This window comes from Diadema antillarum, unplaced genomic scaffold (assembly GCF_040938485.1).
Source record: "Diadema antillarum isolate AM-2024a unplaced genomic scaffold, OU_Dant_1.0 scf00000206, whole genome shotgun sequence".
NCBI lineage: Eukaryota > Metazoa > Echinodermata > Echinoidea > Diadematoida > Diadematidae > Diadema > Diadema antillarum.
This window is the reverse complement of record NW_027271095.1, coordinates 271,372-343,460: the sequence shown is the minus strand read 5'-3', so window position 1 is coordinate 343,460 and position 72,089 is coordinate 271,372. Positions and strand designations below refer to the sequence as shown.

The 72,089-nt window shown below is 38.5% G+C and overlaps 2 protein-coding genes across 2 annotated transcripts; one reads left to right on the top strand and one right to left on the bottom strand.

Moving 5' to 3' along the window:
* Positions 1–14,396: 14,396 nt before the first annotated feature.
* Positions 14,397–33,138, bottom strand: LOC139724064 (sn-1-specific diacylglycerol lipase ABHD11-like). Its single transcript, XM_071635268.1, has 7 exons — positions 33,038–33,138; positions 28,603–28,807; positions 18,676–18,826; positions 17,525–17,701; positions 16,280–16,468; positions 15,303–15,487; positions 14,397–14,538 (listed from the first exon to the last, which is right to left on the bottom strand). The coding sequence occupies exons 2-7, from the start codon at positions 28,734–28,736 to the stop codon at positions 14,397–14,399; spliced, it is 978 nt and encodes a 325-aa protein (XP_071491369.1). The 5' UTR covers positions 28,737–28,807; positions 33,038–33,138.
* Positions 33,139–33,853: 715 nt separating this feature from the next.
* On the top strand, positions 33,854–69,385 carry LOC139724075 (ras-related protein Rab-35-like). Its single transcript, XM_071635279.1, has 6 exons — positions 33,854–33,994; positions 58,345–58,395; positions 60,270–60,393; positions 62,589–62,713; positions 64,463–64,587; positions 67,661–69,385. The coding sequence occupies exons 1-6, from the start codon at positions 33,943–33,945 to the stop codon at positions 67,796–67,798; spliced, it is 615 nt and encodes a 204-aa protein (XP_071491380.1). The 5' UTR covers positions 33,854–33,942; the 3' UTR covers positions 67,799–69,385.
* Positions 69,386–72,089: the final 2,704 nt, after the last annotated feature.

Below are 72,089 nucleotides of genomic sequence, written 5' to 3'. Positions count from 1 at the left end.
GGTCACTCAGTCGGTTCACTATCTCCTGTCGCATCATCAGGGGAAGATGTAAATAAGTCTTCAGAACATATGCCATTTGAACCTGTTCCTACTAGTGCGCATATTGACTCTTGTGATCCACAGATCCCATCCCATGAAATATCACCTTCGACAAGGACAGTCGAATCAACTGCAGGTTCAACACATGAAGTATTATCAAGCACATCTGTTAACTGTACGAACGTGCCAATATCTGGTCGGTGTAAAAAAGTTTCGGCTCCTGTTTTTCATCGACACAAATCGATGCTCAGGTTGTATCAAATCTCCAGCATGGTGGAGTTCATTGGTCGCATTTCGGAAATCTTGTTCTTGACTTCATGTGCGCTGGATAACATTGGGTCAATTGCAGGACTTATGCCCATAATATTCTCAGACATTAGCTGTTTGCCTTAATGCTTTGTGTTGTTGCAAATAACTATGACATTGTATTTATCACTAAATCGTCCTTCTTTTAAGCCCTCGCATTTATGTCCGCAGCATTTTGTTGGGCATCTATTCGTCACTTCGTTTTTCAGATTGGCACCCTTGTCACAGACAATGAGGTTATGCTACATCAGTGCTTCAACTCTACGTACATACATGATTCCCGTTTCGCAAGTTTTCATACTGTTAGGAGAGAGACATATCCTATTTTGGTGGAACTGTTTATCACTGGAATGGTAATAATGTGTGAGACTTGGTCATCAGTTGGTCTCTACTCTCTACAATCGCCGCCACAAGGTGACATTACATTTGAGTGGATAGAATCTTCCAGTCACTTTTCTGTGCTCCACAGAGCAAAGCGCCTCTTTGGGTGTAACATCGCACAGAATGAACCATGTAGTTATGATCGGGATACGTCACTCCAAATCCCGACAAACGGAGATCGTGGGTGCAGCACTAGGCTTGTAATAACATTCTTAGGCCTCTCGGCAGCAACATACGTCGTCGTGAACAAAGTCCTGGACTCACACGATATTGTATCCAGGTTACCGGAGACAGCGCCGGAGTATCTTAGGTGTTGCTGCGACATCATTTTTACTTTGCCCTTAGTCATTCTCTGTATTGGTCATTTCTCGATCACGAAAACTTTGCTATGGTTTACTCCCCGAAAAGCCGCGATGCATGTCCACGGGTTTATGGGAGGACACGATGTCATGTTGTTAGTCTGCACGTTTGGGATGTTTGCCAGTAATATCTTTGAAATCTGCTCCGCCATCGGCCTCATGGTATCAAAGGGGCACACTATTCTCTACTCCCTCTACATCGTAAGGTCTGTTGTGGCGATGGCCAACGTCGGACTGATGACGCTCTTCCTGATCATAATTCAGCGACAGGCAGTTGTCGGTGATCGTGAGAGGAAGTGGTCTTCCACTTGCCTACTTTACGCCATGACACTAGCGGGATCCCAGTGGGTGGCGGAACTGATAGACACTTCCTCGATATCCTTGGTCAACAGATACTTTAACGAGACATACGGCCATGTGATACATGTTCTCCTGAAACCATTCACGACAATATATGGTTTGCATTCTGCGCTGATTGCCTACGAAGCCTACAAGTCTCTATTTATGAGAAACACTCATTGAAACTTGATCTTAAGTATCCCTCAGTATTGTAAACTGGTCAACCCTGAACCTGATGATCGTGAAAACCATACAAATAGGTGAAAGTATGTGAATAGTCCAATAATTTTGTGTGGGAATCAGCCTGGCAGTTGCATCAGTGGATTACTTCACTTTCCTTGATGGAACATAATTTCAAATACCACAAAAATAAACAGGAATACAATTAACTTTTAAACGCCCTACATCAAGAAAGTGACAACGATGTATTGTTTATAATTCACTAAAATTTAGTTCCGGAACTAATATATTAGAGGTGTGGTAAAATGTTAAAGAACTCCCTGTTCAAGAATGCTCTTGACAACATTTTCCTTATGTATACAGTGTATATATTATGATTGTCGTCTGTGAAAAAAAAAGATGGAGAACCGAAGTACTTGACTACCATATTTGATAACTGTACATATAAGTTATTTGGCATTGTTTCATACACGTAAAGGAAACCATAACCCAAAGAGCAATTTTATGTAAGTGAAAGTAGCAACACTAGTAGGACGCATCAGTGAAAGTTTGAGGAAAATCGGACAATCGATGCAAAAGTTGTGAATCTTTATAGTTTTGGTGTTGGGACCACTGCATCAGGACACTACTAGAGTTCATAATGTCATGCGTGGACAACAATATAAAGAAAATCTAAAGAAAATTCAACATGCTTTCACTTTTCTAGCGTAATGAAAGAGCACTTAACTAACCGCTTTAAGGAAGCAGGCATAATTATTACTACCCTTAACATATAGTATCAAGTTGATCGAATGTGTAATTTTCATGAAAAATGAATTTTTGTGGAATTCTCTTCATCTTTTTTTTTCTTAAATTATATTGTTGTCTACAAATTACGCCATACTCTAGTAGTCTCCTGATCCAGTGCATGGTTCCAACATCAAAACTGTAAAAAAAAAAATCATAACTTTTGCATCGATTATTGTCCAATTTTCCTCAAACTTTCACTGTTGTGTTCTACTAATAATGCTGCTTTTACTCAATTCACATTGCTCTTTGAATTGTGGTTTCCTTCAGTGTAATCTTTGCAATAAGATCTATGCCTACAATGATGTGTTGGCTGGTAAGGTACATATAACTCTCTTGTAGTAGACATGATATTCTAAATGAATGCACAGTTTTATAGGCAAGTTATAGTAATGATTCAATCTTAAGTGGTATTGTCTTGTGAATACAAAATAAACCTTTCATACATAATCTAAGTTCATTCAGACAGATACAATGAGCATAAATTTAAACAAATAGAACTGTAGAAGTCTCATTAACATCGGACATAAATTCGCCCTCAGATTCATTTCTTGTGATTACGAATGAATATCCAATTTACAAGATATTGCGAGGAAATTATTTCCACAAAGCTCTTGTTTTCGATCAGATTTCAATAAATCTTCTGTCGTTCTGCTTGCTTGATTTAGAAGCGAGCTGGCGTTTCATTCTATGTTTAATGTGATAACTTCATCTCTAGAAATGATAAAGAAAATGTGAATATGACTCTTTGAGGATGATAATTCTATGACAAAGAGTGACATAACCAGGCTAAAGCCAGGAAGTCCTTGAACGTAGCTTCCAATGAACACCGAAAGTTCCCCGTTTCAGTCTAAATACACGTCTTATATTGATGTGGTATATATTGTCGGCTAACTCGGTATTTTGGGTATTCAATCCTCTGTTCGAAGTCCGCACGTGGATTGACTGGAGGATAATTTGATGATCGTGATTACTGGTAATGGATTTGTATAAAACGCCTCCCTAGAAAGTACATTTAATTTTAACCTTTAGCGAAAGCAGAGAGATCTCTCCCTTTCTTTCTCCTTTCTTCTTTGCAAGTCATTCCTCCTATTTTTCCTATACGAGGGTTGCATGCACATCAAGCTATATATACGCTTAACATTAAGCTGTAGCCCTTATTCATTGTATGATGTTTTGCTGTACATTGTAAAGACATTGAAGAAACTTACTTTGTTAACAACTATACGTATATTATGAATGGCACCGACAATGTATACATACAAGTGTATGTATCCGCATGTGTAATGATAATGCAGGAACCAATAAATCAAATCAAATCAAATCAAATCAAATCAAATCAAATCAAACAGGAAAAAATAAAAATCTAAAGAATGACATTTGCTATGTTGGTTGTTTCTACGACCTCGAAACAAACGAACTCCCAGAACAATGAATGTGTGAGCACACGTATGGCTACAGCCAAACACCGTTATGGATAGAGCAAAGAGCATGTATAAGGTTAAACTTGGCTGAAACATTGTTTTGATAGCAAGCTGATTCTTTTTTTTTTCTTCAGGATAGGTCTAAAAAATCGATGTGTCTAGATCAACATACCGAAAGTCCTCATATATCAGAAATCCATGATGGCGTCTAAAATAGCCGCAATTTCCTGTTTTTCACATAGCTTTGCAAGTAAGTATATATCGCCTTTTTAAAATATGTCTCGAAAGACGAGGAACACACACACACACACACACACACACACACACACACACACACACACACACACACACTCAAACGCACACAAATAGTAACTTAGAGATTTTGAAAGACAAACCTGCCAATGAAACACTTGTGCTCTTCCTGAAGTCCAAAATGGTCGCCATGTCATGTTTTTCCCATAACTTTGAGATTAGGTAACCCAAATGCAACCTTAATAATATGCACGTTTTGAAGCACATAAACACAAAAGAATACGTATCAAGATACATCAAGATACACACAACTAATGAAACCGCTTGAACTCTTTTTAGAAATCCAAAATATATGGCTCCGAAATGGCCACCATTTCCGGTTTTCTTTTTAAACCAATCTACGTGTAGGTAACCCCAATACACACTTTAAATATCTTAATGTTTTGAGACACAAGGAGCCCAATTAAAATAAAATACGTATCAAGAGTTGTGATAGATTAATATACAGTCCTGGATGGGACCCTGGATATCCAGTAAAACACTCGAGCTTTTTCCAAAATCCAAACTTAGGTCCAAAATGGCTGCCATTTTCTGTTTTCACATCACTTTGCAAGTAGGTATCCCCATTCAGGTTTACTCATTGTTATTGAGAATATATATACCTATATTTAGAGAGACAAGACAAGGAACCAAAAAAAAAAATCATTGAGAGATTTTGAAACACATAAGTACCAATAAAAACACTCAGGTTCTTCCTGAAATCCGAAATGGCAGCCAAAATGGCAGCCATTTCCCGTTTTCCCCATCTTTGCAGGAAGGTATAACCCCAATACAATATCTTAATGTCTAAATATATATATTTCAAAGTATACGAAACTCGATCAAAAAACAGATCATTATAAAGTGATTTTGAAGCACACGACTAGCAATAAAACCGTTCGAGCTATACCAGGACACCGCAATGGCCGCCATATCCAATTTCATCTTACAACTTAATTGCGCATCAGTAATTAATTGACATGCGAACTTTTCATCCGTACGATATTCACCAAGTTTTAATTAAAAATCAAAACTAGTTCTTGCTCTAACGCATGATCAAGTACATAAAAACATTTGAGCGTGAAGGTCATAAAGAAAGCCCATGAATTAATAAATTATCAGGGAAACTTTTCACCATCGTCTATTTTCTTTACGTTTTTTTTTTAAACCACCATCAGTTGATATGATGCTAAGGTGAGTTTCATTTCCATTTTCAAGCATTACTTATATATATAGGAAGTACAACTATACTTTTTGGTTTGATATCCGTAGTCCCGATCCATAGTATACTTGATTTGGATTTATTCACGTTTAAAGGGGCATTCCAGACGATTTTCATAATTTCACACCATGTAGTACATACAAATTGACAACTCTATGCTTGTGGAATTTATTGTGGTCCTTGAGCAGAGAAACCAATACAAAAAAAAAAAAAAAAATTTGTCACACTGAACAGTGTTGATGACATATGAGCCTCATATATTTCAGGATATAGTATGAAGCAGTGTAATTCCATCACAATAGCGCTTGCTTAGCAAGTTCACCTGTGTAGAATCTATGCATGCCTTCTTTTGTTCTGCTTCTTTGAGCCCCAACTTGTGCATTCTTTCTATGGTGATGCTGCCATGACCCAAATGTCATCATCCTTGTTCATTGCAATTTGTTACACATTTTGAAAACATTCTTATTCCTTATCCAAATCACTATAAATTCTGAAACTCTGTACTCAGTATAACTGATTTATAGTTGTTCAGGAATTAACATAAAAGTCTGAATATCATCCGTAGGTCTCCTTTAAGGTATAATTCAGCTGGAACTTCTGAGTAGGCCTATATAAATATCTAACTTTGCTATGTTTTAAATTTCTTTGTATCTTGAAACAGGCTTAAATTTGCTGTGTATTACAGCTGTACTGATTTTTTTTTTTTGTAAACAGTTGTGTTAATAACGAAGGACGACCATTTTGAGAGACTTGGTGGTTTAACGGTTCATACTTGTGATATTAAGAATTTTCTTGTTAAGTACATGTATTTCATTTGGGTTCCTTGTGTTTCATTTATGGGAGGATATATTCAGGTATTTAAAGCGTGCTTTAGGGTTACCTATTTGAAAAGGTGATCTATGACTCAGCCGAAAATGGCAGCCATTATGGATTTCTAAAAGAGCTCAGTTTTTATTGGTTCTGGTGTGTTTAAAAATCTCTGAATCTCGAAGAATTTTATTGTGTTCCCCGTGTATCATAATGCATGTTTATACATTTAAAGTGTATACATTTGTATAGGGTTATCTACTTGCAAAGTTAAGAGAAAAACAGGAAATGGCGGTAATTTGGACGCCATCTTAGATTGCAGAAAATGCCCACTGTGGATTTATGAGGACTTTCAGTATGTTAGTCCAAACATGTTTCTGGACCTATCCTGAAAAAAAAAAAATAGCCCGTTACCAGAAATGTCCCGGTTTACGCTTTGTTCTTGGCCTATCGAGAGTTTAGGGACAAGTTTACCTTCATAGACATGTGGGTTGACAGAATTAATGCAGCAATATTAGTAGAACACATCAGTGAGAGTTTGAGGAAAATCGACAATGCGTTCAAAAGTTATGAATTTTTTAAGTTCCTGCTCAGTCATGGCTGGATGAGAAGACTACTATAGCTTGTGATGTCACATGTGTACAACGATATAAATAAAGAATAAGGAAAATTCAACATATTTTCACTTTAATTGCATTACAAAAGAATACTCAACTTCTCTCTTTCAGAAAACAGGGGGAATAATATGGGGTCATCCCACTACACCGACACCCACCGAGTCATACAGCCCACAAGTTCGACATTGAAAACAGGTCCATGAGTCATACAGCTCACGAGTCATACAGCCCATGAGTTCGACACTAGGCAAATGAAGCCCATGAGTTCGACACTAGGTAAAAACAGCCGAGTTCGACAGATACAACACGGCGCGTAATGTGTCGGTCTCGTGGGCCTTGTTGGCTTAGTGTCGAACTCATGGGCTGTATGACTTGTGAGCTGTATGACTCGTGGGCTGTATGACTTGTGAGCTGTATGACTTGTGGGCTGTATGACTCGTGGGTGTCGGTCTCTTGACGTGCACCCAATGAATATTACCCTTAACATACATCAGTAACAAGTCAAAGAAATGTGCACTTTATTCAAAGAGCAAAGTTTTGTGAAATTCTCTTTTTATTTTCCTTAAATTGTACGCATGTGACATCATACACTGTAATACTAATAGTCTTCTCATCCAGCAGTGACTGCACAGATACTTTAAACATTCATAACTTTTGAACGGATAGTGCAATTTTCCCCAAACTTTCACTGATGTGTTCAACTATTGTTGCATTCACTCAAACCAAATGTGCCTATATATGAAGGTGGACTTGTCCTTTAAGATTTTGTTAGTACGAGTGGTTTCACTGATATGACATTATGTACACATTCACAAAATATACTTTCCACTTCCCACAATACTCTGTATTTAACACAAACACATGCGAACAAGCTAAACAAGTTGACTGTCGTGTGTAAGTAGGGCTTTCGCAACCGCGTCTCTCGTCCTTCAAGTGTGTATCTATTCTAACGAGATTTCATTGCTTCTGTGTATAGCATCCCATTATAACGGTGTTTGCCTGCGTATATAAAATACATGTATATAAATGTATCGTAATATTCATATGAAGAGATACAGACATACATGTATAATGTATGGTGGTAGACTTTATACATGTACAAGACACACAATAATGGCAAATAAAACACAAAACTAGTATTCAATTTTGACCAAATTTATCAAATACAGAATGCGTAAATTCCAACAATTGAATATGTGTACGACAAAGGACTAAAATGGCTTACTAGAAGTAGCTAGACTTAGCTCTGGTAAGCATGGTGTCTTGACAATATACAGTGCATGTACTCAGTGAGAAGCATGAAGCAGTGTTGTATTGGTGTCTAAAATCCAGGGATGCCAAGTTCAAAAAAAAATTATGAGTGAGATTTTCATGACTCGGCATCTCGGCATGCGAATGTGCGCGCGAGCGAGGGTGTGGGAGGGGTTTTTCCCCCCTGTGGCCTCCCACGGTAGGGAGCTTTTTCAATTTTTAGCTCTTAATGGTGCGATCAGGTGCACTATTTTTACTTATTTTGAAAGACAAAAGGGAAATATACCTTCAATTGCAACTATCACTTTAATCTTTTGAGCTATGCTCATTATCATAGGCCCAATTTGCAGAATTTGCCTGATGCGTGAGAAAAATGGGTGTCATGCGTGAGATTGTGAGATGGCTCCTAAATGCTTGAGTCTCACGCAGAATGCGTGAGACTTGGTAGCTCTGAAAATCACACATGAATATTAGAATGACGGGAAATGGTCTACGCATCATACGATCTTTACCATAATAATGGAAACATACAGGGTGTGAAAACAAAGCATATTCGGCCAGGAAAATACACACAAAAAAAAATATTTGTATGAATTTGTGAATCGCGGAAAAAAACACACCAAACAGTCAAACAACCATATCCTGCAGCCCTCTGTATGATGTTACTTTCTTGCATATATCTAATTTACAAAAGTAGGACCCCGAAATATTTGTGTCACTTGACATTTCAATAAACATGAAATCTTTATCAGCCTGTTTAAACAGGATAGCCGTGGGTGATATATTAATAAATATGGAATCCACATTAGCCTCTTAAAGTAAAACACCTATGGGCAGACAGCAGTCACCTGAGTAGCGAAATTCGCCTACATCATGCACTTCACCAAAGGGATTTGCTTAAGGCCCCTTGGGAAACACCCTTTGAATTATGGGTATTTGAGCCCAGGCCTAGGGACCACCCTATGGGACACCACCACCATTTGTATTCATCACTATGATTCCTTTCTCGCATTGATGATTCCTGCCAAGTTTGGTCAAATTCAGTCCCTGGTTTTCAAGAAGGTGAAAATACAATATTAAAACCATAAAAATTTACCTATTTGTTGCCCTGCCCTAAGGGCTACCCTTGGGACGCCACCACTATTTATTTTGTACAAACTACAATTAATCCCCTCCTCAATGTTGATGATTTCTGTCGAGTTTATACCCACAAACAGTGCAAACCTACCAGTAAACTTCCACATTTTTCAATGTTAACCAATGACAGGATTAGGTAAAGAAAAATGGATCTGACTAGAGTTAGAGTTGGGCTTATCAGGCCTGCATATAATTCCACGCTTTTTACTTGGCATTAATATGTTTGTAGGATTTATATTATAGTCATTGTGCTCAGTATGTCTGTTCAATATCTGTCTCAGCCAGATCTAGACCATTGGTGCCTGTTTATCCCTCATAATACCTTACAATTAAAAGACAATTTAAAAACATATACCCCAGAAGAAACTTAAGTTTCAGAATTTTGAAGAAAAAAAAAACATGAAAAAGTCTAGATTTGAAATACTGAACATATTTATATTGAAATGCACATAACAAGCCTGAAAATAACAACATTCATGTAGTAAATTTCTGTGCATAAAGGAAGACAAAATACATGTGTAGTTACAGCCATCACAAACTTTACAAGCTACTGTATGCTGCTCAAATTTGGTGAAATTAAATCAGCCAAGCAGTCTGCAGGTTCAATGCACTTTAGCATCATGTGCAAGGAAAATACATAATTGGAGAATGAAATGGAAAATGAGTCCTAGCCCATCATACACTGTATTTTTTCTTCTCTCTGTCACTCTCTTGAAAATGGAAGCCATCAGTATGAAGATCATTACTCTTTATGCCTGACTTGATTTCAGCACCCTGTCAAACAAACGAATGAAATACATGTATAAATTAAATGCCTGATACCCTATACCCTCCCTGGACCATCATAATCTTGCCACATTGATGCACAGTCAGTTTGCCAATGCCATTTAGAAAGTATCTACTGAGGAATATGACATGGAAGTCTCAGCTGTAGATGTCACTACGTTCATCAAAATTACTTGAATTGCCTCTTGTGTCCTCTAAATGCTTACAGCACTGCCAGTACCCATTAACTCAAAGACTTTATAGTATCAATATTGGAAATACATCATAATAAATAAAAGCTAATCAATTTTTCTTATACATGTATAACCTTTATGACATTCTGAAAGAAGTCTATGCACTTCAAGAATGAAAACACAAAGTAAAAGAAGAATCAAACAAAGGGCATATTATGCAAAAGCATCATCCAAAGTTCTTATAGACTGAGATCTACAGAGGTAACCAAGGATGGAACTTTTCATTGTAGAAAGAAACATGTTTTAGCATTGTTTTAAAAGAATTGATTGTCTTTACACATTGGATGTTATCACTCCGTAGTTTTGCAGTTGCCACTGTAAAATCTCCTGCCCTTTACAATTTAGTGGTGGTAAATGGGATGAAACAACAGAGATTTGACTTGGAAAGTCAACTTCTAACTGGTTGATATTTTGGATGAATTCTCTGAGATATCTTTGGTCAAATCTTTGTCAACAGATTACTAAAAGAATTCCAGTATTGTATAGACAGCCAGTGCATATCATGCAAAGTTTACATGGTGTGGTCACTACTAGCATGGGTTCATAATCATTTTAGTATCAGGAAGTCCATATATGATGCTATAATTAGAAATACCATTATGGTGCCTGGGTATGCCTCTGCCATATCATATCATATCATATCATTCTCCCATATATATGTCTGTTGTACATCTTGACAGTGTGAAACAAGTTTCACATGATTGGTAAAAAAACTGACATGACATGCTTGAAAGTTTGAAGGCACAACACCAAAAAAGGTCAGTGTTTACACATTCCTTGAACCAGATTTCATTTGGATGGATTGTATTGTTCAACAGATCAAGTATTTGGGAATTTGAGCATTTTCACTTGACATGTGACCCTGGGCCTTGACACCATGGCCCATATCTTTCTTCATATAATCATTAACAGCAATATAATGACGATACTATGGGCTATTTTCAAAATATAGGAAACAATAGTGACATTTTCACAATATCATTCAGCCTTTGACCCCACGGCCAAATCTTTCCTTGCAGAATAAATGTGTAGTAATACATGAATATACAGTGTACCTAGTTTGCAGTGTAAATGTATTGAGTATTTTTCAAGGTATGGGGAAAATAACGATATTTAAGCATCAAATGGTAGATTTTTGGATTTTTACCTGACCACCTTTGACCCCCATAACCCAAAATTTCTCAAGAGAATCATCATTTGGCAGTAAATGCATAGTACATGTATAAATTTCATGAGGATAGCATGAGCCATTTCCAAGATATGGAGAAAAAAGTGAAATTTTAGCATTTTCACTTGACTTTTGATCCTAGATCCTATGGTCCAAAAACTTTCCCTAGAGAATCTCTTCATTGTAAGACACATATATGCCAACTTTCATGAAAATACCGTACATTGTACCTTCAGGCATTGCAGAGATATATTGGGGGGGGGGGGGGAGAGGGTGAAATTTAAGGATTTGACCTTGACCTTTGAACTAGAGTGCATGCACTCAGAAATGTATAGGCACAAGTTCATCCACTGTAATACATGCCAAGATTCACTGGGATACCTCAGAGGGTTCACATAAGTTACACTGTCCATAAAATCAATTACCTATAGACGGATGAACAGACAGACCAACAGACTACCAGAAAACATAATGCCACCAGCAACACTTTGTGGTGGAGGCAAAATCAATATGTGACATTACAAACACATGTACAATATTTTCTGTTAATACCTGTGTCAAGAATGGCCATATTTTTCACATTTCATGAAGTGAGAATGAAGCACTTTTATATTCCAATTACAAAGGCATTCCTAGCTGGACGTGAATCAACTTCATTAACAACTGTATCTTCAAGGTTAATGGAATTGACTTTGATACACTTGTACTTTTGTGTAAATCTACTGGATAAGTTGCGTATGTATACTCCACAAGCTGCGATTATTAACACACATTTCTTCTTGAGCCCCTCATAATCATTTCATAATAGGGATAAGAGCCTTGAAGAGGAGATGGAGGTAGAAATGTTGCACTTATTGCTATTTTACTTGTTCATCTACAAACATATGTATCATATATAGTATAAGCAGTACTCATAAAAGTTTTTTGTAAATAATAAGCACTCGCCATCACTGTTTTAGAATAGAGTCGAGTTGTAATTAATTCCCAAAAGAAGTACTTTGTCAACACTCAAATTATAGCTCATTTAAACTTTTATGGTAATCTGATTTCAGTAACAAAAAATACCTCCCAAAATCTAGTTCATCATTTGCAATGACATTTAATATACAGACAAACAGGATCAATCACATTTTTAATGGCTGATTATTCAAGAGTTCCATGCATTCTATATCATTAATGCCTACAAAAATAAAAACAAATAAAAAACCCCCCTAAAACAAGCTGAGAACCAAGTATACATGAATGTCCCAATACAGGGATACGAGAAACATGGAAATACACTGTCTGCTCAAATAAAAAAGAAAGAGGAAAGAGAGAACGAGATAAAAATATCAGGAATACGATCTTGGTTGTAAAGCGATTTTCTGGGGCAGGGGTGCCACTTGCCCCCCAAATAAAATTTTTGGGGGGCAAAATTAGTTTTTGCCCCCCCCCCCCCCAAAGTGCCCCCTGTAACAAATAATTAATCAATTATCTAAAGACCAAAATGAGCAATAAAGGCACTTTTCTTGTCTAAAAGTTGTCAATTTCAGAACTAATGATATAAAATAAAAATCATAATTCATTATCAATATGCATTACCGCTATAATATCTGTACACTAATACAGTTGTATTTACTTATGAGTAAATTGAGTGTATAGATGGTACCCCTGTATGTTATAATCATAGTCCTTCACACTAAATTGTTTTACACTATGCGTAATTTCCTAGAAATTTGCTTTTAAATGCTCTATAAACACGACTTTTGTACTCTGTTTTTGCAAAAAGTCCCTCCCGTGGGAGGGGGTATCCCCCTCCCACACCCTCCCCTGCTCGGTCGCTTCGCTCCCTCACCGAGGATCTTACACAGTCACATAAATATACCCCCGTAAGTTATGATCATAGTCCTTCGCACTAAATTTTTTCCCAAATGTGTAATTTCCTAGAAATTTGCTTTTAAATGCTCTATGAATGCGACTCTTGTACTCTGTTTTAACAAAAAGTCCTTACCATGGTACCCCCGCTCGGTCGCTTCGCTCCCTCGCCGAGGATTTCACACCGTCACATAATGTGCCCCCGTCAAGATTTTGCCCCCCAAAACCAAAAGTGTTCCGGCGCGCTTGTTCTGGTGCTGCAAAAACATATCATTACATATACACATTGAATGACTGTGAAGAACTAAAGGATATTATCGCTGGGGTGACAAAACATAGTACCTAAAATTTTAGTGAAAATAACTCGTTTGGATTAATTGTCAGATAATCACTAAAGTCTTAAGTGATGTCATATCCACATCCTCGTTGTCTTACCTTAAAAATGAAGCCGTCATGGCATGTCAAAAGAAAGGCATTCCCATTTGTTACAGTGCTTTGACAGCTATGTTGTTGTTGTTGTTTTTTGGTCTCCTGAACATTTGACATTTTTGAGATACAAGGTTTTGTTGCCCCAACCAGAGTGTTTTCAAAAGTGGGGGGGGGGGGGGGGGGTGGGCACTTCTGGGTTTCATGAGCTTACAAGCAAAAAAAAAAAAATAAAGGTCCTCAGCTCATCTCTCCCCTTCCATATCCAGGGTTTTTTCAGCTGACAAGCAAAGTCTTCAGTGGAAAAACATAACCTTACTTCACTCACACTTCAAGATCTCTATCTATTTCTATTTAGTGCCACTCACAAACTTCCGGGTTAAATAAAGTAAGGGGGGCCCAAAGTGATGACACCTTATGCATTCCTTTGTATGGTGCACAAAAAGTGTGGGGGCCCGACCCCCAACGGCCCCAACGGTTCCGCCGGCCATGCAAACAGCGATATACATTTACATGTAGCTGTTTTCTTCACAACTTTGCCTAGCAACACCTTGAGAAGTCCTATTGCATTTCAGCTGCGTCATAAACAATGAGATATCTATCAAATATTCTTTGTGCCATTCACCATATTGCATAAAACACGTATATAACTAATAGGATGCCAAAGTCAATACAAAACCTTTTACCAGCTCCCTATAATTATTACCATATATATGAGACATAATAATATTGAGGTCAATGTTTAGCCTAGACACAATGTTGGACATTATGCTGTCAAGCCATGATGATGTCATGACGTTTTGGCAAGAAACTGCAACACTATTTGTAAGAACTCTGCCGGTTTCTCCGAATGCACCCAGTGTCCGGCGCCCTCTATGACTGAAAATGAGACATTTGGAAAAATAGCCCGAATCCCAGGGTGGTCTTCTGATCTGTGGTGGGGAGAGAAAAGGAAAAACAGATAGGTGAGCAAGGTGAAAAGTCTTGTACGTAAATAAATGCATTGGCAATTCTGAAAGAATAGACTTTAAGCTTTAAAATTATATATAACTCAATCAAAGTGGACTCTCCTCACCTATCTAAATATTGGAAAGAAAGCACAGACTTGAGAAAAGTGTGTATCGAGAAATGAGGCCCTGAAGTATAGGGTCTATTCAAGCACTTACTGTATAATGATAATACCATGCCATGCTAGCTGTGCAATAAATGGGACAAAAAAAGAAAGAAAATAAAACAAACACAAACAGGATGTTTAGCACCCTAGCAGTAACAATGAAGGGATTATCAGACTAAGCTGACATTGACCATGCTTAATCAAAAAATTCTATACATTGCTCGTACCAACTTTCAAAGCAGTGGCATCATCCTTACAAAACTTATTAGAGTAAAAGTGTGTAACAGGATTTTAATAATGAAAGGGGGCCTCTAAGACATATACCTAATCACTCAATTCCTTAAAAAGTGTTCTAGAAAAACTGTTACAAAACACATTTTTTCTTTCATTTTATGATCTCAAACTTTAGAAATAAGTAGAAGAAGAATTGCTCTTTCAGAAAATATGAAAAACCACAGATTGACTAGGTTGACCCATTTACATCTTATGAGTCCTCACGTAAATCAGGGCATGAAACTTTTTGTCGGTTTTGTGATGCGCAGTCACATCTATACAATGAGTTGTGTTCATGTGAGCACTCACCTCACATAGTTGGAGTTTTCACCGCTGACAAAGAGTGTTTCCCCAGTAAACTGAGCTCCCAGTGGAACCTGCAGATGTGTCAGGTGAGTCCAGTTAGCCATGAGGGCATCCAGGTTGACTCTCCACTTCACCTTCCCATCCTCCTTGGTCAGGTTGGTCAGGAAGAATGCACGAAGCATGTCATCCTGGCGATTGACAGTGGAAGACGGACATTGTATGAACAAGAGGTGTCAACTTATTGTAGTTACTGGCATTACAAAACGGGCTTTAGAACCTCTGCAATCTAATTGGTCAACTATCATGCACTGATTCTTACTGATCCCCACTAAGCCATGCATCCAGTAAAATCCAAACACATGGCTCAAGCCTTGTACGGTGTTGTAGATGTACTGGACGCATGATAGGGAAAAAAAGGTTCAACTTCATGAATTTATGGGCCCATCCTATAAAACGAATGATGCACAGGCCTGTTTCGTGGATCACTGAGAATTGGATAAAACCCACTCGCTGCGGTCATGGGTTTAAACAGTTCCACAGTTAAACTCACGCATCCAATTCTCACTGATCCACTCTGTCCTGTGCATCACTTGTATACTGTATGTTTGGGGGAAAAAACAAGAAAATTTGGCAATATGCTTCCTGAAAGGGTAATCACTCAAAGATGAAAAACTATGAATAACATGAAGAAAATCTATAAAAATAGGGTGAGAACACCTACAGTATTCAGCTCTGAGTACAAGTAGCAACATTTAATCAACATAATATATTAAATATTAACATTTCCTTTTCCTCACAACATCAAATTTCCCTATGGCATGTTTTGACATCACCCTCAACTGCACCCAGAGATCCAATGAGCCACATTGTGTAGACAGGTCAACCGCATTGTATGCAGGCACACAGAAGATCATGTGAAGATAACAATCTCCCGCCCCAAGAACCCATATTGGAAGTATGGACACAAAGCTTAAACATACCGGAACTGCCTCTGCCATCTGCTTGCCCACCTCCCTCTTGGCTTTTGAGAGTGTCTGTGAACCAAGATGGCTGAGCGGCATGTCCTTCATGAGCTGGATAAATTCCATGGTTTGGGACGTATCACTGACGGACTGAGGTGGGGCATTGTGAGTAACATCGACCACAATGAGCTTGTTGATTAGATTTGGCTGTAAAGTATACAGAATTGCTGCTTATGATTACCTTCAAGAATAAACGACTGCTTCTTAGTTATATTGTGTAAGTAATGCCATAATGATGGGCAGGCCTATTCACTCATGCATGGATATTTCTCACTTACCTGTCAAGGGACATCCTTTGATCTAAATTACATTCCATTATTGCAATATTTTGCACAATTATTGGCTATTTTCATGTCAGCCATGACTGAGGTAAACCTCAGGTGAGCTATGTGATATGCATCAATAAACTTCGCACAGCGTATAACGGTATAGGCACAGTACCAGGTATCTATTAAATATGGTAAACCAATCTATTTAAAAACATCTATGCACACTGTAAAGTGACTTTTTATATAATAATAAATAATAATAGCTGGTTTTTATATAGCGCATTTCACACTTAAGTGTCTCAATGCGCTTTACAGACTATTATTACCCTGGTCACTGGATACATGATTTCCAACCAGCACTAAACAGTGCTCATTCTCCACTCCCTGGGGAGCATTCCAGCCAGTCGCAGCCATTTTACAGGCGCGCACATGCTGATCAACCAACATAAGCTTTCTCATCCTACCGGGTACCCATTTATACTCCTGGGTGGAGAGCAGCAATGTGGATAAAGTGCCTTGCTGAAGAGCAAACGTGTCGGGCTTGGCATGGGCTCGAACCCATCATACCACGCTCATGTCATTCACAGACGAGCGCTCTTATCCACTCAGCCACGACACCTCCACTGTATTTGTCAATACAGTAAAATGCCACCCAATGTTCAAGCATGTAGGAGAGTTTCAGTCCAATTTGATTTCACTTCTGCAATTTTTCCACGAAAAGCATCAAAACATACATTTGAACAAAAATGTACATAACAAAATTGGCAATCTATAATCAACATAATCTTTAGAGTATTTCAACAAACACAATAAAATTAAACAAGTCAATGATGCAACCGTTTCCAATTTAAGAGAGAGAAAAAATATGCAGGTGTCACATAGTTGATGGCAGCTTTGATAAATATTATATTTGAAGTGTAGGCAGGGAACACACCCGTGACAGTGCCAGACTAATTCCTGTTCGACCACCCATGCTGTGCCCAAGCAGATCACACCGGTCAGTCCCAAGTTGACACCTCAGGAGCTGGTCAACGTCATCTGCCATGGCCTCGTAGCTCATAACGGGAGAGTGTTCACTCTGACCATGGTTACGGGCATCCACAGTCACAACCTGCACAAACATACGATAAAATTTGCAAACTTCAGAAATTCTGCATGGGAATGGGGCTTGTCATGCTTCAACCCTTCCCGATGAGGAATTACATCATCTCAGGCACAACAGGATAAAATATCCGTTTAATTATACATCAACTGCATTTAGGTATTTCTGTAATGGAAGTCAAATGGCTGTTCACTTGAAGCATTAGACTGATTATATTAGGACTGAATATGCTATCCACCACTTGGCCAAGTGTTTTGTTCCTGTGCTAAATACTCATACTCAAGTTCCCAACGTACCTACGTAACTCCCCTCATGCTAAGAATCCACTGCAGCAGGGGTACTGTTAACTTAAAGTGGATGGCATGCCTTCGATTCAACAATCCACTACATGAACAAATGGCTGGTAGGGTAACCTAAAGAATAATGTGCAATTTACACACTTGTCACGTACAGTTCTACATACGTGTATTTACTTGTAAACACTTACCAATTTCAGTAAAAAAAAATATCTTAAAGTTAACACTGACCGACACACTAGTGATAAAGTTTTACAGTCTTGTCAAGTTTTGAAAAGAAGAGGAAAACAATATTTGGGATTAAAAATCATTTGAGATGTATCATAATTACTGTTGTTCATATTCTCTTCTACAAAAAGAAATAAATTAAATGTATATTTACCTTGAGCATATACCTGTACCCATCTTCATGTAGTGGTGTACATTAAAAATGGCATCAGATTTGGGACTTATCTCTACCTCTCTCTTTTGATTTATCAACTAACTTGAGATAGTTGAATGAAAGACACTGACAACCAATGTTTACCAATGGATGTATTAGTGTTATGACTGGAATAACTTTTCGTAATACAAACACGCACATCTATCAAGCAATAGAACATAACAAGCAACCAAAATACCTGGTACCCCTGACAATGTATTTAAAACTATGTTACAATCTGGGCATTCAGTGTATCCAAACCTTACCCTTCTGGATAACTCTGTTGCCATTCTTTTTGCCAGAGACTCCCAGTTCTTCTTGGATCCAAGAACACCATGGAGAATAACAATGGGAAAAGCTGCACCCCCATTTGGCTGCTTAGATTCAAAGACGTCATATGATAACCTCACACTGGTCCTAAGGGAAAAGAAGAACAGGATGAACTACAATTATCACGGAAGGTGATTAATACCCCCGCCCCTAGTGTTGCTTTATAGCATGTGATGTCATGAAGGAAATGACGTTAATACCAAGTTTGTGCATTTGTCGAATTGGAAACAGAATAATTTTAGTTTACTGTACAAATACAGAGTTGACACTGAGTATAAAACTTACAGCAAATGGAAACATGCTTTCCCCCAGCATCACTACACTTAAAGACCATCATACACACCAAATTTGACCTTCATAGCTCGAATGGTTTATTTTGATACAAAATGGGTGGTTACCATGGCAACACATTTTCCTTAAACTAACACATTGGTGTCTTGCAAAACTACACTTCTCGATCATAATACATACTAAATTTGACTTTAATTGCTTGAATGATGGAAAAGTTATTCGATCTGCAAGGCTTTGGTAAAATTGTGGTTACCATGGCAACGGTTTGTGTTACAAACACAAAAATTATGTGTTCCACATCTGTACCTCAGGGCCATAATGCCTACCAAATTTGGTTTCAATTGCTTGAAAACTGTGGAAGAAGTTCACTCCACAGGATTTAAAAAAAAATAATATGCGGTTACCATGGCAATGCACTGTCCGATACAAATACAAAGGACATTTTGCAAAACTACACTGAAAGAGCGTCATACACACCGAATTTCACCTTCATAGATTAAATGGTTCAATTTGATACAAAAATGAGTGGTTACCATGGCAACATATTTTTCTTATATTAACACATTGGTGTCTTGCATAACTACACCTCCCGATCATCATACAAACTAAATTTGACCTTAATTGCTTGAATGATGTGGAAGTTCTTCAATCCACAAGGTTTTGGTAAAATTATGGTTACCATGGCAACGCTTTGTCCGACAAACACAAAAATTATGTGTTCCACATCTATGCCTCAAGGCCATAATGCCTACCAAATTTGATTTCAATTGCTTCAAAACTGTGGAAGTTGTTCACTCCATAAGATTTCGAAGAAAACATACGCTTACCATGGCAACACTTTGTCAAGTACAAACACAAAGAGTGTCTTGCATAACGACACCTATAGATCATCATAGATACCAATTTTGAAATTGATTGCTTAAATACTATGGAAGTTATTCAATCCACAAGGTTTTGGTAAAATTATGGTTACCATGGCAATGCATTATCCGACAAACACAAAAAACATGTCTTGCACATCTATACCTCAATATCATCATTTACCCTAAGTTTCATTTAAATTGCTTCAAAACTGTAGGAGGAGTTCGCGACGCAAGATTTTACAACAGACCGACCGACCGACTGACCGCCCGCCCACCCACCCGCCCGACCAACATCACGGTGATTCCTATATACCCCCTTCACACTATGTGTGGCGGGGGTATAATTAAAGGTGCATGATGCGTAGAATGACAATCCATTATACCTATAGGAGAGGACTGATCATGTTAAAGAGATACTAAAGGTATGCTTTCACAGATTACAGTATGGCATTGACGACTTTGTAATTAGGTGATACGCTATCAGCGTATCACCTATTGTGATTGTCAAAATCTCTCTTTATTAGGTGATACGCTATCAGCGTATCACCTATTGTGATTGTCAAAATCTCTCTTTATTTCTTTTTATTCTTCTTTCTTTCTGGACAATTTTGTGTCATCAATATCTCAAGAATGACATTACGGAATAACATGACATTTTCAGGGAACATGTCTCATGACAAAATCTAGCCACAATAAGGTTTTCATGACAGTAACATATCTATGACGTCATCTAGGCGCCATTTTGTGATTTTCGGACCATGTTACATGATCGATCATAACTTCATATCTAAAGGTCATGTCTGTATCATTTTCGGCGGACATTAAGTTCAGGTCACGCTCTATCATACATTTTAATGCTAATTACCTAAGACATTATTACGCGCGCGTACGCGCGCGTCAAACTTTTAAAAGGCTCAAAACAACTTACCAATGGGAAATCTCGAAGTTTCAGACAATTTTAAGCGTTTCGCGCGTTCGCGTCCGTCCGCACATTTTCGCGCGTAGTGCGCGTAAGCAAACTGAAAATGCACATTTTTTGACAGATTTGGATTCCTGATACATTAAGTAACAATATCCATTGATTTCCGATCAATTTTGACCTATAACAAAGGAATGCGTTGGCGTCAAAGTTGAAATTTCGTGTGCGCGTCTTTGTGCAAATATAGCGAAAAACATGTCTTTGTTTATTTCGCCATAGCTCTTTAAAACGTCTGGTTACCCTATGTTTTTATTGCATATTACAAAAACATATGAATTGGAAATAACGTTTCAAGTATTAATATTTCCATAATTACATTATGACGTCATCATATCATCATCTGAAATCAAAAAAGTGGAATTAATTTTTTTGAGGTACTGTTTCTGACATTCATTTGCTCGTATCTCTGTTGTTTAAAGGACAAGTTCACCTTCATAAACATAAGGATTGAGAGAATGTAGCGGTATTAGTAGAACACATCATTGAATGTTTGAGGAAAATCGGACAATCCGTTCAAAAGTTATGAATTTTTGAAGTTTTTGTGCTGTAACCGCTGGATGAGAAGACTACTGCAGTGTGTGAATAACTTAGATGTCACATGCGTACAACAATATAAGGAAAACATAAAGAGAATTTCACAAAATTTCATCTTTTGAAAAAAGTACACATTCGTCCGACTTGTTACCGACAAATGTTATGGGTAATATTATTCCCCCTGCCTTTAGAAAGAGGCAAGTCAAGTGCTCCTTTATTATGCGAAAAAAGTGAAAATATGTTGAATTTTCTTTACATTTTCTTTATACTGTTGTACGCATATGACTCACAAGCTGTAGTAGTCTCCTCATCCAGCGGTTCCAATACAAAAATTTAAAAAATTCATAACTTTTGCATCGATTGTCCAATTTTCCTCAAACTTGCACTGATGTGTTCTACTAATATTGTTGAATTCTCTCAATCTTTATGTTTATGAAGGTGAACTTGTCCTTTAAGCTCAATATTATCCCAAATTCAGATATGTTGTACTTTGAACATTTGCCTTTCAGGTCCATGTCATGGTTTTGAAATTTAATGACGTCATCATACTTTAAATTGTGATTAAAGGTAAAGACGCAAAATCGGACAAGTTTACGTGTTATGTCTATGGGAGGGGATCTTTTTTAAAACCATGCATTGACTTGACAACGTTTAAGCACCTTTATCTCAGCTGATTCTGCTTCATTTCCTCTGAAACTTAAGTATGTTGTAGCTGAGACAATAAGCTGCAATAATCATGCATTTTCTTCTTCGAAATCTCCTCATCAGGTTGACAATTTTGCAGTTTAAAACTGAAAATGAGAATGGAATGTGGACAAAATGATTCCCGATTCATCTTTCACATACATAAGTTTACGTTCCTCATATTTTCTCGCCTAGACGTATGGCCGAGTGGTTAAAGGCGACGTCTCAGAGACGTGAGGTTGCGGGTTCGAACCCCACAAGATCACGAAACAAAATACATAGCTATTTTACTTTTTTTCTTCAATTTTGTATTACATATTCGTCCATGTAGAAATCACGTTCGTATATAAACGCACCTATACACACACACAGACACACAGACACACACCATATCCCTCTTTTTTGTGTTGGAGACCACATTGCTTCGACTGCTGCAAAATTTTGCAGGCTGACTTTGTCAAACCGATCATAGTATGTAATGACGACGACGGAGGTGTTGTACTTTGAACAATTGTCTTTCAAGACCATGTCATTGTTTTGTACTTTGATGACGTCATCACACTGAAAATTGTGATTAAAGGCAAGGTATCAAAACCAGCCGATTATAGGCTTTATGTCTACGGCGCGTATTTTTCCCAAGTTGCCAGAAATGGCATAGCGACATCAGTCGTTACAAGGCCGCATTTCCGTCTAGCAATGCAATACATGTTCACGCGGCCACGATTGTTGAGTGGGCATTGACTTTTTCCCCCTGTAATATCTATACATTTCTTTTTTGCCTTACCATTTCCGGGGATGTCCCGTGGCCGAGTGGTTAGAGAAACGGTTTTGCATGCACGCTCAATACAACTTCAAGGTGCCTATATCACATTCTTTTCTTTGTCGATCACAGATGACCGACACCTGATGACCCCAAGCGTATCACCTAACTCGTCCTCAATGTGACGAGTTTTCATGTCTCGTTTTTTTTATTCTTCTTTCTTTCTGGACAATTTTGTGTCGTCAATATCTCAAGAATGACATTACGAAATAACATGACATTTTCAGTCAACATGTCTCATGACAAAATCTAGCCACAATAAGGTTTTCATGACAGTAACATACCGGTATCTATGACGTCATCTAGGCGCCATTTTGTGATTTTCGGACCTAGTCACATGATCGATCATAACTTCATAACTAGATGTCATTTCTGTATCATTTTCGGTGGACATGAAGTTCAGGTCACGCTCTATCTTACTTTTTAACGCTAGTTACACAGGTCATCATTACGCGCGCTTAAGCAGCGCGCGTCAAAATTTTCAAAGGCTCAAAACGACTTCCCAATGGGAAATCTCGAAGTTTCAGACAATTTTAAGCGTTTCAAACATTTTCTCGCGTGCGCGTCCGTCCGCGCAATTTCGCGCGCAGAGCCCGTAAGCAACATGAAAATGCATTTTTTTTGACTGATTTGGATTTCTGATACTTTGAGTAACAATATCCATTGATTTCCGATCGATTTTGACCTATAACAAAGGAATGCACTGGCGTCAAAGTTGAAATTCCACGTGCGCGTCTTTCTGCAAATATAGTGAAAAAACATGTCTTTCTTTATTTCGCCATAGCTCTTTAAATCGTCCATTGACCCTATATTTCTATTGCATATTACAAAAGTATATGAATTGTAAATAACATTCCTAGTATCAATATTGCCAGGAAAACGCGATGACGTCATCATATCGTCATTTTAAATAAAAAAAGTGGAATTGATTTTTTTGAGGTACTGTTTCTGACATTCATTTGCTCGTATCTCTGTTGTTTAAGCTCAATATTATCCCAAATTCAGATATATTGCACTTTGAACATTTGCCTTTCAAGTCCATGTGATGGTTTTGAAATATGATGACGTCATCACACTAGAAATTGTGATTAAAGGTAAAGACTCAAAATCAGACAAGTTTACGTGTTATGTCTATGGGAGGTGATTTTTTTTTAAACCATGCATTGACTAGACAACGTTTAGGCACCTTTACCTCATCTGATTTTGCTCCATTTCCTCTGAAACATACATATGTTGTAGCTGAGACAATAAGCTTTAGTAATCCTGCATTTTATGTTTTCAAATCTCCTCATGAGGTTGACAATTTTGCAATTTAAAACTGAAAATGAGAATGCAATCTGTACGGAACGATTCCCAATTTTTCTTTGCAACTGTATATTGATCGAATCCACGCTGCCACTTGTGAGAAGTTGAATAGCGCCATCACAAGTCAACACTGTCACGATTGTATTTAGATTTAAGTTTCGCACTCGATCTTCAGGACAGCCATGTGGCATAATCGGTTAACGCGCTGGTTGTTCATAACGCCATACCGGAAGGCGAGTGGTTCGACTCCCGCAGGACTTTTATCCGTTCTTTCTTTTTTTCTCTTTTTTTTTCGGCAGTTCAGCTTTACTCCGATGTCATTTATCGTATTATTTTATCAAGTGTACGTAACCCGTGAACACGGCTGCTCTATTTCCCTTGTTTTGTATTGGGTTTGGAGATTGGGTTTGCTTCATTAATTTTGTCACAATTAATGTTGTAAATTGCCCCTTGTTACAGTGTCCCGCTTGCCACCTTTCGTTTGCTCTTTCCTTTTCTCTTCATTGGTTATTGTTATACTGTAACAGGATAGGTAGGAACATGTACGTTTAAATAACTTGCAGGAATGGGAGCTGAATTGATTAACTCTAGTCCAGGTGTATGACGTCTCGCTCATCTCTTTGAAATTCCAGGTTGTTATTGTTTGACCCAATAACGGAGTTGTAGACAGGTTATATGTTGCTATAGAGGTATCTTGTACCACATGAGTGGAAAGCATCACTGTTTAGTAGTAGTAATGAACTTTTTCATGTTGTAAATGGTATAAAGATTTAAGATAAATATATATATATATATATATATATATATATATATATATATAAAAAGATTAAAGATAAATTTCACATCCAATCTTCGGTACAGCCGTGTGGCTTTATAGTCGCTTAGCGCGCCGCATGGTCATTATGCACTACCTCAGGACGAGATGTTCGAGACCCGCAGGACGCTATCATTTTTTTCTCTCTCTCTTTCTTTTTGTTTCTTTTGGCAGTTCAGCTTTATTCCGATCGATGTCATTTATCGTATTATCTTACCAATTATACTACCCCACGACACACAGTCGCTCAAGTTCCTTTTTTTTTGTCGGAGGCTGGAGGTTGGATTTGCTTCATTTATCATACGTATTGTTTAAATTGCCCTTGGTACAGTGCCCCGCTTGCCACCTTTCCTTTTCTCTTTCCTTTTCTCTACGTTTGTTCCTGTTACACTGTCACAAGACAGGTCGGAAAATAATTTGCATAACTCAACTGGAGCAGGAATGGCAACTGAATGAATTAACTCTAGGCCAGGTGTATGGCGTCTCGCTCATCTCTTTGAAATTCCAGGATGTTATTGTTTGACGCAATAACGGAGTTGTAGACAGGTTTTATGTTGCTATAGAGTTATCTTGTGCCACAGGAGTAGAAGGCATCACTGTTTAGTAGTAGTAATGAACTTTTTCATGTCCCTCCATGTCAATTATAGTGTGGTTTAAAGGGGTTGTGTGTCTATCTGCCAAAGAAAAGGAAAAACTTATTTTCGTCATGGCTGTTTCTCTATACGTAGCCGTAGGTAATGAGTGTTGTTGGTATCTGAGCAGTGAAGAACAGAGCATCAGGCTAAAATCCCCCTTAGTTATACGTGCTAAGCGTTCAATTTGATATATCTTTCTTTATGAAGTCAATCCCTGCTAATGGAGTTACAGAATTATGTTATGACACGTTTCACTGAAAGTTTGTAAAGCAAAGTTTATGGACAAGGCAAGCAATAGTACATGAATAATACCTACCATTGATTTCAGAGGGAAATTATGGTATGCCTAAATGTAAGGGTATCATTGCTTTGGAATTGCTGAGACAATATGCTTGGACGAGGGCTTCCACTTCTAATAACTGATCCCTTTGAAGATGTGTCGGTCACGGGTGATCGTCATGATTCATCTTTCACGTAGAAGCTTACGTTCCACACTCTTGGTTCGAGAAGACTTACCATCATACTTCAATTTGTTATTAAAGGTAAAGACTCAAAATCAGACAAGTTTACGTGTTATCTCTATGGGAGGTGATTTTTTTTTAATGTGCATTGACTTGACAACGTTTAAGCACCTTTATCTCAGGTGATTTTGCTCCATTTCCTCTGTAACTTAAGTATGTGGTAACTGAGACAATAAGCTGCAGTAATCATGCATGTTATCCTTTGAAATCTCCTCATTAGTTTGACAATTTTGCAGTTTAAAACTTAAAATGAGAATGGAATGTGGACAAAACGATTCCTGATTCATCTTTCACATACATAAGTTTACGTTCCTCATATTTTCTCGTCGAGACGTATGGCCGAGTGGTTAAAGGCGACGTCTCAGAGACGTGAGGTTGCACACGTGCGGGTTCGAACCCCACAAGATCACGAAACAAAATACTCAGCTATTTTACTTTTTTTTCCTTCAATTTTGTATTACATATTCGTCCATGTAGAAATCACATTCGTATATAAACGCACCTATACACACACACAGACACACACACACACCATATCCCTCTTTTTTGTGTTGGAGACCATATTGCTTCGACTGCTGCAAAATTTGGCAGGCTGACTTTGTCAAACCGATCATAGTATGTAATGACGACGACAAAGGTGTTGTACTTTGAACAATTGTCTTTCAAGACCATGTCATTGTTTTGTACTTTGATGACGTCATCACACTGAAAATTGTGATTAAAGGCAAGGTATCAAAACCAGCCGATTATAGGTTTTATGTTTACGGCACGTATTTTTCCCAAGTTGCCAGAAATGGCATAGCGACATTAGTAGTTACAAGGCCGCTTTTCCGTCTAGCAATGCAATACATGTTCACGCGGCCACGTTGGTTGAGTGGGCATTGACTTTTCTCCCTGTAATATCTATACATTTCTTTTTTGCCTTACCATTTCCGTGGATGTCCCGTGGCCGAGAGGTTAGAGAAACGGTTTTGCATGCAAACTCAATATAACTTCAAGGTGCCTATATCACATTCTTTTCTTTGTCGATCACAGATGACCGACATCTGATGACCCCAAGCGTATCACCTAACTCGTCAGTCTGACGAGTTTCATATCTCGTTTCTTTCATTTCTGGAACAGTGGTATGAAAAACTTAAACATCTAAAAAATCCCAACTTAAAATTAGAAAAGAAGGACACTCTAAGCTATTCAGATGTGAAGTAAAAAGTACATATATTCATTATTTTTTTATGCCTCCGCCACAAAGTGGTGCCGGAGGCATTATGTTTTCAGGTTGTCCGTCCTGCCGTCCGTCCGTAATCAATTTTGTGGACAGCGTATCTAAAAAACCTTTTGAGGTATTGTAATGAAACTTGGCATGTATGTGTATGAGGGGATGAAGTTGTACCTATCAACTATTGGGTGCACATGCTCAAGGTCAAAGATCAAAAGGTCAAGGTCATATGCTCAAAATTTTCACTATTTCCCCCATATCTATGCAATGCTTGAAGATATTTTCTTGAAACTTAGTGTATACATGTACTACCCAATTAAGATTCTCTGGTGAGAGCTTCGGGTCATGAGGTCAAATGTCATATGAAAATGTTACAATTTCACTTTTTTCTCCATATCTTGGAAATGGTTCAAGGTATCTTCATGGAACATAGTATCGATTATAAGCATGTACTGACTGGCAGTGATTATCTACGGAATTTTGAGTTGTGGGGTCAGAGGTCAAGGTCAACTCTTCAAAATCTAAATAATTATTTCCCTCATATTTATGCATTTATGCAATGCCTGCAAGATTTTTTTTTTTCAAACTTGGTGTATACATGTATTACCCAATAGAGATTCTCTGGGCATTTTTTTTTTTTTTTTTTTTGGGGGGGGGGGGGGGGGGCCAAAAAGGTCAAAGATCAAGTGAAAGTGCTGAACTTTACTTCTTCATCCATATCTCGGAAGTGGCTCAAGTTATCTTGAAACTTAGTACATATTAAATGCATGTTCTGCCTGACAGTGATTCTCTTATGAATTTTAGGGACATAGGGTCAAAGGTCAAGGGACAGGTGAAAATGGTAACAATTTACTATTCAATACAGAAATTGCACCTTTTCTCCATACCTTGAAAATTACTCAATGCATGAACTTATAAAAGAGTCAAAGCCAAGTAAAAGTCTTCAAACCCCCAAATACAAGCTCTCCCATTCATCCAATTAAACCTAGGTCAAGGAAGGTGAACATTCAACACATTTGTGACAAACATGTTATTCTGATATTTTGCCAATTATGTGAAACTGTCATCACACATTGTCCTCATGTACTACAGACCTATTAGGAGAAGCATGCATTCTGGCTGAGGCATACCAGTTGCCATAGCGACATTTCTAGTTTCTTTGTACATCAATACTCGAATTATTATAAGACAGTGGTCCAACCTTGATAAAGAGAGGTGTCTGTGACTCTGCAATGCCAGTGTAGAATGCCTGGTATGATGGCATGGGCACTGGCAGCTCCCGACTTGTATTGGCTGAAGAATTCGATTCAGCTGCCTCACGAGCACGGCACTCATGACGAGTTACTGTAATCAGCCGATGAAGTGGTGTGAAGATTGTAGCCAATTGAAGGGGCTTGACAGTCTGTCTGTAGAACAAGGAGGCAATGGAATACCTAGTCTTTCAGCTCAAACAATTACAAGTAAATGGGGATTGGGGTAATACATTCCATTTGATAGATTTCCAAAGTACTGGTATGGGAGGAGGGCCATTTACAATGTTTGATACATTCAGACTAAATAATTATGCTGGACTGCAGTATCAAGTACACCCAGGATATTGATATACCCACAGATTAGCACAATTAACACTATAACACTATAACCATTTCCTCTTGAAATGAAATGCTTGTTACCAACACAAACAGTCATCACATTTTCCACAGGCATCAGGACAATGAATTGTAAATATTCAGGAAGAAATCTGGACATTTCCCATATTTCAATCAGGCCTGTGGGCTGCCATGGTAGTTGTCTTTTAAACCATTAATAAATGAATGAATGAATGAATGAATGAATGAATGAATGAATGAATGAATGAATTCTTATGTAGAAAATGACATCTGATATTTGAATAGAGTTGGAAAGATTGGAAGTTATACATATCTTTATTTGACACTGACAAAGAAACAGTTGTTTAGATTTTAGATTTTTTTTCTTCAAATTTATGCCTCTTAATGAAAATTGCACCTTTTATATTGTAAACTGTGATATTAATGTATTGGTACTGTTCTGGGTGCACCAGGTGGGTTGGGGAGGATGGCCTGAGGGCCCAAGTCATTTAGTTGGCTCTTTCCAGACCCGGGCTGCCCAACCTGGTGCACCAATAACTCTCCATTGTGTGTTTTGATTTTGAATACTGTAATCTTGATATTTGTGACTGAAAGCGGAATAAATAAAAAATAATATAGCACTTTCCGACTGAACCTTAATTGTTTAAGTAGTATGGTATTAAAGTCTACTACTCATGGACCACCTATATATTTGCAGACTGATCATATTGCCCAATAGCTTTCTTGAGGGTAAAATGTTACGATAATCCTCATTAGTTTATAAAGAAAATTGATGTTTAACAGGTCGTTGTCATTCACTAGATTTACATGCTTTATCAGCACGGAGAAGAGGCGGTCGGTTTTGGGCATGCACCGCCGCACAGTAAAAAATGTCCCCTGCGTTTGTCACCATGACTTCAGCACGTAAAATGCATGTCACCAATCTGAGCCCGCGATATGAATTGCGGGATTATCTGCCTTGGGGAAATGAAATTTACTATGGTGAAACTGAGGGATATTTTCTAAGATATACTGTATTTAATCAAAACGTGGTGGCTGAGCAGTAGGTCCAGTGGAAAGAGTTCCTTGTGACTTGCACCCCCCCCCCCCACTAACCTTGGACTCCGTGATCAATGTTACCCTACCCCTAACATCTTTAACACTAACCCTGCGTACGCTAACCATAAACCCTAAAGCCACCTAAATTGTAAGTACTGAATAATAATAATAATAATAATAATAATAATAATAATAATAATAATAATAACAATAATAATAATAATAATGATAAGACAGCAGAGTAGCTGAGAAGGAGAAGGAAAAGATAGAAAAGTACCAGGACCTTGCCAGAGAACTTCGCCGCCTGTGGAATATGAAAACGAAGGTGATCCCTATAAGCCAGTTCGTACAATGTTGTTCCACTTTGCGCATGAGCACAAACAAGGTCATTCAGACCAACAGGCATAATGGTTTTTAAATTCACTGGGATAAGCATCTGTAATGTAATGATTATTCATGAGATACTTATAAATGCTGCTTGCCAGCACATCCACCTGACAGCAAAAGTGGTATTTGGCAATATCAACAGAAAGAGATTGTCAATACATTCAATGCAAAATAATGAAATGGATGCTTTCCCAAGTGTTAATTGACAGATCTTTCTGCTCATCTGGTCTACGCAACTCTATTCTTTGTTTGAAAGGATTGTGAATCCCATAAATTGTTATGTAAAGCTTATGCATTATGTCGCTCTAAAACGAGTCAAGTGCCCCTAACCAACTGAGAAAAGAGAAAGGTCATTCGTACCAATGCGCCCATGAGCTAACTTCGAACTAGCTTATTGTCGTTGGAGCAATCGGAACAATGCCAAAGCAGCTGCGACGGCACTTGGACGATGTTGGTGTGCCTGATAGAGTGCAAACGCTCCAAAAAGCAGCATTGCTGGGGACGGCGCAAATCCTGAGAAAAGTACCGGTACTAGAAGTCTAAGGTTGCAGGATGGAACTTGATCTGATATTGATCTCAAAGGGATATCTTGTGAAGATAGAGACAATAATAATAATAATAATAAAACCCACCAGATGAGTGCTGACGTCGACAGGTTGTACCTGCCAAGGAAAGAAGGAGGCCGAGGGCTCGTGAGTGCATCAGATTGCGTCAACATGGAGCAAATCAGCCTCAACAATTACATAAACAGCAGTGAGGAAAAACTCCTTTGAGCCGTTCTGGTCGAAAGTGGAAATAATGTAAACACCATTGATCAACTTACTTTCAAAAGCCAGAAACGATCAGAAAGATCCGCAAAGTGGAGAGAAAAGCAGCTACACAGGCAGTTCTGCAGAGAGATGGAGAACACCAGCAGTAATAACACATGGTTATGGCTGAAGAAAGGAGAACTGAAGAAGGAGACAGAAGGACTGATCATCGCTGCCCATGAGCAAGCACTGTCAACGAATGCTCTAAAAGCCAAGGTACAGAAGAGAGATGTGGATGCCGCATGCAGGATATGCCGAGAAAGAGACGAGACAGTGCAACATATCGTATGAGGCTGTAGTAAACTGGCGCAAAAAGAGTACAAAAGACGACATGACAAACTGGCACAAGTCGTTCACTGGGAGCTTTGTGGAAAACATAAACTACCATGTGAGACTGAGAGCAAATGGTATATATGCACAAACCACAGAAAGTTTCTGAAAATGACCAAGTTAAAATCCTGTGGGATTTTGATGTTCAAACTGACAATGTCATCCAGCACAGGCGTCCGGATATCATCGTCGTAGAAAGGGCTCGACAGATGTGCACGATTGTCGATGTCATGGTACCAGGAGATTCCTGGAGATAGCAGGGTGACCGAGAAGGAGAAGAAAAAGATAGAAAAGTACCAAGACCTTGCCAGAGAACTTCGCCGCCTGTGGAATTCCTATGAGAACGAAGGTGATCTCTATTGTCGTTGGAGCACTTTGAACAACGCCAAAGCAGCTGCATCAGCACTTGGACGATGTAGGTGTGCCCAATTGAGTGCAAACGCTCCAAAAAGCAGCATTGCTGGGGACAGCGTGAATCCTGAGAAAAGTAAATTTACGGGAAGTCTAAGGTTCCAGGATGGAACTTGACGTGATATTGATCTCCAAGAGATATCTTGTGAAGATAGCGATAATAATAATAATAATAATAATAATAATAATAATAATGAAAACGAAGGTGATCCCTGTTTTCGTTGGAGCACTCGGAACAACGCTAAAGCAGCTGTGACGGCACTTGGATGATGTGGGTGTGTCCGATTGAGTGCAAACGCTCCAAAAGCAGTATTGCTGGGGACGGCGCGAATCCTGAGAAAAGTACTAGAAGTCTAAGGTTCCAGGATGGAACTTGACGCGATATTGATCTCCAAGAGATATCTTGTGATGATAGCGACAATAATGATAATGATAATATTTTAATGACAACAATAATAATATTTTAATAACAACAATGAGTTAGTGGCTACCCTAAAGTGCACAGGTCCACTTTGCGGTGCTCATGGCGCTTCAAAAAATTGAAAAGATAGAAATGTTCAAACATGACAACAGATAAGAAAATAAGTATAGACTAATTACTACAGTAGGTACACATTGTTGTACATACACAGCTCAGCTCTACCCTGTCGCTATTATTGCCATTGTGGCACTTATTGTTGCATAGTCTAGACACCTAGAACTACATGTAACATGTAGTTGGCATTGCCATTTCAAAAATGATTTGGCATTTGGCATTGCCATTTCAAAAATGATTTGGCATTTGGCATTACTAGTAGTACGTAGTAGCTAGTAGTATGGTAGGTGTTCAACCCACCGACCGGGTCCATAACGACCGACCGCGCATTATAATGGCATTGCGCGTACAGACAGAAAATGTACGCATGGGACTACGCGCAACGGTGTTCGATTCTTCACTGGGCTACGCTACCGAGTAAAATGTGGCGAAAACAAATAAGTATTCCCTCTAAATTACCGAACTTTAGCAAAATCGAATAAGATTTATCGTGTAACTACATATAACTAGGCCTACCTTTGCTGACTCGTTGTTAGATGTAGAGTATCCTTCCGTAATAAGTTTGACGATTTTGACCGCAAAATTGTCACCGCCGCTTGTACGATCGTGCACACACGTTACACATTTTTCACGTTTCTATTGATAGAAAAACGTTAGGTGTCCGGTATTATGAACACCCAACCATACTAGTAGTAGACTAGACTAGTACGGTAGGCCTACGAATATACTTTGTAGGAATTTCGATTTGACGTTTGTGATCATGAAAATAATGGTAAAATATCCCCTATCAGTCCCTCACAACCCACACACATTGAATTTTGCTGACAAATAGTGAGGCTTGCTTACCTACCTTCCGTTTTGAACTTAGCTGTGCTTGTAAGTTGTATAAACGTACTAAAGTGCTGCCCTACTACCGTACCACCACCACGCACGTCTCGCCGGCGCCCACTGCACTGCTGCACCGGCTGCCATCCCACCATCGCTGCCTAGTGCTCCGCTCGCGCTGTAAAGTACTTATCGTACGTAGAAAATGCATTATGCAATGTCTCTCCCCATTTCTCCATCGAAAACCCACCCGCGCTAGCGCGCTGCGCCAACTCTCCGAGCAAGTCACAGACGTGAACGCACATAAACACACAACACACTCACACACACACACACACACACGCCGTACGTGCACCACACATGCATACATATTATGAATGTCACACACACAAATCCCGCATCGCACGTCCCATATGAAAAGTGTGCATTCGTACGATTAGGCATGTTATTCGTGTGACGTCATAGCTTTAGGAGGGGCGATTTTCCATATCATTTCGTGTGTTCGTGTTTCCGGAGTCGAACCAAGTTTGTTGACAGGACGGTCTAAATACACGAATTTATTACAGTTTGGAAGGATAAAACGGATAAACCACACAATGGCCAGGGAGTATGACCACTTATTCAAACTCCTAATCATAGGGGATAGTGGTAAGTTGTGAAACACGAACGATAAATGATCATGAGTAGCGGAGTGAGATTACGGCTGTCATCGTGTGTTAGCTAGGCGTAGGCCGGCATCTTGTAGTCCCAGGTGTTACAAATTGTGTCAGTAATCAAATCCATGATCCGATATAAAATAGAGATGGATAGTTGCCGTGATCATTCATTCTGAGTAAAACCACCAGTTTTCGGACACTTGAGCTATTCTGCAATATTTTTTCAACTAAAATGATACATAAAAAGAATCATACCTACAAGTTGCACATTGTAATTTTATGTAATAGCTAGTCTATGTTATTGTTCAAATTCAAAAGGGTGCAAGGCCAAAGCTAAATAAAAAGGGTGCCGGGTGCCGGGTGGGTGTAGATCTTGACTGGAACAGATTACCCCAGACCCCGTAGGTGGTCGAGGCCAATACCATCGGCATCGACACATTTGTGTGACGAGCCTCGGCCCAGTAGTAGTTGCTTAGCACTCATTTTTCATCATTATTGATGTTATTATTACTGTTATTGATGTACTTGTCAGTTTATTGGTTATTTATTTATAAATTCTTATATTCATTTGGATGATGATTATAACTTACTGCAACTGCTTCGACTCTTGAACTCTTTGAAGACTTGCATAACTTAGACCTCCCCGAAAGTGACAGAATAATCAGCAAGTTGATTGCGGTCACTCTCATCAAAGAAGAAGATCTAACTTTAGATTCTAGTGGTGAGTGCTCAAGAAATACTGTATACGATATAGACCATCAACACATACATATCATACACACACACACACTGCACTGGCACTATTTTTCACAACAGGAAAGTTCCTTAGTCACCTCCAAAAATCCATCTAAAATCCCAAATTTCGCCATCAAAAATGCAGAATCGGCGCAACTTTTCCAAAGCGTACGATGTACGGCATACGTGAATTAAGTCTTGTGTTAAGAATCGGGGTCGCCGAAAAAGCGCTAAAAATTGAGAAATACACAGATTTTCTGCGAGATTTTTCGCTTATCACAAGCTCAGAGTGTGATGGTATCCTCAAAAACACAAAAGAAAAACAATCTCTGTACGTGCAGATGCAGTGACTTTGAGGGGTTGAATGCAAGTGCCAACTACACATTGTAGCCAGAATTCGGACACCAACGGGCACCGCAATGTCCTACACTGTAGAAGCTCTCCACCACGCCAATACCGTCTGAAGCTCAAAGCACTCTCGCGGAAATGTACAAAGGAGCAGCTAGTCGAGTCTTGTGGAAAGGTGATGTCAGCTCCACTTTCCCACTACAGAAAGGAGTTTGGCAAGGAGGAATCCTCTCCCCTCTCTTCTACAACATCTTCATAGATGGGCTTATAAAGATACTGAGAGCTGAAGACCTGGGCTGCCACTTTCATAATCTGTATGCTGGAGTAATTGTCTTGGCAGATGATGTTGCCCCGATTGCTTCATCAATGTAGGAGCTGCAAAGGATGCTCAGCATCACCCACACCTACATGTATGCTACTACCTGGAAATACAGGATCAACCTAACGAAGAGTGCCATCTTAGTCTTCTGCCACAAATACAACAATACACGCACCTACATATATGTAGCATCTGAACGATTAACAAATTCAGGAAGTTAACCAACACCCTTACCTAGGCATCACCAAATCAACGCAACGTCAAGACCCGATTCCTAACATCATCACAAAGGGATATAACACCCTATTTTCCCTCATTGGCGGTTCGGCCTCATGGAACAACTTTTGGCCTCCCGTCATTGCAAAGCTGTGGTCCGCATACTGTATGTATCCCCAGGATGTTGTATGGGATTGCAGTAGTGAAGCTCAGCAAATGATCGCAGGAAAAGCTTGACTCTGCACAGGCTCTTTCTTTCAAGAAACTCCTTGGCCTCCCAAAAAGTGCTGTGAATGAAGCTGTCTTCCTTTTGACAGGCATCCTTCCTCTCTCCCTTTAAGCTGATCTCCTTTGTTAAATCCTCTCCTTAGGACAACTAGTCACACTGCCCTCAGACAGATTCGAACACAGGATCCTCCTTCATGCACTGGCAAACAACACCCCCTCCATCCCTTACTGTAAGCAGCTCCTTGCCAAGCTCAATTTACTCCCTCTCCTTTCTGGCACCTCCAGCTTCAACTACAAGCTTCAACACGTAAATCGCCGAATGTTATCCATTCCCCTCGGATTTGACTAAAAGGAGAGGCTGATTTTGATATGAAATATAAACAAAGGAAAAATAGATGGAGATATATGCATATAAAGAGTATTATACAGTGCAATCTACAATGTATGAGGTCATTGGGGTGTCTATTTTATTTGTTCGTAGATTTTTGGTAACGATTGTTTACTATTTTAATCTTTGTTTAGTGATAATATTCTTTGCATTGTACATTGTATAAGATATCTTCACGTATTTATGTATAATTTGTTTTGTAAACAGGAATTATAAGTCTTCGGACTTTTCATCCGTCTGTGTGTTTTTTGGATGGCAATAAACCTGATCAATTTCAATTTCAATTTCAATTTTACCAACATTACGACCCACTGCCTCCGATACATTCTTAAAATTCACCTTGTACCGGTACGCCTGGACACTACCTCACTGCTTGACATGGATAACCGCTGATCTCCGAATACCGAAGGAAGAATAACCAAGAAGAAGAAGAAGCAACCTTGTGCAAACAAGGTATGGCGCAGCGCATTTTTCAGCGGCCTTGTACACACATTGACATTAAGCGCGCAAAGCGTGCGTCCAAATTCTGGAGAGGCTGGACGGATTCTGGGGGATTATCAAGGTGATAATATTTGGGGATTTTGTGAAATTTTCTGATGTGTTTAACAAAAACAACATTGAGAAAAAGTAGTTTGGTATATTTAACATACATTGGGGTAGATATGATTTTGTATATTTGAGTTCAACAAATATTGCAGAAAAGCTTAAGTGTCAGAAAACTGGTGGTTTTACTCTTGATAGACCAGTGTAATTAGTGTGAAGTTATTTGTTTTTTTACCATTTCTTCATGTGTGTGTATTCATCTGTCAGGCCTACAATGTAGGTCAGGCACTACATGTACATGTACATTTATTTTGATGATATCTGTGAAAGAGCAGGAAAGCTTCAATGATATCACCCTTCAACCAGCATTAAAGCAAAGCTGGAGTCCAAGGTGTATCAATCTCTGTTCATAAAAGGCAAAGGTGAAGATCTTAGACCAGGTACAATGTACCAGTTTTGTGGCTCTTCCTTTTTGTACAGTTCGACCTCGATTATCCGGCCATGTCGTGACCGGCGCTCATCCGGATAAGCGAATTGGCCGGATATGGGAGACACAATGTTAATGTATATATAGCTGCCGTCCAAGCTGCCGTCCCAGTGCACTGGCAGCTAGGCAGGTAGCGTACCCCGCAACGGTGGTAATGACTGCTTACTTTTACGATGATAATGTGGTGTGAATTTATGTTAGTTCTGTCGGGAATATTGTAGGTAAATCGTGTGAGTTTTGTAGAAATTTTAATTGAGTTTAAAGTCACTGTTTTTTCTCAATTTTTGGATGAAAAAAAAAGTCCTTCACTGCGTGAACGCGTCCGGATAATAGAGATATCCGGATAAAAGGAGGCCGGATAATCGAGGTCGAACTGTACTTGGTTTTCTACATTATATGCCAAGATTTTTAAATTATTAGGTAATTTGACTCACAATATTGTACAAAAGTAAATTACAAGGGAGAAGAGAGATGACCAGCTTGAGCTACTACTTTGTTGTGTTTAAACACTTTTTTCATAAGTTTTGTTATCTCCCAACACACACATTTCTTACATTCAGCAGCATCCCTCCTCCCCCCCCCCCCCCCTCCCAATCCACCAGGGAGTCTTCTAAAGCATGATCCTTGGATTTTTATTTTTTATTTTTTTATTTATTTTTTTTAAGGCGTGCAGTAGGGTTATGATTTGATATTCTGGAATTAGTTTTCATTCAGCATTTGTCAGGGTTTTTTGTTGAATTTAAGATAAATGACGTGATATAGTGAGTTTGTACTACATTTGTATGCATGACTTGAATTTTCATATACTTCTGAAAAGTGCTATAATGTAGAGTACAATGTACATTGTGTACAGTACAATGCTCATTGTAGTTTGAATGTTTGTGAAAAGACGTACGCAAATATTACTTAAATTTTGATTTGAGTGATGATATACAGTACAATGTACATGTACATTGTAGATGAATACAGTTTAAGGACAGTTTACACAATGTATGAACTTGACAGTATACAACAGTGGCCACCCTAGGGAAATGACAAAGTGACCACTATAGACAGGTCAGTGGCCATTTTGAATTTCAACACTTGCATTGTATGATAGTATGTAGCATAAAATACCGCATGATATTCTTTAAAAAAACCCCAAACAAATAAGTTTGTGTGAGCAGCTCTGATATGGGGACTTTTTTTCTTTTTATACCCCCGCCAAACGAAGTTTGAAGGGGGTATATAGGAATCAGCGGACGGTCGGGCGGTCGGTCGGGCGGTCGGTCGGTTGGGCGGTCGGTCGGGCGGTCGGTCGGGCGGTCGGTCCGTTGCAAATCTTGCGTCGCGAACTACTTCCTCAGTTTTCAACCGATTCCCATAAAACTGGGCACAGATGTGTGCCTTGGGTTGTAGATGTGCAAGACGTATTTTTTGACAGTACCCAAAAGTACGTTGCCATGGTAACGGCATATTATGGGCAAAAATGGGTACAAATCTTGCGTTGCGAACTCCTCCCACAGTTTTTGATCAATTCTTATGAAATTAGGTACAGATGTTCATCTGAATATGTTAATGTGCAAGACACATATTTCCGCAGTGTCAAAAAGTGCGTTGCCATGGTAACGGCATGTTATTGGTAAAATATAGGGCAAAATGCTTCATGGCAAAACTGCTTCATCAGTGTTCTTCCAATTCTCATGGAATTCATATTGAATGTTTGTCTTAGGATATAGGTCAGCATGACACATTTCTTGACAGTGACAAAAAGTATGTTGCCATGGTAACAGCTCACATATTATGAGCCAAAATGATGGAAAATTTTGTGTTGCAAACTACTTCCTCAGTTTTTGCCCAATTTCCATGAAACTTGGTACAGATGTGTGCCTTTGGTTGTAGATGTGCAAGACGCATTTTTTGACAGTACCCGAAAGTACGTTGCCATGGTAACAGCATATTAATGGCAGAAGATCAAGGAAAGATCTTGCGGATTTAACTACTTCCTCAGTTTTTTGACCAAAGCTTATGAAATGTGGCACACACCTTGATCTTGGTGGGAAGATGTGGAAGACATATTTTTCGGACGTGTCGGAAGCTGCGTTGCCATGGTAACGGCATATAAATGGCAGAAGATCAAGGAAAGATCTTGCGGATTGAACTACCGAGTTGTACTTCCTCTGTATTCGACTGAAGCTCATGAAATGTGGCACACACATTGGTCTTGGTGGGAAGATGTGCAAGACATATTTTTTGGATGTGTCGGAAGCTGCGTTGCCATGGTAACGGCATATTAATGGCGGAAGATCAAGGAAAGATCTTGTGGATTGAACTACTTCCTCAGTTTTTGACAAAAGCTTATGAAATGTGGCACACACAATAGTCTTGGTGGGAAGATGTGCAAGACATATTTTTCGGACGTGTTGGAAGCTGCGTTGCCATGGTAACGGCATTTAAATGGCAGAAGATCAAGGAAAGATCATTCCTTGGGTAAGACTGTCGTCACGGGGCGGGGGTATTAATCACCTTAAGTGATATTTCTAGTTTACAATTTACCTTATTTTACATTTCTTTTAGCCTACCTGTACTTCTGTCCTTTTGATAGGACTTGGTAGAATTTACGCAATGAACGTAAAAGCTAACATATTCATGGCTGATTTAATGATTGAGCTAAATTTTTGTGGCCGCCATTTATAAGCAGTTTGATATTCACTATGGGGTACAAAATGAGTGGCCGCTGGCCGCTATATATTATAAAAGGGTCTATAATACAGCAATTTCATGCAGATGGCCACTATAAGCAGGTGGTCACTGTAGCAGGCCTTGAATTAAGTGACGGCCACCGACAGCCATGGCCGTTGGTGCCCCTCTCGTTGGCCGCAATGCCTTTTTTTCCTTGATAAAGTTACGGCCAAAAAAACTGTGCCCTTTTTCTTGTGGCCGTGGTGCCCTTTTAGAATAAAAGTTATTATTTATGACGTATTGGTTGTATAATACGCCCTTTCTCAAAGTCTACACAATACTAGTAAGCTTAAACAACTTTCCTGATCTCAAATATCATACCTTCAGTTCACTCGCGTCCCAATATATCTGATTCAAACTCAAAGTATCTTTCCGAGATACGAGACGACGTGTACGTACATGTACGCCCGACCGGCTTTTACCGTCCCGAATGCCTCCGCAGCGCAGTGGCTATAGAGTTACTAGCTAGGCAGCGGCGGGCCGGAGCAAGTGGTCGCAAGCCATGCTAAAAAATGCCAGGCCTGTCGGACAGCTGCGAGCATTGCTATCTCTCTCACTCTGCATTCATGCCCACATGCTCAAAGCAAAATGGCGCCGGAAGTGCTCCAAAGCGAGCGCGGCAGATGCGTTGAGAACGTACTGTATTACAGAACCTACATCGTATTGCGTATGGCCTACTGCCTAACGTCGTCTGCTGCGGAGAGATCTTATGCGTGCGTGCGCTGCTGGAGTGTAGCAGCACGGTCGATAGCATACAGCTCTATGGGGCATTCACATCACGTACATGTGTATTTATAAACACCCAACATGCCCTTTCCAATGTGGCCTTGGTGCCCCTCTGACTGACCTAAGTGCCCTTTAATGGCTGGCCTCTTAGAAAAAGTGCCCTTTTCTAGATGGCCTTGCCCCTCCAAAATCCTATTTCAAGGCCTGCTGTAGACGGGTGGCCGCTTAGACAGGTTCAACTATTACAATGTACTACTGGGCAAGTCCAAGATAAGGTCCCCTCAGAAGGCAAAATTTCATCGTTGCTCAATATTGACATATTTGGTATCATTTTGAAGCTTATGAGTCGAAGTTTTGATTTCCATGGAGGAAAAAAATGATATTATGTACATTTATGCAAATTTCAAGGGCTTTATTTGCATAAATGTAAAACACAGCGTTATGTACAATTGTATGTATGGGACATTTATAAAAATTCATATCTATTCAAAGGAAAGCAAATGATATTTGATTAATATGTGGACATGAGAAGTTCCTCAAATAGTTTAACTTGATATAAAAATTTAGGGATTATGCAAATGATTATGCAAATACGTAACATGCGTGTTATCTTGGACTTGCCCTACTGTACGTGTACAGCTGTACCTACAACTGTACGTGTACAATAGATTGCACTAGAGTCGTTTCAGAGTAGAAGCCAGGGTGCTATTCAATACTGTACATTTATTCAAGCCAAAAATCTCATTGCTACCTTTGTATAAATACCCAAACCAACATGTTATTGTACAGTATGTGTAATCTGTGGACTGTTCTCATTATTAGTAGTGGTTTCTGGATTACGAATGTAGGACTATCAGTAGGTGATTTGTTATTCAGAAGCATCCCCTTGAAAGCATGGAAAATGATTTCTTTTCTGATTCATATTGTGTAACTGGTACGAATGCACATTGTACGTGGCTTTGATTCAGCAATATGCACACATTGAGGAGTATAAAGGGTTTGTAAGTTGTATTGCATTTTTGGCACAGTTTCATTTTCTGAAATTGACTCATCCTGTACACCTGTGAAATCTGTCATCAATGAACTTTGTGTGCACTGTATGTCCATGGTTAACTATACACAGCCCAGTCGCTGTACACTTGTACATAGGTACGTCACGACAGGGCTGTACAGGCGGGACCACCAATCACGAAGAGAGCTCTGCAATCGGATTCCGATCGCTGTGAATTTTGATACTTAAGACCATTTTTGTCACCTCAAACTCATCTAATACAATCTTCAATAATAAGACTCTATATCAGCATTCAAATTTACGTTATGAAACTTACTGAAATTTATGATTATATCCAGCATGTCAAAACGGTACATTGTCTTTCACGCCAGGCCAATTTGAATGTACACATAATGTATATGTACGTGACGTGAATGCCCCATAGAGCTGTATGCTATGGACCGTGCTGCTACACTCAAGCACGCACCACACACACGCACAAGATCTCTCCGCAGCAGACGACGTTAGGCAGTAGGCCATACGCAATACGATGTACTGTAGGTTCTGTAATACAGTACGTTCTCAACGCATACACCGCGCTCGCTTTACATGCGCATAATTCGCTGAGAGGAAGGCGCCACTTTGAATTCTGCAACGATAAACTCTGGACGGTCAGGAATTGCGCCAGAAATTGTCATTTTTTTGTTCCACGGACTTATCGCAAGGGCTCTCTATGGACCCGGTACGGTGAAAAATTCTTCTGTAATACAAGCATGCATTTAGCGTGAGTAACGTATTCTGTTGGTAGGTGAAAAGTATAAATTTTCATAAGTTTTTTAGTTGTGTTGAGGTTCCTCACTTTGAAGCTGCATGCCTCGCCTGTCAGACGCTGTATTCGCACAGCGTACTTACAGCGTCTGGTCGGGCTAGTCCATGGTGAAATACAATGTACTGTGTGCGAGCACTAGTGATGAACATGCTGCCTTTATTCCTACTATGTAACCCATTGAGCCTTGGTATCGGTATTCAAACTTCTATTAAAAAGGCATGCATATGTTGTACAGTGTACATGTACTTGTACAGTACAGTCTGTACAGTACAGTAAGTAGTTTGATTAACAGTACACACACTGTATATCGCTACACTGTACACATGTACATACAATTTGTACTTGTATGTACATGTACAATTGTACATTACGTAAATAGAATTTTATGGACATGATAAACATACATTGTACATGATGTACAATGTCATCATGGTACATTGTACAGTGTACATGTACGTAATTTTTTTTTTTTCTACCACTTGCCTGGTAGGGCAAGCAGATTTTCAAGTGGTTGCAGAACTCTTGACCGAATATGAAGTTTACTTGCCCTAAAAGAAAGTCCCAAAATATAAGAAAATGATACAGAAAATCAGTTGTATAGTATAGTGCTTGATAAAACACAATAATTTGCATAGACAGCATGCGTTGATTCACATGCGTAAACACATTTGAGTAACAAAATTGGTTCAATCAAGTGTTGGTGTTACATTGCATTGGGGTTTCTTCACATACTGTATGTGTTGGAAAGTTACCGGTACTGGAATAAAATCAAAGTGCATTTCATCATTTTAACAGTCATCATCTTTGGGCTAATGTGTAAGTATGGTTGACTTTGTGGATTTGAAGGGGGGGGGGGGGGGGGGGGAGTGCTTGCTCAATTTTGGCAAGCATTTTTCTCATTGTTCCAAAACACTTGCCTGACTTTTAGTTGCACTTGCCTTGGGCAATCAGGCAAGCGCCTGTAAATGTAGCACCTTGAATGTACTGTATGCGTGTATGTGTTTTTTCTCAAGTGATCATAGTACAATGTATACCTTCAGTGTACATGCATGTACTGTATGTGCATAACTGTACGCGTATTTCTACAGTTGTAATCTGTCCATGCATACAACTTGTATACAATGGGCATGACCTGGGCCCCATTTCTTCAAAAAGTTGCTATGATGGCAACTCTTGCTGGAATGGCAATTGTCAATGTAACAACAAAAATCCAGCTTCCTGATTGGTTGTTGCTACGGGAAGTTGCTACAGTCTGTATTCTAGCAAGAGCTGCTATCCTTAATAACATCTTTTATCTTTGCAAAGAGTGGTTTACAGTATCAAATATGGCTGTTATCACAAAAGTAAAAAGACTATTAAAATAAGGATAATTTACCTTAAGGCTGACCTCTCAGCATCAAGCTTCAGTTTTGTTTGTATTTAGTGTATCTACGTGTAGATACTGCAATACCAATTTTGCCTTTTTGAGGAAAGAAATATAACTACAATTTGTACGATGGTAAATGAAATTGACTGACGTTACCTGATATTGAAAGTGCCCCCTGTTCTCCATACATGTATCTGATATATACAAATTGTTCAGTAGGACTGTAGGATGTGTAATGATTTACGTACTTGTACAATGCACATGACCATGATGGTTTGAATTTAGTAGGGATTTTGTCAAGATTTGTTCGTGATTATATGGGCTTAGCTTAGGTGCACCTGCAGATGCATCGTGTACACACACTGTAACACACTCTTAGTACCGGTACATGTAATTTCCACGCCACTTTCTGTTATAATAGCTGTGTCGGTAGTCACAGACGGTATACTGCCATTAGTAAATAGTAATCAATAGCGACCCCACAGTCAGTGTAAAGAGACAGTGGGTGGGCGAGACCACAATGAATGAGTCACCTGGGTAGAACAAAGGTCATGACCACATCCAAGCCCACATTTCCGGGCATAATGTACAATCCTGCCAATCTGCTGGTAAGAGGAGAATAGGCTGATGAAGCTCTTTTAAAGAAGACATTAAAGAACAAATACACTGTAAATAGTAACAGATACACAGTTGTACAATATAATAAGTAACAATACTGTAGGGCCTACAATGTACAGTGTACAGTACGTACTACTGAAGAAGTACAATAGTAAACATTCCAAAACTGTTTGAACGTTGTCGACCTGGTAATGGGGCATCCTATGGATCCCCCAAAGGCAGCATGGTCATGTGATCACTGGTCAATACTCTTTCATTTGATTTGTACATCAACTTTTGGCTGACATGACAGTTTGAAAGATTGATTGATGGAATGATTTAAAAAAAAAAAAACATATTATACAGGCATGTTCTAATTTATTGCATCCCCCGAACAGAGTTCGGAGGATACTGTGGATTTGGCCTCGTTGCGCTGCCGCTGCGTCCGCCGCAGATATTTTCTTGTGAGCGCTCTACTGGCTGCAGTTCTTCTTAGATCATCTTCAAATTTGGCATGAAGGTGTATTATGGTAAAACGAAGACGCCTATTGTTTTTAGTGATGGCGCCCTCGCTCGTTCCGTCTTTATACATGAAAAGGTAAATTTAACAGGGTCTGCCTCATGCTTGTGTGTGCAACGCTGGCCTTGTTTCTTGACCAATTTTTTTTTTTCAAATTTGGTATGTACAGACTGTAAATGTGTATCGTTGTCAAATCTATACACGTATACTTATTGATAATGCTGCCCTCATTGTTCCACCTTTTACAGGGTCAAAGGTCACCCTGATCATGTCAAAATTTGCAAAAGTGATTATTTATGCAATAACTTGATTGTTACTCAACGGATTTTATTCACAGACTTGCTAAGGAGGTGTATGGGTGGTCATTCTATATGAAGGACACAGCATTTTGTGGTGACGGCGCCCTCAGTGTTCCGACTTGGAGGGCATGTCACATTTCTTGCTACAATATAAGCCACATTTCTTGTCGGATTTTATTCAAACTTGCTATGGAGGTTTGTGGAGGGTTATTCTAGGTAACAAAAATTTTTCATTAACAGCGCCCTCATTGTTCCGACTTTGAGGGATGCCATGTCATATTTCTTGTATGTACTACAAGTATAGTACATGTAACCTCATTTCTTATGGGATTTTATTCAGACTTGCTAAGGATAGATGAATAGATGGTCATTCTGCATACTGTATATGCCGTTATTTTCGCGTACAGATATTTTCGCGAATGACGAGGTCATAGACATTTTCGCGAGGTGTTGTTTTCGCGAATTGACGCCGACGCTTACGTTAATGCTCTATCAACAAAGCGCATGGAGACAATTTCGCGTATTGTTAAATTCGCAATCCAACTGCAATTCGCGAAATTCGCGAAAATTAAACCCTCGCGAAAATAACGGCGTATACAGTATTACAATGTATGTACATGTACACTGTAGGACACAACAGTTTGTGATGGTGGTGCCCTCAGTGCTCCAACGTGGATGCCAGTCACATTTCTTGTGCATGCTCTATCAGCCACATTTCTTGTTGGATATTTTATTCGAACTTGCTATTGAGGTTTATGGAGGGAGTTAAATAGGTAACAAAAGTTTTCATTGCCAGCGCTCTCAGTGTTCAAACTTTTATAGGACAACATGTCATATTCCTTGTTATACACAAGCCTCATTTCTCATTGGATTTTATTGTATCCTGCGACAGTTGCATTATTATACAACATTCTGGCCTAAAAAGTAATCCAGATGGGGTATGGGAGACGGGTTTTGGGGATGCACATGTACTCGAACAGGTCTCCTCTGTGCGAGTGCTCTAGTTTTCTTATGTCACTGGGGCCCTAATGTAGCTGTGTTTGATGACATAAAATGTACTGTAACTTGTTAGCATTGTATGTACATTGTATAGTACAATGTAGTATACATTTGCAGGTATCTATTGTAATTACTAATTGTATCTCCTTGCTGGTTAGCAGCACATACAATTTTGTACATGTACAATGTGTAGTGCACCTCATACAAGCCACTATCAAGGGTACAAAATTGTAGCTGTACAAGCATGTACCATATGAAAATGCACCTTGTGTACAGTAGCTGTACACTATTACCTGTACACTACAAACGTACATCAGAGATGCAACATGTACTGTACACATGTGCAAACTTGAACTCTGATGACACTCAGCAGTTTTCATAATTCACAAGTACCGTAGAATGAAACGGATGTCCAACTACGTACAATGTTAGACCCCGTTTACAGTGCGAGGCGCGGCCCAGCCCCGCTTCAGTGTAAACACGCAAAAGGCCAAATGCGGGGCCAAAATTGGCCTCGCTTTTGGCCTCGCTCTGGAGGTGGTCTTGGCCACGGCCGAGCCCGGCCTTTTCTCAGTGTAAATGCAAACTGGACGAAATGCGCGGCCAGTTTTAGTCTGGCTTCCAAACCCTCTGCCCATACTATTTCGCTATTCAGGATATTAAAGGGTGTGTACAGTTCTGGTTGAGGTGAAGATTTAGCTATGAAACGTTTTGTGAGATATTCAGGAACCACTCTATGAGATGTCAAAGAGCATGCAGTTCTAAGGGGTATCAAAAGTTTATTCAATGAAAATCGGTTTTAAAAATGGCTGAGATATCCAAAAACAAGGTGAAACAAAGAGATACTGATAAAGTTGGGGCATGTCGCCTTTATTATTAGCACTTTTTTTGATTTCTCAGCCATTTGAAAACCAATTTTCATCAAATAAACGTTGAATCCTTCTTAAAATTACATGCTCTTTCATATTTCATAAGAGGCTTTTCATTATCTCACTTAGGAATGTTCAAAACATGAATCCCTACCTCAACCAGTACTGTGCAGTCTCTTTAACCCCCTCAACGTCGAAAGCTAGGATAGTTTAAGGTGGTTTTGTCCTGCAAAGGGATTTTTCCTGCGGCAAAGGCCTTTACCCAAACGGCGACTTCGTCACTACGGAATCCAGTTTACAAAGGGTCTGAAAACCAGACTATACGAAATTGTGTTTGTTTACATGCAGAGCGCCACTACTACAAAATATTGAAAGGTTTGAATTAAAAGCGCGGCCAAACCCGGCAGTGTAAACGGACAAAATTGCGGGCTTGGCCCCGCAATTGAGGCTGGGCTCGGCCGCGGCTCGGCCCAGCCCCGCACTGTAAACGGGGTCTATGAGTCCAGATATTACACAGTGAAGCCTTGTAGTAGGGATGCTCATAAAATACACAGATGTACAATGTACATTTAGGTCCTACATGTGTGTACCAGTATCATGAAGTGTTACTTCTTCTAATAAAATGCATGGGATATGGTGATGGCATGCTGTACATCAGTAACCTTCTCACTTTATACGGAGTCCCAGTAGCTGATTGATAGTATTATACTGTACAGCTTTGGTTACAGCATGTGCAATGATAGGAGTTATGTAAGGTATGCCCAAGATATCCAGAGTTTATTGATACTTTGTGTGAGGTATGCTAAAGTACACATTCGTTGATACGGCATGTCCAGATTATCACCTGGTCGTGGTTATGATAGATGAGGGTAGTTGTTAGTGCCAGACCCTGAGAGTTTCCATGACATTAATTATTGAATCCATTGAAGTCCTCAGTTCGTCCGACCTGCTTTACAATGTATATGAAATCAGATCACAGGTTTCTGATGGGCAGTGTGTATAATTTAACAAGTACTACAACATACAATGTATGTTAGTACAGTAGCTGCATACAGCCACTTACAGGTGTATTTTATTTTGAAGTACAATTGTACACTTTGTACATGTATAGTACGTGTACATGTATGTACAATGTAAGCCTGTCTTCAGTTGCAGCATGTACAGGTGTACATGTACATGTAGTAACAGATGATTAGAACTTTTCTTTGAGCATCTTGGCTTTTGAGCAAGTTCTACAGTGTACATGTAGCTGACTGGTATTATCTCCAAAAGGTAAATGAAAAAAAAGTTTATGCAACCACCCTGAGACCTACTTTGTATTAAACAAATAATGCACTGGTTTAATTTTGTGACATTAGTGGAGATGCAGCTCACACACAGGTACATTGTATTCAGTGTCGTGGAACATGCACTCCGCTGCGCCTCGTGCATGTTTCACCGGTTAAGTACCGGGTAACCCTCGAGTGGGCTGCATTTCCACTATTGCACTCTCACCTGTGCATTATTTGTACTAAACATGAGCTGTATGCTTGGTTATTAAATCAGTGCTACAAAGTGAAACGTGCATGTTACCATTCTGTCATACTGTACTTGTCTGTACAAGTAAATTACATTTCCTTTTCTTGTTGAAACAGCTCCAAATGGTCTCATTACAGTGATGGATATATTTCTGTAAGGTTATGTTACTCATGGTATTTTGTAGCTTACAGAGGAGGAGGAGGCAAGAAAGAGGTCCTGAGCACTGTGTTATCAGTGATTTCCTGATTACTCCTAATTGAGTATCGCTCTGGGCCAGAAATGAGGGAGATTCCTGGCACGACCTGAGGAGTTACCCACTTACGAAAGAACTCATTTGTGAACACACTTAATATGTAGAAACACATTTCATGCTACATGTATCAAGTAAATTTTCACACAAATTTACCTGGCAAATCATGTTTAGAAACCCCAAATAAGCTTCTCAATTGTAGTTTGGCCAGACGAGATTCTGCAGTGATTACTTTAAAGTCTTGCTTAGTTTTTGGTGTTTATGTTTGCTACTCAAAACATACATGTACTGTATCTGAATAGTAACAAACATTGTATCTGAATAGATTGCTCAAACACAGTTAGGGATTGACACTCTGCTTGACCTATTCACTCCCACAATACAACAACTGTAGTATTGTATGGCACGCATATTTTGTTTACCCCACTACATACAACTGTACGTACATTTGCATGTGATTAGTGAGAGTTTTGCACAAAGTTTGTGTTTGACAGTTAATGTAGTTTTTGACACAGCTTTCATATGGAATGTTGTCTGCTTTTAGTGGGCAGACAGTGAGGAGACAAAAATATGTCTGAACTTGTACATTTTGTATTCATTACATACATAGGTCCTACTTCCAAATACATACTGTACGTTTAAAACTGCATTTTAGAAGTTTAGATCCAGATCATTTGACAGTCTGAAAGGGCTCACTGTACTCCCTGTGGAGTGGGTTCAACAAATTGGTTGACTTCTGGGAGTGAGGAAAAACAGCATGTTGCTTGTGACACTGTCACATCACATTTCCGAGAAGTTTAGAGTAATAGGCCTGCGTATCGTACACTGTAAACTGGAGATGAGGGACTTACAGCTGTACATGTATGTTTGTGTGGTTGTGCATAGTTATGTAGAAGTGCACAAAATGCGTATTGTTCACAAGTGCTCATGATTACATGTAAATTATTTTGGGAGATGCAGGGTATGATTTGCGATGGAAGTTAGGACAAAATTGTGTCAGATTTTATTATACTTTGTGCCATTATGCAATCATGGCAATTGTTGTACACTTCCAATCCAGGATGTTTTTCAAGCTGTTTCTAACTGCTATGATGTGATAACAATATGTAGGATTGAAGGTATTTTCTCCTTGCAATATAAATGGTGTACCACTCCTAAAATTTCTGTTTTATTCCAAATTACAACACAAAAATCTTTGCCAAGTAATATCTTCATGCCATTATGGAATGGATAGTTAAATAGTGGTTGCACTTCTGTGGTTATTTTGGTGGCTACTTTGTAGCCTACATGTTGTACTGTACATGTGTACAAGTACATGTACACCCATGTGTATCTCTAATGTGCTCTAATCTATTGGCAAGGGGTTTGGCACAGATGTTGTCAAACATGACAAATTTCATTGCAGGCTGATAGTACTTTGAAGAGAGTACTTGATATTTTGCCATCTTGAAAAGGAGAGGACATCATGATTTTATTTGATATGAGTGAAATTAGAGATATTGTACACTGGTACTCTGTACAATGCAAGTCTATAATTCTAACGTCTATTAAGTATGACTGCCTTCTGTGTGCCTGAATGATACATTATACTACAGCTTGTAAACTGTAGGTCGGAGCTGTGATATCAATGTACCTGTATAAAGCGTACAAATTGTACAAGTTGTACACGTTTGTATGCTTCAGTGAAAATATTAATTGACTAGTAATGTCAGTTGTCAAAGTCCAATGCATACAGGAATGCACCAAGAAAAGTTGTCAATGATGATACCAAACTCAACTTGTGTCGGTACTGTTTAGTTTGCATGACACATAACATAGTGACTGACTGTTGTGTCTGTGTGTTGGCGTGTACACAGAGTAGGCTACCGGTATGTCATTGAGAAGGCTATTCATCATTAGTCATCTGGTTGTGGCCTGTGCACTTGCTGCTAATAGTGCTACTACATTTTGTTTGTCCAGTACTATCCCACACTCCAGCGAACTCCCAGAGACATTTGGCGTAGAGTAAAAATTGTAGGCTGTGTGTTATGCGATGAATGCCAACCCTCCCTGCTCCAGTGCCGCCAGTCACTTTATATTGTCCTGTGCTAGACTTGTCTACTATGCAGTACTATTTTCACTTCTGTGATGATAGATATGACAGAGATCTAGAATGGAGATTTTGTGTATACAAGTATGCATTGCCCAAGCCTTATAGTGTCCCAATACCCTCAATATTACGTTTATGTTTGCTATATTTGTAGAGTATAGGCCTACATTGTACTTGAGATTTGCCCTCTGCAAAATACTAGAATTTGTTGTCACTCTGATTTTATTTATTTGGATTTAGATGTAAATTTTATCAAAGAGTAAAAACAAAATACAACATGAAATAGACTGGTCGATCATCTGATTCTTTGGATCAAACGATCAGGCTATGAATATTTTTTCCCCCCAAATACATTGTACGTCTTGAACGATGGTAATATGCAATGCGTACCCGCTTCCAACTAAACCAATTGACATGGAATCTTGATATTATTTCATAAAAACATATGCGTATACCATTATAGCTAGTATGGGCACATATCAGTACCGGCGCTTACGGAGCAGAAGTTAAACCCGCAGAGCCCAAGTGCCAAATTGTTTTAAGATATACAAAATTTTGTATGATCTGATTTATCGAAATACATATAATGTACCAGGGCTGTCACAAGTGAATTATAGTTGTTTTTGTGTATTCTAGCTGTACACACATTGGACTTCCAGGGTATTGGTGCACTTTAAAGGACAAGTTCACCTTCATAAACATAAGGATTGAGAGAATGCAACAATATTAGTAAAACACATCAGTGAAAGTTTGAGGAAAATTGGACAATCGATGCAAAAGTTATGAATTTTTAAAATTTTTGTGTTGGAACCGCTGGATGAGGAGACTACTACAGCTTGTGAGTCATATGCGTACAACAGTATAAAGAAAATGTAAAGAAAATTCAACATATTTTCACTTTTTTTCGCATAATAATAGAGCACTTGACTTGCCTCTTTCTAAAGGCAGGGGGAATAATATTAGCCATAACATTTGTAGGTAACGAGTCGGGGGAATGTGTACTTTTTTAAAGAGATGAAATTTTGTGAAATTCTCTTTATATTTTCCTTATATTGTTGTACGCATGTGACATCTAAGTTATTCACACACTGCAATAGTCTTCTCATCCAGCGGTTACTACACAAAAACTTCAAAAATTCATAAATTTTGAACGGATTGTCCGATTTTCCTCAAACTTTCAATGATGTGTTCTACTAATACTGCTACATTGTACATTCTCTCAATCCTTATGTTTATGAAGGTGAACTTGTCCTTTAAGAGATTTTGGAGACCAGGGAGCATGAATTCTGCTCATTTTTTTTTTTTCATCCATACATCATCCACCTAAAGCTGCATTGTGAAAATAAGGATATTCCCTTCCCATCCCATTACATTTCTGTTTTGTTCTGTGTCAATAACGGACATTTTACCTGAGTTTCACCAAATGTGTGTACAAATACAAATACACTAGATAATGTTACATATAGATAGCCTGATACGTAAACAATAACTGACTGAAAGAAATACATTTATCTCTTTTTAAAAAAGGTGACCTGGGACATCAGACTAGTCAAAATTCCTCCAACCACATCATAATTTATAGGTTACTTCTGGTATGCCTGAATGATGGAATAAAGTGTGATCTGTTGATGGTACCCCTCCCGTACAGTAACTCCTCTCGTGTAAGATTGATATCTGGAATGGTAGTAGAAAGTGCCCAGAAGGGATAAGTTGCTCCAAATAAAAAGGAATAGAGAAAGCAGATTTTGCCTTGCTGGAAACTGGCTTGAAACATTTAAGCTTAGAAATCATTTTAGTGTTTTAATAGTAAAGTAGCAAATTTCCCACTGTTTGGGTACTGGTACCATTAGAAATTATCTTTAGCCAAATTTTCACATCTGGGATCTGTTTCATGAAAGTCTTATTAGAGACTTTTCGCTCATAAGACACACTCTCATAGTAGCTCATATGAGCGACTTTATCTTTTTCACTGACATTTTTTCATTCACTCACAGTTAGGGCCTACAGTATAATGTTGGCAGACCCCAAACATTCAACAATGCACTGTACAGGGATCTACAATTGTACATTAATAAAATTATATATTTGTCAAGGCAACCATTTTTTTTTTAAAGTGGAAGAAGAGTATGTGAGATATTGGTCAATTCTCTCTTCAGTAGTTTTTAAATCCAATCATTAAAAGGTTCACCCCCCTTTGTTAGTGTTTTTATACATTGTAGTATAAAGTTGTTGAGTTGCATTGAGTTCATTTCCAACTTGTTAATTTTTCCCTGAACGAAATGCACAATCAATGAAACAAATACGTCAAGGATACAGATGAACTGCAATACTTTGGCTTTCAGTATGAAATAACTTAGAAAAATGTGTACATTTTTGAAGTGATTTCTACTAATGATGACAATATCTTGATCTAAAAACAACAGCAACAACAACACACACAAAAGTGGTGTTTGACCCAGTGCAAAAATAATGCTCTAACGTCTTGTAGATTAGGTGCCCACCCCCATTATGTACAATGTACAAAATAGATATGAGTGTATACATTGTACAACTGACAGATGAACGTTTCTGTATGCCAAGCAATTGTATACAAAAGTTTGGGACAATGTGTGTGAAGTGGCCATAGATGGGTATAAAAAGAATACTAGTGAGGTTTATACGCTGTAGGACCCCAGAGAAAGCAGCCCAATAACTTTCACAAGTTTGGAATTGTATGAGCAGCAGTGAGTTTTGAGCTCTGCTAACAGAGTACATATTGCTTACCACTGTAATAAATATACTCTGTCTGTTGCCAGATTGGAAAGGAAATTGCCACATATGAGCTGGCTCTTCGCTGTTGTGTTTGATTTGAATTTAATGATTTTTTTTTCCCCCTCAACCATTCAGCCCCTTTCAATGTAGGCAATATATTCTGGCAGAGTCTAAGACCATTTTCACACGGGTCAGGAAACGTACAATGTAACTGTAATGCTGAATTACAAATTTACAAATATGGTACAATTCGAATTATCATCTGCACACACGACTGAGGAAGGATGCACAGATTTTGTGGTTTTGAATGTCAGAGCGAGGAGAGAAGGTGTGGCTTCTTTCTGAGTTCTCATCAATCACCCTTGAGCAACAAGGAGTGCAGTTTTTCTGTGAAAGTGGGTAAAAGGTCACTATAAGTTTCGCCCCCCCCCCCCAAAAAAAAAAAAACAACAACAACAAACAAACAAACAAACAAAAACGACACAATTTAGAGGTCGCTACACATGACTGTTTTGTTTCGTAATTCTGGAGAATCATCACTGGAAAACACGTCTGGACCATCATAATACATTATGAATCTCAGTTTGAATTACCCACCACAATTCCAGTTTGCATACACATGGCTAGAATGCATCATTTGAATTGGATTCTAGTGATGCATCACTAGAATCGCAACTCGAATTACACACTATCAGTATGTGTGAAAACAACCTACAATGTACATGTACTTGTACAGTAGATCTACATTGTAGTGTGAATTGGACTTCTCTGTGATATGTGTGTACTCATTGTCAGAATATAAACCTTGTAATTTTATGTGTGAAGACTACAATTTTACTAAAGTGTAGTGTGTACAATGTATGTCTTTAATGCACACTGATACAGTTGTAAAATCAGATACTAAACAATATATTATTATATAATGATTTGTCTTGTACAGTTTAAAGTTGTAGGCATCCAGAGGAGGGAAGGCAACGTGAGAGTACCATTTACACATTATACAAATGTAGGAATTTGATTGACCTGTACAGTGTACACATGTACACATGTGCACAGTGCACTTACAGATTGAAAACAAAATCCATGTTCAAGCAAATGAACTGCGAGACTTTCAGTGAAGTCAAACTGAAAATAAACTCATTTGAAGTTTGAGAACTGTATGTTTTCTCATGTTTTGACAAAATGCCATCTGTCACAGTCACATGACATGGATGTGTTGTATTGAAGTACAACATTGTACATGTACAGTAGTTTTGGTGATGATATCATGGCTACCCATTGCTCCCATTCATTTTTAGTTTCACATTAATCGTAACCAAATTTTCTTTTTGAAGACATTACTTTGAGAAAGGGTACTGTTTATATTCTTAGCATCAAATTCTTCTCCAGTTGCAATGGGTAGCAATTACGAGTTTTCATAGTAATGGTGAGTAATATGAAACTTGTTAATGCTATTTCTGTATAGGCCTACATGTTGTACATACTACAATGCAAGCAAGGGGAAGAGCTCAGACTAGAGCGAAAGTGACATCATCAATTATCTTTATTTGCTTATCAATTGAGTGTGATCCGATCACTGTTTTGGGAATGCCTGTGCAGTACATTTCCTTCAATGTCTGACTCTATTGGGACTCTCACTTTTGCATCTGTCAATTAATTTAGTTGAATTTTCCTTTGAGATCACATTTTAATAGTTAAATACAGAGTGCATAATGTACTGATGATAGCTCCTTCAATTTTACATCATCTGTCATCTTTTATAGAGGATGTTGGTTTAAGCTGATTGCACTTTTTGACAGAATGTCAAATATCTGCAGGCTTTTGTATCTATGCCACCGGCAGGGCATTGGTAGTAGGTTGTCAGTAATAGCTTCCATGTTCAAGATTTGTGAGTTGTTGAAGAGACCCATGACATTGTTTGCCCAAGGGATTTCTCATGTTGGCATACCATCCTAAATGTCACAAATTCCATTCATGATCATGATGCAGCTAGTCTAGAAATGCATCAGTTTTACCCTTTCATCAAGGAAGGGAGTCTACAGTGTTGTGTACATATGTACATGCCTGTGGTTGAAGAAATGATACAAATGCTACCATATCCCATTGCTGATCTTCTGGAAATTAAAACATACTGTAAAAGTGGATATTTTCGCGCACATTTTTTCGCGCTCGGCTGAGTAAGGTGGATTTCGCTTGTCTTTAATTCAATGTACTGGAATATATGGCATGCAAAAATATTTGTGTGCTTTTATTTTCACGCTAGCTTGTGGTTACACGTAATGCACGAAAATTTCCACTTTTACAGTACTATGTACATATATGATGCGTTTTTTTTTTTTTTTTCGGTACCCTGGGGGTACCAAATAGAAATCTGTCATTTTGTTGAACTATTCATTTATTTATACATTATATATATTTTAGATTTTCTTTTCTTTTCAGTGCTGTATCCTGGGTTACCCAAAAATAAGTTATTTCAGGTGCTCTGTAAAAAAAAAACAACAACATCAGTTTGTTACAAAAAGGATAATGATATAGCAGTGCTGCATAAGATCAGCGTTCATCACACACACGACATCAGTGATCTCAGTGGCAGTTGCACCTCACTCTGCATTTTACTATAATTCCACAAAAGACATAAAATAATCATAGGTCTAGTAAGTGGATTATTAAACCTGTAAGATATGGATCACTTCATGTTCACTGTGACATGGATATCAATGTATAGTGGCATAGCTGCACAGAATATTACAATGTATAACATTTGATAAATTTGCTATTTTTATTTGAAACACCTCAGTGGAGATGTTATTGTAGTCATGATATGTGTTGGGAAGAGAAAAGCACAAGTTTAGTCATTCTCGTATGGGGTTGTTCAATTGTTAATGTGAGTTCAAAGAATACCTTTCAAAAGGAAATACTTGATGTCTTGTTTTTAGTGGTTTTATAAATTTGTCATGGCAGTAAGAAAGTGTTAAAACAGGCTGCCATAGCTGAGACAGATGTGTTTAAGTAGAGTTATTCTGCAGTCACACTGCAGTAACACGAACTTAAAAATTTGAAGATAACCCTCTCCCTATTTGAAATTGCCTTTATGCTGAATAAAAAGAATTCTGAGGGCACATCAGTAGATATTGTGATTGCTTCACAGAACAGAATTCTGGAGGCACATCAATAGATATTGTGATTGTTTCACATTACTGTGACACCTCCAGCATGGGACTCTGTTACAATGTACTTTGCACACAAAGTACAAAAGGTATACGTACTGATACTTGATTACCAGGAATAGTCATAGGGCCTATACAACCTGTACATGAGAGTTACATGTAGCTTCCTTGTGTATCGATGGGCAAGAGACATGATCATGCATTGTGCTGTTAATCTCATGAAAAGTCTCAAGAAAAACTCTTGAGAAACTACAAAAAACTCTGAGGCATTATTTTAAAAGTCTACACTGTGCCAGTAATTGCGTTTTGATAAGACTGATGTACTGTAGTTCCTACAGAAGCAGTGGCAGACAACTGTCTCAGTGGCAGACAACTGTCTCACTTGCATTACATTTTCCATACATTTGTTTCTTTGCATGTGTGTCTGATTTGCTCATTGATCTTTTGCTTTCTTTTGCAAAAGATTACAATATGATACAATGTACACTGTCTGTAAAATGCATCCCATTTGATATACATTGTACATGTGTGTACAGACTGTCATAAGAGTAACTGCAATAGGAAAGGGGGTTTGTGTATTTTTAGATTGTCAGTGGTAGATCCAGAGGGGGGCACACTGGGGCGCGCCCCCTCTTTATTTTTGGTTAAAACAAAAGAAAAGAAAAAATGGGGGGGGGGGGGGGGGGAGGTAGTGTATGTGCGCTCTCCTTTAATTTTGCAAAGGTGCCTCCCCTTTGCGGAATTCCTGGATCCGCCCCTGACTGTAGAGGCTAGCGTATAAAGAAGGTCTTTGGTACACTACACAGTGCAGCTGTACATACTTGTACCAAAGTTGTACAAAAGTGAGCCAAATCATCATGCAAAACTTTACATACAGTTGACCTTGTATGTAATGGTCTGTTGTACACATGTACTAGTTGTATATTGGGCAACTTTGAGGTGATTGTGTGATCTTGATTGGATTGTCACCACATATACAGTGTACAATACAAATATGAATGCACAGTTACATCATATTTTAGGCTCCTTGCTTGTGTTAGCACTTTATGTTAAACTCAAAATAAAATAGATGAAATAGCTTTATCTGGCATGATCTCTGAGTTACTGCGACAGTTAGCAATTTGAAAAATCTTTGAAATCTTACTTATCATGTACTATCTACGTGTACAGTCTGTAAATGCACATTGCCTTTATTATTGATATGACAATACATTAGCCCAGTTGTATAAATGACATTTCTACTTCAAATTGGTCAGTGCAGCTGTACATGTACATTAATTGTACTGCATTACTTTTACTGGGCACAGAATCAATTGAGGAGGGGTACTTGTGTTATTCACTTCCTGTTTATGTTTCATTTTCCCTTTGTCTCATTTCTTTGTACAGGTGTAGGAAAGAGTAGCCTTCTATTGAGGTTCGCAGACAACACTTTCTCAGGTAAGACTCTAGCAGACTTTGCAGCAGCATCAGTACATTGTTACAGCATGCAGTAAAATACTTGGTGATATGCATAGTGTATGTATTAATTTACAACTCTGTAAAAGCATGCTTATGAGACAGGAGAAGTGGACACATTATACAGATGATGACTAGTATCGGAGGGAACGTACTGAATGATTTATGGTAAGGGTTTGAAATGCTATTGAGGAACTTACAACCTCATCAAAGAACATTCCAAACCCTGATGTTGAAACATTTGTCATGATGTGAATTGATGTGGCAAATTAACTATTATAGTCTTCTTCTTAAATATCGAAGCCTTATTTTGGAGAAATTTTATTGATGTGAAGTTAATGCCATTGGTAAACTACAATTTTAAACTTTGCCAAAGTTTTAATATCTTGAAACATTCACTGTGACTCTGAAACTTAATGAATTCAGCTAGTATCAAGTACAATAGAAAATCTAAAGCTGGCGTTTGTTTAGCGTGCTCTATCTGACAATGGATGCACAGTTTAATAGTCTCATGCAATTTCCTACTATAATATAACTGAGTTGTGAATCTGCATAATTTCATGAGCCTACCAGGAAGTGAAATTTCATCAGAGTCAGTGATGGACATTAGGAAGCATTATGAGGTGTATAAAATGCTTGTAGGTAAAGGTGGTGTTCTATGCACCAGATCCATGGTGGTATACAACAAGCGTATTTACCAGATGTTCAGCATATGGCCACATTTTAGTGATGGTCAATACTAAATCTGTATGTTCTGTTGTCATTATTAATTCATTTGTTGTTGTTTTTCATTTAAACTTGATATTGAGGACTCTTAGTGAAGGAAGTTAAAAAACACTGTAATTTGTGATTTTCCCAAACAAAATAAACATTTCAGGTACGTGTAGCCTAAAATTTAATTTTTTGCCAATGTCTTTCTGAATACATTGAAAATGCTGGTAAAGAAAAGAAAGAAAAGAAAATGACTTTATGAGGAAAGAATCAGTCCGTTGCTGTATAATAATTCGCCCTGACTAATTTCTGTGCCATGTTCCGTGTCCTGTTCCGTGTCCTGATTATGATTGCTTTGTGAAAAATGCCATTCGAAATCACTGTATGGCTAGATTTTAGTTGTAAGCTGCAAAACCTGTAACATCCTGAGGTAATATTGCTGCAAAAAAAAAAAAAAAAAGTCTTGTCATTAAGTGGACAACTCTTTCGCTGTGTTTCCTATATTGCAGAAAGATTAGACAAATCTTGTCAAATTGATTACATCTGCACAGAATGAGGAAAGAAATGAAAAAAAAAATGCCAGTTTGAAAGAGAAGCGGGTATTTTAGTCTTCAAAATGACTTGCCAATTAAGAATAAGCTATAAATTTAAAATGAGAAGACTTTTGACACTTCTACAACTGAATCAAACAATGTATGAAAGCAAAAGGCTTAAATAAAAGAATCTATTGTTCTACCCTATGAAGCACTGACAATGAATAATGTAGAAATCATTTCAAAATGATGTAACACCAAACCACATGGGACTTAAAAAGTCAATAACACTAATGGTACATGTAAGAATCCTTCATGATTAAAGTGTGCAATGATATTTACAGTAAGGTAATATATGTATGTTGCTGTAAATCTATATGGTGTGTGTGCTTGTGTGTAGGTACTTGTACGTTACAAGTGGGTATAGAAATGAGCATGATTTATGCAATGGTATAGTGCAATGTATGTATGAAGGAGATGTCTGGAGATCCTATGTGTATACCTTGGTTTCTGTTTCATTTTCTCATACAGAAATTGCTGGTTACTTTGACATATTCCTTGTTTCTTTGCTATGTTTTTACACCCCCCTTCTTTCTGCATTCTTCCTTGTAGGATCTTACATTACCACAATTGGTGTAGATTTCAAAATCAGGACTATTGATGTCAAAGGTGAAAAGGTCAAGCTCCAGATCTGGGATACAGCAGGCCAGGAGAGGTTTAGAACAATCACATCAACGTAAGTGTAGAGTTTCTTACTTTCATCATGTCAGACGAGAGTGAATGGGAGATTGTAGATTCCAATGCTGGGAAATTTTAGGATTCACATAGAGGGAAAACCATATCATTTTGATCAATAGTTTGCTGAGTTTTAGTTGTCTTTTTTTTTGAAGGCATGAAGTGATGGGTTTTTTTTTGTGTGTGTCTCAAATTTTATAATAGAATTTAGATACTCGGGGACCCAAAGAAGTTCAAATTGATGTTGATATAAGTTGCTGTGATGATGATTTATTTTGTAAAGAGGTGATGCAGACTCAGTCTTGCAACCACACAAATGTTTAAACAAATTTTATGCTTGCCAGTGAAATCAGTATCAATATAGACTTTTGAATTGCAGGTGAATTACTGGTAGGCAGACTTAGCGTGTATTTATCTGTTGTCTTTGTATAGCATCTGGCACACTTGATTTGTGACTTCAATATCCATGCCGTAATATCTATTTTCATATAAATGTTGTAAAAGGCCAGATTTGTGATTTATTCAACTTGTGTATTTTCTGTTATGACCCAGTAATGAACAGTTGAAACTACTTAATACATTTCCAAACTTGGAATCCAGTAAACATCCATTATTTGCTGCTATGTCAGGAAAACATTTGCAAGCATTTTGTGTTTAGAACAACATTTAATATTCATATATATGATGTGAGATTGGGCTGTTAAAGGCTCCATACCAAAGCAAGTCATTGTAAGACAGAATTGACTTTAGGTGCGTTCGAGCGCTCTACAGTGAACCAAAGCGTACCATACCGAACTGTGCCAGATTTGAAGCGTTCGAGTGCTCGGTCAAGAAAGCGAACCTCACGAGTTATTTTTAGAAAAGGTCATGCATTATTGTTGCAAGAATGTCATCCACCTGGCGCTTGAACTACTAACAGCTGTCCCGAACAAAGAGAATGATGTCTTTGCATTACGATGTATGCGCATAATGCGCGCATGCTTTACAGCGAACTTTGGGTACGCTTTTGGTGCGCTTTTGGAGCACATCGGGAAGTGGTCCACTTTTGACTCGATACAGTACGGTACGGTATGGTACACTTTAGGAGGGTTCGAGCGCTCCTCTGGCACGGGTACAGTACGGTACAGTTCGCGTTAGGAGAGCACTCGAACGCACCCCAAGACATAATATGGAGAGGCCACACACTGTGTAAGACTTGGTGCCTACGTGTATGCAATGCGACTGACCATATTACAAGATATTCAAATTTTTTGCATCAAACCTTTATAACAAGTTTGTTCCTGATAACCAGAAAGTCTGTTCGGTTCCTGCGTAACAAAGCAACAACTAATGCAGGCAAACCTGATTCCATGTGTTGAAATTCACTAATGTTGTAATGGTGGATTCGATAGCTTGTCTTGTAGTCCTTCGAGGAAATCTATTCATGAATAACAATGATGGAATACGGCAGTAAATCAGCATATACTTGTTGGATGCAAGAAATCATTTTGTGTCCAGTTTGAGAACCTGTGAGGCCATGTGCCTCACTCCAAGTGATGGTAGGAAAAGAAATCTCACACTAATAGACAGGAGCCATGGAGTCTAAAGTGTTCCATGGCATGCTAGTGGATCTTGCTGAATGCTACACTTGTAGGCTAACTCAGGGAGTTCTGAGACATACACGCTGTATGGAGAGATAAAGTTGGACATTGGTGCTCCCATACAATGTAGTTCCACCAATTAATGGTGATTTGTATCATCATACACCGTACTTGGTAATACAACATTCGGGTGTATAATTGTACGTACTGTAGATTATGCAGTACAGCTGTACATGTATTCTGTTTATTATATAATTTTGTCTTGAACAAAGGTATGGATGGAAGTCAAGGAAATTGATAAGATGGTAAACTAGAAGGAACTTGTATGTCAGATATTGATATTTCATTTTTTTTTTAAAATTAAAAATCCATGATGGTTATTCATCTTGTCTGTCTGTTGTAAAATCAGTTTAGGGAAGTTTTCAACTAAATTCATTGTCACTATTTCTCTTCTCTCAGTCTGAAACTTTCCACAATATCTTCATTACACTAAATTTCTCCTGTGCTTGATATGTCTCTTGTCTGCAGGGTTCTTGTGATAAAATCCAGTTTGTACAAATGCAGTGCATAATCCCACAATACAGTGATTGTGTTTTGTTTTTATGCTCCTGTCCAGGTATTACAGAGGGACGCACGGTGTCATAGTGGTGTATGACGTCACAAGCGCAGAATCATTTGTAAATGTCAAGAGATGGCTGCATGAAATTGAACAGAACTGTGAGGTGGTCAGTAGGATATTAGGTGAGTAGTCTAGAGAGCTTTCCAGGTTTCTATCCTCGTACGTAATGGTCCCATATGCAACATCTGACAATAACTTTCTCATGTGGTATACCAGTTTGGTTATGTTCGTCATACTTTGTCGAATTTTAGCTGCCTTTTGTCTGTGCCCCCCCCCCTCCCCCCCCCCCCCCCCCCCCCCAAAAAAAAAAAAAAATAAATTACTTCATCTGTGACATGCATGCTGTTCAGCTATCAAAGGACTATTGAAACAATATGCTCTCCTTGACAAAAAAAGGAAGATAGCACAAACATTGATGCATTTCCCTGGGAAGTACAATTGTCAGATATGATACACCATTGCAAAATCTTAGCTTTTCTTGTGTTCTCATGAAAATGAAAGTATTGCAAAAGTGGACATTTTTCCAGTGTTGAAATTATTGCACTTTTCTCTCAACTGGAAACTAGTGCGAAAATAAAAACATGTATTTTGCTGTCTCCTCGTGGACAAAATAACATCAGGGAAGCAAGTTGCTTAGATATATGTAAAACAACAACAAAAAGCACACACACACACATACATACTTATACAAACACAAGTAAGCTCTCTTGTGAAAGAGAAAGACAGTGAGAGAAAACAAACAGAGTGAAAGAAAAGAAGGACTAGGATTCATTCACGACGATGATGAAGTATTAAGTTAATATGCAAATGAATGTTGCCTTCTCTGAATGTTTACTGTGTGGTCCACCATCTTCAGGTATATTGTATCCTGAATCCTAGTACATAGGTCCTTTTGAGACACAGTTGGAATTAATTACCATGCACACATGCATGAATGACATCCAGTAGCCGGAATGATATCAATACTTCATTTTGATAGTGTTCTTACCCAACCAGTGCTAGATGGGATGGTCAACAATCAGCCACCACACACTAAGAGTCACATGCCATGCTCTACCAGTAATATTTCACTTTTACTTTCTATCATGAAATGTGATACTTGGTATAATAGTAATTGTCTTTTTGGTGGCAGTGTGTACTGCGAAACATCTCATACAGCTTTCTCGTGCATTCATTATGATGATTTTACCTGAAAGACTATGTCCTCAATGACTTGTTGAGCCTGCTTGCTTTGAATAAAATGTTCAGGAAATTCTAATTAAAGATGTGTTCATTGCATATTATCAACTTCTATGAGTATACAAAATGTGCAGTATGGCTCTTGGCACAGTTCACACAAAGAAGAATTGGTTCTCAGCCAGCTTGTACTTTAACATGTTTGAGCCAAATGCCCTTGTACAACGTTTAAAACGGCACCCCATTATATAATGTCGAGATGTGTTTCATATGATTGTATTTGACAAGTAGTTGAAAAGAGATCCCTAAATCCCTATAGTTCAATGAAACAATTTTGTGTCAGACACACACACACCACAAACCTTTTTCTCATGATAATTTTCCCCAAATATTCACATTTGTTTCCTCAGATCTTGGAGAGTATCATTGTTCAGCAAGGTTGTGAACACATGTATCTAGGATGCATTTTGTTCCCCTTTTGCTAGTACATGCATGCATCTATGCAATACCTCATCATCTAGTGGTAGTCCTACAGGTGCAACTTAACACTTTTTTTTTTTCATCAGCTGCTGTGATCATCCCCAATCCTCATTCTAGTGGTATCTGCTAGGAACAGATTAAACTCCACCTGTATGAAACGGCATTGTTTGTCTCTGTAAAGACTCACCATGATTGCCCTTCGCTTCTTTGTGCAGTGGGAAACAAGAACGACTCACCGGAGAGGAAGGTGGTGGAGACAGATGATGCACAAAAGTTTGCAGAACAAATGGGTATTCAACTCTACGAGACAAGCGCGAAAGAAAATATAAATGTAGAAGAGGTAAGTATCCTACTGCATTGTACTCTGTGTCTTTTACCCTTGGGAGTATTTACATTCACAATTTCAAACAGTTATGTAGTATAGGTATGGGATTAGTATTACTTTGAATGGTTGATGCACTGCTTTTGTTGTGAAGACAAAGGGGAAATGTAAAGGTGATTTTTTTTTTTTTTATTCATGGTAGGCATTTGAACATATATTTATACACTTATAATACCAGAGGGCGTAACATTATCAAGGCATGCTCTAGAGCCTGCTAGCAGGTATGTGTGCTAAGGAAGGAATTGACTTTGAAAGAAATGAAGGTAGTGGATGGAACTGCTATAGGAAGGCAGGATGCCATGTCTGTAGATACTGTATACACCATATATTTCGCGAGCCTAAATTTTCGCAAATCGGAACTTCCCGACGATTTCGCGAGTGGTTAAATTCGTGATCGTGGAGTCCTGTACTGAATGGAGAAATGTATTCGCGTACGTCACATTCATAGCAAAGATAGTAGAGTTAACAAGATAGGAAGGCGCGTGATAAAAATGGAAACAAAACAAAATGGCTACCCTACATGACGATACAAAAGAGAGCTAAGTACAAACTCAGTACGCCTAGACACATCATTCATTTCCAAAGGTAGTCGTATTTCTATTATCTTAAAAAGATTTAGAAATTATAGTCTGAGCTTTTTTTCGATTTAGGGGATTATTTTGAAGAACGAGATTTTAAAGTAATAAGGATTATTTCACAGAGGTAAAAATTTGGCAACAACACGATCTAAAAACAATCATAGACACTTGATAAACAACAACTTCAAAGACAGCGCATCTCAAGTGATGTGCGTAATACGCTTGAGGACCGCACGCTGTCCATTTGTTTTGTACAGGATTAGCACGCACTTTCCTGTCTTTTCGGTTAAGCGTCTTTGATTCATAGCTTGATTAGAGTCAATATTTTCGCATGTCTTTAATTTTGTGAATAGCACCTGACTCGCGAAATTCGCGATAATAAAAACCTCGCGAAATATTCGGCGTATACAGTATATCAGGGCCCATATTGATCTAAAGCAAGTGAAGAATCTGTTCATCGTCAACTGAGTAGCATAATTCTCAGGGACATGCTTTAATTGTTTAGATTGACTGCTGTATACTCAGTGACTTCATGCTCCATTTTTCCTTAAATTTCAAATAAAACTTGTTTGAGCTTTAGCGTGCATCACTTGCTTTAACTTTGGGGGGAGAAAAATGAAAAACAAAGAAGGAAAAGCTTGAGTTTCAAATTTTGGGAGGGGAAAATTATGTAGTATCAAATGAATTTCATTCAAAGAAAGTGTTGATTCAAAATATTATATATACCATTTGTGTGCTGTACAATTTAGCTTGCTACAAACATATATAAACATGTTGAATGGTTATTAGTGCTCTCTTTCTTTGTCATGTGGTGGGATGTATTCTTTGTGAAGCAATCAATTTATACAAGGTAGTTTGCCATTTTCTTACTGTGGGTTTCACTGTCCATGTATGATAGTCCAAGTAGGCCATATTGCAGAGTGTGGGATGCTTGAGGGTTTGTTTACATGTTTGTATAAATTCACTGACATCAGTTTCTTTTGCAGACATCAGGTCGCTTTTGTTCCTGTCATATTATTCCTCATCTTCACTCAGAGAAGGATAAGAATACTGTAAAAAGAAAGGGAAAAGGGGAAAATTGTTTCTTTACACACTGGGTGCATAATAGAAGAAGTATGTTTTCAGTTTCATGTACATAAGCCTGCTTATGTGCAGTGCCATTAGTTTACAAACACAATTTCCGTTGTATATATCAGGCTCATTAGATGTGTATAATCTTAAAGCAGAATTTCCAATAAGCAAGTGATAGTATATCCTGAAGTGCTCTTACCTTTTTATGTTGTTTGGTTATTGGTATTTACAACTGAAAAGAACCAAGGCATAGCAAGTTACCACTTACTGAATTCCATAGCATTGTGCCACAGTGGGGTCTGTGAATAGTCTCCTGGTTTATTATACTGTATAAGGGAGGGTTCACAAATCATTATCCCTTTTATAGTTTCAAGTAGATTGCCGGAACATTTATGGCTTTTACTGGAGCAAGTATATAGAGAAGATAGCATTAGTGATATTGAAGTATTCAAAGGATGATCATTTGTCATCCAGGTGTAGTGTTCTGCGTAGTTTTGCTTTCAGCCAGGGTGATTTATTCAGTATTAACAAGTCTCAATGACACAGGACTATATAATGATGAAGGTATAGAGAGTTTGAAATAACTGGTGAGCTATTTTTGGTTGTTTTTGTTTTTATTAACTTTTGTTCTTGTTGGGTGGATATCCTACTTTTGCAGCACTTTCAGTTTCATCAGTGCTGTGCACAAAATAAGAAGACGAAAGGATTTGTTTGTAGTCGAATACATGTCTGGGATTATATCAATTTGCCTGTGTTTGTCCCATACACTGCAATATGGTCTATTTGTTGTGATCTGCGGAGGGATATTTTAATTATTCATGGTGACACGCAAAGATGTATCCTCAACTGTTGATAACAGTGTGTTATGTGTTCTTCATCTTCCAGCTACTGCTGAAATTGCAATGTTAATCCATGTGGCAATGACCATTTCATTTTATTTTGATAGCTTCTGGATCTTGTAAAATCACTTTCATCCAAAATGCTTGTTATGGATCTGTTAATTTGCATGCTCATGTTTATTCAAGAAACTGATCATTATTAATCTCAATATCATACAAACATATGGTATTAAATATCTTGGCCTCTTTAACCAAAGGTTTCAACTTGAAAAAACATTAAATTTTCCTAACACATTTGCATCGTATGATTTGAGTTTATCATGTTTTTTAACTTCAAGCAACAACAGAAACATTTATAGGCAGTGAATGAAGTCAAGGAGATCAAGTTTGCCAATAAGGGTTTCCCTGTTGCCAGTAATGCCTTGTAGAAATGTTTGAAAACTTTAATTGAAATTATGACATTTATCCTGGATTTGTTCCCTCCTCTCCACCTCTCCACCCCCTATTTTTTCTCCCCCGTTCCTCTTTCTCACCATACTCCAGATGTTTAATGGGATCACTGCACTAGTCCTAAAGCAAAAACTCGAAAATCAAGCAAAGCTGAACGCACCCAACGATAACGGCAAGATCAATCTAGAAAAGAAAGGAAAGGGAAAGAAGGGAAAATGCTGCAGTAAATGATTGTCTCTCCGACTAGTTCATCTTCCCTGTCATCCAGATTACGTTTTTTCTCTCTCCTTTTTTTTTTAATGCTTGAATGCAATCGAGTTGTCCCTTCATGCCCATGAGATGCTCCACGTCAAGAGAACTAAAAATGGCCGCATGTAAAGACTTCGCTAGTAATCAGAATGACCGGTTTTTGTTTTTGTTGCAATCACAAACAATTCATGGAGAAAAACCGCGAACGTGGAAGTCTGTCACCTGCAGAGGGCAGCATTCATGATGTGACTGCTGATTGTATAGTGCTGGAGCTAGCCGCAAGGATGGGAGCAAAAGAAGGAAGAACACAGCAGGGAAGGCTGTCCCGCCCAAAGTGTGTAGACAGCGTTCTAGTATCTTGGGAGTGAGTGACATGCTCGGCAGTGGTCAGCTACTGACAAGGAAGTAATAATGGCATCTGGGCGTTGAAATAAACAGATTGGATTTGTCCAGTGTTTGGAACTGGTGCTTATCAACAATGTGATGAGAAACAGTTGTGCTCTGTCACCTAATAGCTGCCATTGGAAAAGGCAGATTGTAGTCACTGATGACACAAAAAGCGTGGTCTTTGTTTGTTTTTCTGTTATGATCTTGCAGCCATGGATATCTTAGCTTCCGTGTTGAGATTTAGTAACTTTGTTTCGATCGCAGCTTGGTTAATGTGCGGGGACTGTAGAAGGGTACCTATCTTTGTAATGTGGGAAATACTCTCCATGGCACATGTACACACACTAACCGTTTGTAACCAATAACTTTTTGCCATGCTTCATGTAGCTGATCTTCATTCATGCCATAGACAGTTTTAACTACCATCTACATAGTAACAGATATATCAGTTTTACATGAAATGAGTCACTTTTGCAGTAACATTTCCATCAACTCTGTCAATGTAAATCATTTCAGTTTAACTTGATGCAAAAGAAAACGAAAAAAAAAAGAAGCTTCTATTAACACTTTGTTATCCCATGCATTCAAGTGATGTTCCAATTTTCTTTGCATTTGAAGTGAATGAGATATACATGTAGTACAGTAATTTTGAAATGTTAGGAGCGGTGTTGCTCTGGCTGAATATTTAGATCTTGATGAAAGGAACTTCTGTTTCTTTTATCGCTACAAAGGGAATCCAACAGCCTCTATTGCATGGACATTTCACATTTTGAATATAGTGGCTTGGTTTTCAATGCCTTTGAAGACATGAAATGATTGCTAGTGATTTTATGAAGATCTGGTTCAAAACTTGAATGCATGTGAGAAAATGGTACAATACACATTTGTGGATAAAGCATGCTGCAAGGTGCATACCTGCTTATCAAAGTTTTCACCACATAGCAGCAAAGTACAGATCAGATATAAGTATTGTGAGAGCCTCATGTGTACCGTAGAAGACATAGATAGACCAAAAATAATCTTTCTGCTCTGCGTCCCAATCTTCCCTGCTGCACCAACGTTGCCGCACCAGATGTTCAACGCTGTCACGGCAGACGTTCTGGAGCAGAAACGAGCGAATGTGGCCCGCATTAACTCGCAGCACAACAGCGAGGGTTTCAAGATTAAGAAAGAAGGTGGAGGCAAGCAAAAAAAATCCTGCTGTAAATGATCTAACCTTTTATGTTTTCATCCAATCCACTGTGAGATGACAGTGATAGTTGAGTAAAGTAACAAGGTGAAGAGAAGATTATGTTCCATTGTTCTTTTGTTCTGTTCCATTGTTGAAGAGGTTTTCTTTATTTTTCTTCCTGTCTCACTTAGGTCTCTCAGTCCATCTCTCTCTATCTACAGTAAACATTGATATTTTCGCACGATTAATAAGCGGCTCAAAAACATATTTGCGGGTTCTTGAATTCACGCTGCACAATTGTCAACCTATTCAAAATGTGCAGACAAAATTGTCGAAAGATATTTTTGCGTGCTTTAGAGTTCATGTTAGCCAAATGTAATACCACAAAATTAATATACCGTGAAAATTTCTGCGTTTACAATATTTCTTGACCAGTATCTTTCTCTCTCTGTTTCAGCACTTCCTGTGTTAAGTCTTTGATGTGGATCTGATGTTGATAATGTCACATGAAATTTCCATTGAGCTTATTCTCTGACAAATTGGCTATCATCTTGTCACACTTGGGAGCTCAGGTACATTGTTTATCAATCGAATCCATTTTACATGTTTTGCCCTTGCAATCATTGCGTTCATGACTGGCAGTGCCAATATAGTAGTGCTCTCTAATCTTCTTCTTTGACCAAAACAAAGAACATCAGCTGTGTTAATCTAAGAGGAAGAACAAGTTTTATGGTCATTTGGAATCAGATTTTATATATGTTTGATAACTTACATTACATCTTGGGACTTTTCTTTGTTGTTGTTGTCACTGGCATATCACAATGCAGTGGATTCACAGTTCTTTGCACTTATATTGTTCTGGTGTCCATGAAAAGTGAGCATGCGTCTCTCTATTACAATCACATGCGCAATAACCAGGGAGCGACAAAGTAGGCCTACTGACCCAGGGTTATGGTTTCATAACTTCTTTCTTGAGGCTACAAATGAAGGGGGGGGGGGGGTGGGGGCTACAATTGTAGGATGAAGTCACTACCATTTTCACCTTTAACAGTATATATGGTAATTACTATTCTGTCTGCAAAACCCCTTTGCCTTGCAATTATTGAAAGAGATTCAGAAAAGTAACCCATAGTGAGAGTAAGAGGGAGTGAATGCAAGACCACAAAGTTAGTGCCATGCTACCTAGGAGATGACTTGTGTTTGAAATTGACCAGTCGGACCTGAGGTGAAGGATTGAAACTGAACTCTATGAAAGCTCTTGATTGTGGTAAACCCTCTTTTGTCATCACAGAGTGCACATGGTTGGAATTTCTGTGGCATTATCAACATCAATGACCTCAGTAAAAGTGTACAGTATATCTTGTAATATAGATATATTTCCGAGAAACACACAGTGGGAATTCATGTCAACTATAATTGCACTTCATGCATTGAAGTGTCATGTCAGTTTCTGTGTGTGTGTGTGTATGGTTGTTGTTTTGTATGTTCATATCTATTTGTGTATGCTTTTTAGGTATGCATATATACTACTCAAAAAAAGTTAAGGACCACTTTTTAAAACGTACACATTTGTACACATTTGTACCACTTCACAATGGGCCCACTTTTCAGGATATGCAATAATGCGAGAGACATCATGCAACAACTGAAACCACCCATGTGTGAAATTGTTACAGGGTGTTTGAGGAGATTCAAGACAGCCATATTCGGGTATTTCTAGAAATACAACACCCGGTTTGAAAATTGTATACACACATTAAAAAGTGGTCCTTAACTTTTTTTGAGTAGTGTATATATGCATTGTGTCTCAAATGTTAGGTTGAATGGCTAGCTTTATACGCAGATTATATAATAATATATAGATGTACCATATGTACGCCATGCTGCATCAAATTTAATGAAATGACAAAGCCAGCGAATATCGTGATTTCAAGAAAGTCTGTGTCATGTTTATGTTGGTGGAAATAAAACAAAAGGCGTCACTGTAAATGATACAAGTGTGTAATCTCGACGAATCTTTTTATAACAGAAAGATTGTTGATGACATTGGTGTTTAATTTGCTAATGCCCTTCTTGTAGTACTGTGATGGAAAGTTTGTCTTATTTGCTGTTTTCTGCTATTAAACAAATATTTTGCAGTAGGAGTAAACATGCAATGTAGCATTGCTATTCATTTGGTAAGCTCCATAGCAGTAGAGAGGTTTGACCCACATGTTCTTCTTGCATCAGACAGATAGTGGGGCTTAGAAACCAAGCCTTTGCTATTAAAGGTGTCCAGCAATTCTTAATAGTTGGCTGGCTTTGTATAATTGGTTACGTGTTTCGCTAGTGTCAGAGTTCACAGACTCCCCTCGACAGATGTTTCATCCATTGTCTTACAAATTGGTCCATTTGAGGAATGTCCAAATGCACTCTTCATATACAGAGCAATTTTAGGCCAACTGCCTCTTCAAAATGATGACGTGATTCATAAGGAAGGATAAAATTAATACAAAATATCAGATCAAAAAGTTTTTTGAGAAGTGCTTTTCATCATTATGTGATACCAGATAGCAAATATCAAGCTGGTAATATTTGACTGGGGACTGCAATGTAATTTGAGAGAATTAAAAGCAAAATCCTCCTACAAATGCTCAAATCATTGGATTAGTTGCCAGTGAACAATACTACATTCTGTTCTGTAAGTTTTTGGACCAACAAGATATCATTCCTCTG

Bases quoted from the DNA above. Each gene is read 5' to 3' on its own strand.
- LOC139724064 (XM_071635268.1), bottom strand. From the start codon at position 28,736: ATGAGTGCCGTGCTCGTGAGGCAGCTGAATCGAATTCTTCAGCCAATA. The intron at 17,702-18,675 runs GTAAGGTTTGGA...ATGTTTGTGCAG, and splicing joins CAACAGAGTTATCCAGAAGG to GTTGTGACTGTGGATGCCCG. The intron at 16,469-17,524 runs GTGTGTTCCCTG...TATACTTTACAG, and splicing joins TTAGTCTGGCACTGTCACGG to CCAAATCTAATCAACAAGCT.
- LOC139724075 (XM_071635279.1), top strand. From the start codon at position 33,943: ATGGCCAGGGAGTATGACCACTTATTCAAACTCCTAATCATAGGGGAT. The intron at 58,396-60,269 runs GTAAGACTCTAG...TCTTCCTTGTAG, and splicing joins CGCAGACAACACTTTCTCAG to GATCTTACATTACCACAATT. The intron at 60,394-62,588 runs GTAAGTGTAGAG...GCTCCTGTCCAG, and splicing joins TTTAGAACAATCACATCAAC to GTATTACAGAGGGACGCACG.